The sequence below is a fragment of the Furipterus horrens genome, unplaced genomic scaffold (genome assembly GCF_987537825.1).
Source record: "Furipterus horrens unplaced genomic scaffold, mFurHor1.1.pri manual_scaffold_5, whole genome shotgun sequence".
Taxonomy (NCBI): domain Eukaryota; kingdom Metazoa; phylum Chordata; class Mammalia; order Chiroptera; family Furipteridae; genus Furipterus; species Furipterus horrens.
In genome coordinates this window covers 106500184-106572272 of record NW_028327175.1, presented here as the reverse complement: position 1 = coordinate 106572272, position 72089 = coordinate 106500184, and the positions used below count along the sequence as shown (strand labels likewise).

Sequence of the window (72089 nt, the reverse complement as noted above, 5' to 3'; positions counted from 1 at the left end):
AAAGGTAGGAATCACTAGACCCTTCCTCTTTCTCCTCTATGTCCGTGCAGTGTGGGCCCCCTTCCCATTTCTATTTCTTTTTCCCTGACATGAGGCAAGAAGACAAAGCAGCACCTGGCTTCTCCTCCAATGGCTGGTGGAGTCTGTGGTCCCAGAGTGGCTCACACACCCAGCCATTATGAATTCTAGGGAATATAGTCCAGGAAGCCCTCTTGGACTTCCATAACTGGACACACATGCAAGAGAAGTCTACTCCTGTGAGGACAGAGAAAACAAAACACCAGGCACTGTGTCCACCATTAAGGCAGCCTGCAATTCACTTCCCTCTTGACCATTGTCCTTGGGCAGGGCAGACAACCTTAGCCACAAACTCTGAAGCCCTAACCACTAGTTCATTGCTTTGAAAAGAACAGGGCCCTAGCTGGTGTAGCTCAGTAGGTTGGAGTGTTGTCCCATAGACTGAAAGATCATGGATTCAATTCCCCATCAGGGCACATACCCAAGTTGTGGGTTTGATCCCTGGTTGGGGCACATATGAGAAAGCAACTGATCAATGTTTCTCTCTCACAGCAATGTTTCTCTCTCTCTTTCTCTCTCTTTCCCTCCTTTCCTCTATAAAAACAATGAAAAAAATGTCCTTGGGTGAGGATAAAAAATACATATTTTTTTTAAAAAAAGAAAAGATCAGGTACTTAGTTCTTTGCAGCATAAGAAGAGCCTGGGTTTGGTGTCAGACAGTCCCGAGTTTAAATTCCACCTTACCACTTAGGGCCAATGGCTCTTGAACAGCCACTCAACCACTCTGAATCTCAGTTTCATCTGTAAAATGATAAGAGTAAAAGCTACCTTTCAGAAGGCTTTGAGTTGAATGAGATGATGTACATAAGGCAGCAGACTGGGGCCTGGTAGATAGTGGTGCTCAATAAATGAGACACTTTATAAACCTTGTTTCATGGTGTCTTGAGCCAAAAGACTCAAATTCAGCCCAGTGTCTCAAGTCCAGCCCTTTAAGGGCTCCTCAGCCCTACAGATCCGTTATATCTCCCCTGCCAAATTCCTCCCCAGGACAGCAGGCCCTGTAGGGGAAGGCCCCACAGTGAGCAGCCCAGTCCCACGTGGTGACTGCACTACAGACCCGCCACCCCCCAAGCCCAGCCCAGTCAGGCCAAGTTTTCCTCTACACAAAGCAGTTTGCAGCCAAGGGACCATTCTCTCCACCACCTAGCAGACCTCCTTCAGGGAAGTAGGACCAAGTCCAGGTTCTCTGCCTCCCTTTTTAAGGGCCCTACAATCAAGGGAGGCAACTGAGCATTTGTTTCAGTGTGCCTGACACTTAAAGATATCCTTACGTAAGGATGGGCATGCCCAGGAGCGAAAAGGAACCTCAAGGGTGGTAAAGATACATTCTGTTGCTTCTCACTAAATGTGCACAGGAGTCCCCTGGGGATCATGTCAGAAGACAGACTCTGGTGCAGAAAGTCAGGCAGGGCCTGACATTTTGCATTTCTATCAACTCCGAGGTGAGGCCAATGCAGGAGGCCCATGGGCTAGACTTTTAATAGCAAAGTGTTGGACAGTAATGAGATTGCCGTCTGGGGAAGGAGGAAGTACTGGCTGCGGGGTATAAAGCCCCAACAGACTGACTTCAAAAACACCTGAGTTTCTCCAACACCTCATTGCAAAGGAAGCATTTTAAAAATGAGAAAAGTTTGGCTCCTGACTATACTAACTTCAGGAAGATAAAGTCAAGCTTATTTGTGTTTTTATATTTCTGTCTTTAAAAATTATTGGTGGTGTGCAAATGCCATTTTTTTTATGACTCCGTGCTTTTGTTACCATGACATAATCCAATCATAAATTATAGTTATTGTGATTCTGAATTTAATTTAGAATCTTCTTTTATGTTATAATCATGCTTAGAAGAATATGAAAAATCAATATTTCATGCTTTTGTATTTTATTGGTTAGTGTTTAAATACATTTGTTCATTTGACTACTCACTGATTGCTTTCTTAAATATAATCTCTTGTAATACTATTTTTCTCTACCACACACAATATTTTAGGCCATAAAATTTTGTGAGGAATAATACCTCTCATGAGAAACCAATGCATCAGCAATTCCCTTGAAGAATTTCTTAAAATTGACTCTTCAAAGATGCTATAATGTGGTGTGTCTATGTGACATCAAAACCATCCGTAGCAAACTGCTTTGTCTATACTGAGCTGGGTCTTAGGATAATTATATATCCAAGACACAGAGGAAAAAGCACCCTGGCAAGTGACTAATTTTCACTTCACAACCTGCCCACAATAGAGATGGGGACCATACCAAATAACAAAGCACGGGTTAAAATATCCAAAGATGAATAAGAAGCCAGCAAAACCACGAAGCACCCAAACATGCTGATGAAATTTAAGTCCAGTTCAATCTAATTAGTGGCAGCCTCCAATGGAATCCAGATTAGAGCTAGAAACAGAGGTGAAAATACCACCAGGCCGATTCTACAGAGATGATGGTACCATCAAGTTTAAAGTAGGACTTGGCTAATTATGTTGCAATGTGCCCCAAATTGAACTGATTATTTCAGAAAGCAGGACTCCACTGTGAGGGAACCCCAGCTATATCAGGAATTATTGTTGCACTAATGCTGCATAGCCAATACTCCCCTCCCCAAATCTCAGTGACTTACAAAAACAAGCATTTATTCCTGTGTCCATGGGTCTGTTGACTGGATGGTTTGACTGATCTAGGCTACAATCAGTGGGGTGCTTCACTCCAAGTTCTAAGTTCCTTCAGTTTAGGTTTTCTCCAGGGCCCCAAACTGAAGGAGCAGTGGTTTCATGTTGTGAGAATGCAAAAGGCCAAATCCTCCTATACAAGCCCATTGCAAGCCTCTACTCACGTGACAAGCTCTAAAATCCCACTGGCCAAAACAAATGACATGGCTGAACCCAAAGTCAAGAAATGGGGTCAAGGATTGAAGAACTGGGACCACTAATGTGATCTACCATACCAGATATACCAGTGTTTCTCAATCTTATTTTCATTGCTACACCCCCAATCAGCCTTCCTAGACTTTTTCCCTAATCTCCCCTCCTGCCATGAAATGTTAATACCACAGGTATCCTGGATAAAAGTCTTTGTACAGTGTTTATATATACATAAAAGCATAAGATGTATTCACACACTCCAAAATCAGGATTTGTCTCCTTGGAGGCACTAGTGCCCTGCTGAGAATGCACAAGATGCACTTTACCAGAGGTGAAAGCAAAGTCCCCTCATTCATTCCCACCCAACATTGCAATTCAAACTCACCTCCACTGCTTTATGGAAAAAGAAACCTGCCACACATTTTTACTCCCAGTCGATTTGTTGTACACATCTACTCGAGTGCCCTACGACCTGGTCCTCACATTGACATGCACCATTTTGTTGAAAGAAAGCATCTTATTTTATGCACAAAAGTCTCCCAAATGCCGTAAGAGTGTTATTATCAGTTTACCCAAGTTTGCATGGCCTCTCAAACAACCAGCAAATCAGAGCACTGATCCTACAGTTGTTATCAGGATCCTGGCTGCAGCTGGAAGCGTCATCTTCTATTAGGGTAAAGACAGTGTGCAGCTAACCTCAGAGCATGCTACAAATGCCTATTGGTACTACTAGCTTAACGCCAGAGTCTAATTCCCCCTTAATAAAAACGCTGCCATTTTTCACATTAATTACAACAGTGATTAACGTGGCTACAAGCACATCACAGAGACAGTGAAAGATGTCTCTGCATCCTTTAGGAATCACATTCAGCAGCTAGAAGATAACAGTGGTTTAAACAAATTCAGGCTTTATTTTTTCATACATAAAAGGAGCCCAGAGGCACATAGACCTAGGCTAGAAGTCGATGTACATCATTAAATTAAGCTTCTGCTTTCTTTCTACACAGTTATCCAAGAGGCTTTCATCCTCAATGTTGCCTCTTGGTCAAAAAATGACTGCTAGAGAGATTCCATTGAGTTCATTTATTTTAGGTGCTACTGATGTTATTTCTGTGTATGGTCTAAAATGATCTCATGTGCCATGGGAGGTACATGTTATACACTTTGGCCACAAGTACGTGGGTGCACAATTGTCACTTTTAAGCCTGTCTGCTCTGAAACATCTTTATTCCCCTTATTGCAGTGTCCTTCATTTTCCCCAAGGTCACCCCCACGAAGTGTGCAGTTACTCTATTGTGACATTCTTTATTGAAGACCTGGGTCAAATGGAGAAGGAAACTTCAATTTAGGAAGGAAAAGCTTAAAGTCCACTGCCAGGGTTTTTCTTTGAGTTGCAAAAGAAAGCCACCTAGAAACATGAGCCCTTCACAGGAGCAAATCCTTCAGGTGCCATCCTCCCTGCTCTTGAGCCAGCTTACCCAAATACAGGTCTGCAGTTCTCCCCCAAAACTTTTTCTCCAGATCTCTCTGTTCAAATCTTTATCACCTTTCTGGGAAAGTGGGAAGAAGGAGAGCCACTATTTTCTTAAAAGGAAAAAACAGGCTCCCTGGACATACTTCCCTCTTCTCAATTTGCAATGCTCTAAGGCAGAGTCGGTTTGCAACTATAGAAGAGACCGATAAATGTCTTACAATTTTCACTTCCTCTCTTTCCCATTAAAAGAACCTCAATTTTAGTTCATGGGGCAATGTGATCAGCGGAAGGAGTATTTCCTGGCCTCTTTTACCACCAGAGCTAGTCAATACTATGCAATAATAGTTGCTCAGTGCACTTTCCAGGGAGGCTCCTTAAAGAAGGTTGATTTATCTAGATGTATCTTATCCCCTTCCCCCTTGCTTTCTACCTCCTGCCTGCAGAGGCAGATTAAGGTCAGTTGAGTTCCTGAGCACAGAAGAAAATATTGGGCCCCTTTAAAAAATGAGAGAGACAGGGAAAACAAAAATACATGGTTCTGTGGGGCCCTTCAGAAGTCAGGGCCCGGGGCGCCGCCGTTAAGTCCACCTCCACCTGCCTGGAAAAGTTGATGTGATTGCAGGAGTTCCAACAGCCATTTTGAACTATGAGGCACTTTGCCTATAACGGCCCACATTTTAGTGGAGCAAAAAATATATAAGAAGTGTAAGTCCTTGAAGACAATGAAGCTGCACTACCAGTTCTAAACTCCTACCTCTGAACAAAAATAAATAAATGCCTCTCTTAATTAAGCCACTGTTATTTTGGTTTTCTTTTTTCTGCATCTGCTGAACCTTATCCTAACTGATGCAGCAATCCCCAGCTTAAAGACTTCATTCTGAATGTGAGTGAATTCACTATCTCAGTGGTTCCCTTGGCATGCATCAGAGTCATTGGTTGGCTTGTTAAAACACGGATTGTTGGGCCCCATCCCTAGAGTGCCTGATTTAGTCATTCTGACAGAAGGCTGAAGGTCCATACTTCTAACAAGGCCCACGTAAGGCCGATGCTGATGCTCTGGGGACCACACTTTGAGAAACATTAAACTGTCTCATTCCTAATTTATTTGGATAATTTTCTTCTTACAGACCATGAAGAAAAGAAGCCACTTGGAATTGAATCATTCTTCTTTTTTTTCCTTTCTGCCTTTTTGGCCCAAGAATTCCTTTCCCAGACATAACAAATTGTACCTTTTGTCTAATTTTTTCTTTTTTGGCAGCCTGCCCCTCCAAGTCGACTATTATAAGAATGCTTGCTAACTTGTTAACATGGACTTTTGGTTCTGGCAGAGCTCCACGCAATTAATGTAAATCCACAATTTGTGAGTACTTTATTTCTTACATTTTCTATTTCCCTTTGACCTTTAATGCCAGAGTTTTCATGGACAACAGCTCAAAATTGTGTTGCAAAAAGAGGATTTTGTGTTTATGGCTTTGGTTTTGCTGTTTTATTTTGCATTTGAGCATAGTTGTATATATATTTTTTCTTCTAGCATAGCATGTTGATTCATTATCTCTATAGCACATCAGTTTACTCATGGCCAAACATGAATTTTTTTTCTTCAGAGCTCTTTCCAATTGACCCATACATTTTTCTCTTTTAGGGACTCAAACCAGTGATATTGTAATACATCACTCAATAATTTTTTTTTACACCCATCATCCATTCTCCTGTATTTTGATGATAACATTCGAGTTTCCACTTCAAAATTTCCTCTCCTCTTCCTTAGCCCTTCTCTCACAGTGGAACATGTGACCCAGCCATAGCTGATCAGAGCTCACATTCACCTTGTTTTGGGCTAAATTGTGCTCCCTCAGTAAATTCATATGTTAGAGCCCTAACCCTGAGAACCTCAGAATGTGACTGTATTTGGAGATAAGATCTTTCAACAGGTAATTCATTTAAAACAAGGTCATTGGTGTGGGCCCTGATCCAATGTGACTGTGTCCTTATAAGAAGAGGAAAGCTGGACAAAGACACATGGAGAATTCAGCCACCTACAAGCCAAGGAAGGAGGCCTCAGAAGAAACCTACTGACACCTCAATCTCATCCTTCTAGCCCCAGAATCATAAAATGATAGAAGACTGTGGCTTTGTTATGGCATCCTGAGACAACGAATACACCCTTGGCACCAGAGTTGGCAAACTTTTCTCTATAAGGTTCAGGCAATAAATATTTTAGATTTTGTGAGTCACACAGGCTCTGTTACAATGACTCAACTCTGCCATTGTAGCATCGATGCAGCCATAGGTAACACTCAAAAATCAATGGGTGTGACCGTGTTCCAGTAAAACTTTATTAACAAAAATAAGCAGGTTGCCCTTGGACTGTGATTTGCTTTCTCATGCCTTAAATATTTGGTTCTGGAGAAGGTATATGGCTGAGTCCTGGCCAATCAGCATGATTCTATTCCTTTAGCCAGAATGTTTCAGTGTCCAATGAAAGTGATTCTCAGAGCCTGCTCCAAGCAGGAAAAGGCACTCCTTTTTTTGGTAATAAGAATGTGCAGATGCAGCTGTTGTTTTCAGAATAAAGTTCAAAGTCTTTTGTATGACTCCAAGGCATCCTGAACTTCAGGCACACACCTGCCATCTTTCATCTCTTTATCAGACACCAGAATTCAGTAGATGTATATAAATGCCTAAAGAACAAATAAGCAGTAATCAACAATTTAATTTTTTACTTTTAAAGGTCAAAATATTTTTATTAAAATCAAGTTCAGTGTTGTGTTATAATAATGTAAAGTGCAATGTTTAAAGGAAAAAATGAAATTTTTAATTAAAGACATACTTCCAAAAAACTTAATAGATTTTTATCCTGAATGACTTTAAGCATGCCTTAAGTATTCTAACAGGTGAATGTTTGTTTTTTAACAATTTAATTGTTTTAAACAAATAGACCAAGTTAACTAGGGAACTGTCTCAATTGCGCTATTTGAAAACAACCTAAAGTAATGCATCATCCTGCATTTATCTGGCATTGATGTAATATGAACTTTAAAAGAATACCAAATCCCTGGGGAAAAGGCAAGAGGGAAGTAATTTATCTAGACTTTCTAAGGATGCCCAGAAAACACTTCCGGTCAATAATAAACGAGATTCGGGGCTGGCTGAATTTTTTCCCTCTAAGTTGTGAGATTTTAATTTATATCATCAACAAGAGAATTCAACATAGCTTCCCAGTTTGTGTCAGATGGAAGAAAATATCGGAGTTTAAAAAATTAAAAATTGAAAATTAGGAATTATTTTTTCAGATTGATATTTATTTCTGTGTAGTAATTATTAATGAAATCAGGTGCAAGCTGGCTTGGGTCAAACAGGTCTTGGTGCTTGTGTTACAGCAGACTGAGTTATGCTATAGTAGTAAGTATGTAATACCAAAATCTCAGGGGCTTTAACAAGTTTATTTCTTGTTCTACCCTCCCTGTTGTAGCTGCTTCCATTTGTAGCACTTCCGCTTAAACAGATGCTTCACTCTAGAGCAATGGTTCTCAACCTTCCTAATGCTGCGACCCTTTAATACAGTTCCTCATGTCGTGGTGACCCCCAACCATAAAATTATTTTCATTGCTACTTCATAACTGTAATTTTGCTATTGTTATGAATTGTAATGTAAATATCTGATATGCAGGATGTATTTCCATTGTCACAAATTGAACATAATTAAAGCATAGTGATTAATCACAAAAACAATATGTAATTATATATGTGTTTTCTGATGGTCTTAGGTGACCCCTGTGAAAGGGTCGTTCGACCCCCAAAGGGGTTGTGACCCACAGGTTGAGAACCGCTGCTCTAGAGGGAGAAAGAAGATGGAAAGTCTCACACTGGCTCTTAAATGCTTTCACCCAGGAGTAAGAGATGACACTTCTACTCCCACCCAGTCCGTTGGCCAGAACTAGTCACATGGTTTTGTCCACCACCAGAGGCTGGAAAATGTAGTCTTTTAGGTGTCAATGATGTGGCCTGGGGGAGGGAAATAGTGACTACCACACAGGATACCTTCAAGAGGGAATAAAAGGAGGCAAGAGATTTCCTGTAAATCGATGGAGAGGTAGCAGAGAGGAATAAGGAATGCACATAAGTGAAAGAGCGGAGACTAAATTCAGTTGTTACTCAGTACAGTTGTTCTTCAAAATGTGCCTGTATACCAACACCTGACCATGACATTGTTCACTGGCCTGTAGTAAAAGGGGAAAAACAAGGAACATGTTATTATAAAACTAAATTGATAATATGATTCTTCATAATTGCTAAGTTGGCAATAATGAAAGACCTTCCTACTTTTTTGTTTGTTTGTTTGTTTTAAAATATCATTGCTTTTGTGAATTGATAGTGATCATAGTTAGGAATTGCTTACCTAATGTCCTCACTTGGTAAAATTAAAAGTTGGCAACCACCCATTACTTTCCCCATTTTTTATAAAGGTACTGTGTCCATCTGTAAAATAAAATTCTGGGAGCCATTGATCTAGCTAATGGTCGTGCCTAGATCTTATTTTAGCTGTGTGAGGAGATGTAATTTTTGAGCCCCTACTCTGTACCATTTAGCATACACGTATTCTTTCATTCTTCCCTTACAACAATAAAGGGGAAGATATTATTGTCCTAAGTTTACAGTAAGGTAAGAAAGACTCAGAAGAAACTGCTCCTGGTTATAGTTTTTCAGTTTTTATACTTTTCAACCTGTGAGAAATGCTCACAATAAAACACCAGGACACGGGACTTCAGCAGCAAAGCGAGCTGTTTATTCATGACTCTGCAGAAACGGGTGTTCAGCCAGGGGCAGGCACCCCAAAACAGAAAAAGCAAACTGCTTTTATCCTAATGTGAATAGTCCCCTCCCCCACTTCTCCATTAACTGGTACTCCAGAGTTTACAATCTAGCACAATTGTCTAAGGGTGATCGGGTGATTGTTCTGTCTCTAGCTCTCCCTTGAAGATTCTCCAACTTCTTTGCTGAGTTGTCTAGCTCCATTTCCCACTTCCCTGTGTTTGGTGATGAATATCTTCCTCCCTTTGATCTCAGAGACATTCGTGATGAGCTGCAGAATGTCATTTCCTGACTTGTTTTCTTTATTTGTTTTACTGTTGACTCAGAGACCGACTCCCTGATTCATGACTCAATTACAGTTGGTCTTAGCTGTTCATTATTTCCTACTGGTTTGAGAGTCACTAGCTTCCTTGTTCCCTACAAACCCTATAAAAAACAAACAAACAAACAAACAAAAAAAAAAACCTTATTCCATATTACTCCTGTGGTTCTGCTTCTCTGACTGACCCCTGGCTCATACACAGAGGGCTCATCATCTCAGGGTCTGATTCTAGGGAATCTGACTTAAAACAAAGTGCTTAAATAATGGGCTAAATGATTTACCAGGGCCACATGGTTAATTAAGGCAATGCTGTAACTCAGTTCAAATCTGCATGACCAAAGTCCATGTTCTGTTCCAAAGCACACTGCCACTTGAGATGCTGAGCTACTCCAAAGCAGTGAATTAAGAGAACTTCTGGGTCACACTCACCTGGTTCATATTGGCAGAAATTCCTCCAGATGATACTTAAGAAGATACTTAATCTTAAGTCCACTAATTAGGCACATCCTGCCTGTACACTGGCCACAAGAACAAGTCACCATTGCAGAGAATCACATAGCAGTGCATCTGAGAGCAGAAACTGACTAATTCTCAGCACAGGTGCTCTTGTTGAATATTGATAGCTGGTCTGAATTCAAAATAGAGTATCTCTGGCTCTTCCTACACCAGTAGGTGTTTCTCACTCCTGGCACCCAAAATGTATATGCCTTCTAAGACTGTAAAAATAGACACCTCTCACATTTCTCTATAGGAACTCTTAGAAACAAACAACATTTGGAAAGAGGCATACATCTTATAAGAAGTTCTTCCACTTCTACAAGGGATTTGCTAAGTCTGATGTGTGAGCATAGATATTTGTATAGTGATACATTTCTGGTGCTGATGCACTTAAAAGTCACTGTTCCCAAGAAAGACAGGAAAAAATAGAACAACTGTGAATAAGCACTACTTTTTTTTGAGAGTTCTTCACTAAACAGATGTATAAATACCAAATTGCTTTGTTATTAATACCCTATATATGATGAATTAAGATTAGAATGTCAAACTTCAGGCAAGATATTGGGAAAAACCTCAAATAAAATTTAATTTTCTAATTTAATGAAGTATTACTACCAAGTGAGGCAATGTTTATAGCAAATATTTTCTTTCTATATAAATTTCTAACTATCCTTCTTATATCTAGACTTTCTTCTCAGTAGATCAAAATAAGTTCTTCAGATCATAATTTATGTTAGACTGTTATTCTAACTTCAAAAAACAGACAGGATATGTTTTCCTTTGAGTGCTCTCTGACTTGGGACTCATAATCGATTGTCATAAAATATCACAGATTGTGTTGTTCATAGGCGATATTTTGGTAGAATAGTTAACTATGTGATGCAAAGATTCACTTTCTTGAAATTATGATTCATATGGGAGGCCTATAAGGAAGATACAAAAGCATAAGAAGAGAGAATTACTGTTTTATCCTAAAGATCAAAGAAAAACATAAATTAAAAATAATTTTCTAAAAGAAATGAACATAATTTTTAAATACTTTTTTTTATCCATCTATAGATGTGTAGATAGATGGATTGACTGAGAGAAAGAGAGAGAGAGAAAGAAAAAATAAAATCAAGAATTTACTATAAAGCAAAATTAGGGAGTGAGAAGAGATAAAGACAAAAAAGCAAAAGCAAAAAGGCCAAATAAAAAAATTTTTTTAAAAAACTTAAACTATAATAGAAGAATTAAAGACTTCCAGCCAAGATGGAGGCCTAGACTGACATGCTCCATCTCCCTCCACATTTAAGAACGAATACTTCTACTGCAAAACCAGAAATAACCAGGAGTTCCAGAAAATAAAGCTACATGGAAGTCCAACGTATGAAGTTATAAACAAGTGGTGCTTGTCCGGAGGGGTAGGAGGGGTGAAGCCGGGCAGAGAGGTCAAGCTGTGCTGGCGGCTGCAGCTGCAGCAATGAGCAGTGGGACGTAGTAAGCATAGACACCCGTATTTAAAAAGAGGTGAGAAACAGCTGGGGAGCACCCCCAGCTGCAGACCAGACCCATCAGCTCGTGATTACATGCTGGGGAAGGCAGACCCCCAGTGCCTCGGAGTGTGAGGGCCAGAGGGCATGGGGACAGAGGAGGAGGCTCCCGGTCTCTCAGCGGAGAGTGAACCGCAAGAATCCATCTTGGACCCCCGCCCCCACACAAACTGCCACAGCATGGTGAGAAGGGTCACCTGGTAGTGATGACTGCATGGGGCCTCCACTCCCTATAATGTAGGAGGTGTGACAGCCCTGCCCAGGAAGCAAAGGTAAACACAAAACTGTCAGGATGGCACAGATCATGATAGAGATCCCAGTGATGCAGCTGACCAGCCAGCAAATATCTAATCTAACAAAGCAGCAGATAGGAAATCTTTCTGAGGCACAGTTCAGAACGTTGGTTATAAGAATGTTTACAGACCTAACAGCAGATCTTAAACAAGACAGGAAAGGAATGAAGGCTATTCCTGCTGAAATGAACAAAAACATATATGAAACAAATGGTGAGGGAAAAAAAAACAGGGATCAAATCAACAAATCAGAACATAGGGAAGGAACAAACAGTCAACCAGTGCAGAAAGAGGAAACAAAAAGTGAGGAAAATGAGGAGAGACTCAGAAAGATATGGGACAGCTATAAGCAGGCAAACATTCAAATCACAGGGTTGCCAGAAGGTGAAGAAGATCTAGAAATTGAAAAATTATGTGAAAAAATAATGAAGCAGAACTTCCTTAACTTGGGGAAAGAAATAGAATTACAGGTCCAGTAAGCACAGAGAGTTCCAAAAAAAAACTGGAGCCAGGGAGAACCACACCAAGACACATTATAATCAAAATGTCAAAAATTAAGGATAAAGAGAATCTTAAAAGCAGCAAGAGAGAAGAAGAGAATTACGTACAAAGGGGTCCCAATAAGACTATCAGCTGATTTCTCAAAAGAAACTTTGCAGGCAAGAAGGGACTGGCAAGAAATATTCAAAGTAATGAAAAGCAAAAACCTACAACCACAATTACTCTATCCAGTGAAGCTGTCATTTAGAATAGAAGGACAGAAAAAGTGCTTCCAGGACAAAGTAAAACTGAAGGAGTTCATCAGACACAAAACACTGTTATATGAAATGTTAAAGGGACTTATTTAGGAGAAAGAGGATCAAAACTATGAACATTGAAATGAAAACTGTATCACAACAACCAACAACAGAATTAGGAAATCAAAACAAAGGCAGACTAAGTAGGCAACAAGAGTAGGAAAAGAATTGTAGGTACGGGGAACATTCTGGAGGGAGACCAGAAGGGAGGGGGAAGAGGGAAAAGGGAAGGAGATGATGCAGAAATTAAGAAGCATAGTAGGAGGGAGTGGAGTAGATAGGAAGATGTTGAGAAGAACTATATGCACAACCAATGGGCATGGACTAAGAGGGGGGAACAACTGGAGGGAGGGGGGTCACTGGGTGGTGGGGAACAAAGGGAAAAGAAATTGGGACAACTGTAACAGCATAATCAATAAAGCATATTAAAAATAATAATAATTTAGAAATATTCTAAATTTTAAGTATTTTTCCATTTTCTGAAATACCTCTAGTTCACAAGACAACTTTTGTTCTGATTACTGAGTTTGATCCCACTGTTTTGAAATCTGGTATTCTTTCCTCTGTCAGCTGGTTTTTCTTGTGTGCTTACCTCTCTGTGATGATGGGCACCAATGTGAAAGCCATTGCATCTGGAGTTCATGATGTGTCTGTCAGACTTAGAGTTTGAGTTAAAACATGATTCACTCCCTCCTCATTCACCTTTAGGTAGCCTTTCCCCTATTTCTTTCCTTCTCCTAACCCTGTAAGGAAAACATCTTCCAGAGAATTAAACTGTTCATTCTTGCTCTGTTAGAGAGGAAACCAGCTCATCCACCAGCCCTCTCCACTCTGACCCTAACATCTGTCCCTCTTTTTCCTGATAACAAGTATTTTCCCCTCTCACCTCCAACAAACCCCTTCCCCTAAGGCCAGTCAACATATGTGAATTTGAGTTGTGTATTTCTTTTTCAAGAATTTGCTACATAAATATACCATTATTCCCTAGACCTTATCAGTCTTTATTCCTACAGAGATGAAGTACGCCCCAGAGGGATATTTTGTTTTTCCTAAAAATGATGTGGGATAATTAAGATGCTATTAACTAGTCTTAAATCATTTTGGAGTCTTTTAAACTCTTTATCTGATGAGATTAGGGATCTACACTAATATTGTGGGAAGGTAAATTACTTCCTTCACCAAATTAACAAGCAATTGCTCACATCCAAAAAAGAACAGTTAACACTCTATATTTGTGGGGTTATATTTGGGAATAGGACATGAAAAGATGAGATAGACTGCCTGATTTATTGCTGATTCTATCAAGATTTATGCAAGTCAGTTAGAACAAAAATAATCAAGCATCCTAATTATTATGTTTACAGAAATCAAGGTTAAATTTTTGCAGCTGTATTCACACATACTCTATATGCCATGTATTGGCAAAGCACAAACTCATTGATCTTATTACACATAGATCAATACTACAATATATGAGTATGTGTGCGTTTGTATATATGTACATATATATGGATATACACACATATTCTAAAAATGAATCTATAAGTCAAACTGAATCTTTGCATCTATCTTCAGTTTCTCCCCTTCAGTTTCCATTTATTTAATTGTAATCTTCTTTCTTTGGAACCACAGTAATATTGCTGGAAAAAGAATTGAGGAAAAGTTTCATCTTAATATATTTTCTTTACTTAATTTGAATAATATATTTTAACATGCAACTGGCATTAGGAACAAATTGTGTGATAAATAAAAAGGTTACAGGAGGAATATGTGTTTTCGCGGAGTGCTGACAATTTGATATGAAATATGGTTCATTGAAGCTGCAGCTCACAGTAACAAAATTACCTATGTGCTGTCTCGTGACATCTGTGGTTACCAAATTGCTCTGCTCTTGCAAGAATCTACTTCATTCAAAAATGTCCTTCCTCTAATATTCACTGAGATCTGACTATGCCATCAGGTTAATTCAGTTCATCGTCATTCTCGTGAGTTACATTTTATTTCTGTATACCCAATTTATGCATGAAAAAAGTCTGAGGCTCAAAAAATTTGCCCGCAGCTCTATAGTTGGTAAGATGCAGAAGCAGGACTCAAAGACACGGCTCTCTGGTTCCGAAGCCTGTTTTTGACCCTGCACTAGGCTGAAACTCCTTGAAACAGGACGTCCTTTGGCTACCAGCAGTACACCCCGCAGATACACTGCTCCAGACTTCCAAAAAGGTGCCACATCTGGCACGGCCGTTATGTTCCGGCTACCTATCACTGCACAGCAACCCTTAACAGTGCCTTAAAACAGTAACATGTTTATCTTGCTCCAATTCTGGGGGCCAGCTGGGCTAAGCTAAGCAAGGCTCATTCAGCATCTCTCATGTGGTTACAGTTAGTCGGTGACTGGGGCTGGGGTCATCGCAAAGGCTTTTTGTCCCACATGTCTGTCCCCTGGCCTGGGAACAGACATGTGGGACAAAAAGGGCTTAAACATCTAGGGTTCCTTATGCAAGTCTCAGTCTATCCTCCCCGGCCCAACCTCATGCGCACGCGTGCGTACACGCACACGCACACGCCCCACTAAGTAGTCTCTCTACTGGTAATTTTGGTAGAGCCAGACTTGCTACATGGCGACTGGAGGCTCGCAGAATGAATGTTCCAAGAGACACCATCAGGGCCTTTACTAAACTGGCCTTGTAAGTCACACAGTAGCAGCACTCCTGCCACATTTCATTCATCCAGGCAGTTACAAAGTCCTACGCAGACTCAAGGACGGCGGGTCTGGACAGCACCTGTTGATGGAAGAATGTCAAAGAGTTTGCAGGTAGGTTTCAAAAGCACCAGACACTATAATCAGGGCTACTACTGTATTGAGTTTATAGTGTTCACTTTTAGGCACCATGATGCATCTGACTTTGTAGGGGACAGACCTGTGAATTAAATGAGATATAATGAGTATGGCTACCCCTGCAATATTGGTTTTTGTTTACTACATGGCTGGAGTGAAGGAAGGGGAGGCCACTTTTGCTGTTGGCCTGCTCCCACTACAGCAGTGTTTACTCCATAGGCCAAGGAACGAATGTGTGGTCCTGCCAACCACCAAATATGTCCATGCCACTTATACATACCTAGGCCCAGGAAGGAGAAGTGACCTTGGGCAAGGCAGCCCTCACCAGCTGAGAGCAAGTCCTAGAGAGAGACTCAGATGAGAACTGTTGGCCTCCAGCATTTCCAGCAGACAGGGAAATGAATGCACTCCTTTTGCACAGCACAGCATCCTCTACACTGACTGACCCTCATACTCTCTGATAAAATTCATGGTTGAAAGCCAAGGGTTTATCTGGAAGTGACATAGGAGATAAAAAGAGAAAGAATACCATTTACTTTTTTTTTTCTCCAGACTGGGTAAAGATCTAACCTTTTGATTCATTTATCATAAAGAGCCATTCGCATGAACAAACCATTCCACAACCTGGATTCCCCCAAAGAAACAATACGGAAACTATCATACCATTTCCTCCTCTCTGTTGTTCCAAGCAGTTGTCTTGATTTCTACACATAATTCCTGCTCCACAGGATGACAGCTAACAGATGGCAGGGTAGGGGGTGGAGGCGACGAACAGGAAGGAAAAAGAATTTATGGGCATGGACAAGTGTGGTGATTGAGGGGGGAGTAGGGCATGAGGGGGTTAAATGGTAGTGAGAAAATATACAATAAAATTTAAACGTAATTCCTGCTCTCAGTGTAAATGCTACATAACGTATCTCCCTGTGAAGGCAAAACTGGGCAAGATTAGCTCTACCTTAAATAACTATCAATTCCACTTTTGAAATGAGCCAACTTTGAATTTTCTAAACCTATTTTTTATGGAGAAAATGTTCACTCCAAGGCATTTCTTAGAATAATATATAAGTAGCAAACTCCAAATGAAGCATTTTAGAGGTCAAGAAAGAACCAGGCTTTTACCCCCAAAATTTGGTGCAATATATAATAATTGATTTCTTTTTTATTGAATTCAATTTTACTTATGTTAATCTTATTTAATTTTTAACTATATGATTCAAAAAATTAAAAGATAAACAATGGGAAAATTTTTCCTCTTGCTCTTATTCCCATCTGTTCAATTCTACCAATAGAAAACCAACAATCTTAGCTTCTTATATATGCTGCCAGATTTTCTTTATATGTATTCAAACATAAATTTGTATGCACAAGAAGTATCTTATATATCATTCTGCATTTTGCTTTTTACACGTAACAAAATCAACTATTTCTGATTATTAAGAAACCACAGGGTTTGGGGACAGAGGTTGCATTAAAATATTATTACTTAGGGTATTTTTGATAATCATAGTATCAATGTATGTATATCATTGGGATGATATCTATTACTTATAATTTATATATTTAATTCTGTAAACATACTCCACTCCAATGACAAGGTCTTACAATTAAAATTACATGACTTGTTTCCTTTTAATATTAAGTCACAGATCACTACAAGCAATGTGGTCCAATAACCAGACCCAAATATTGTCTTCCTCCACCTGTGCTTCTTTACCTACCTGTGCTTCTACGAGACTGTAGGTAGAACCAAATTTTGAGAAAACATCAAACGTCTCCATTTAAGTCCCCCTGTGAATAAGATGCCCAGAGAAATGCCCCCCATCACCTGCAACTTGCTCCTCTCCCAAGAAGAGCCTCTCGCTTCAAATCAGGCAAATATTTATAATAACAGCATTATCAGTGCCTACTGACAAAGATGGACAACTCTTAGAACATTGTCATTTATATGGTCAAAGATCTTTTCCGGGACCAGCTTCCAGGCCTGTGCAGTTACACAGGGCTCCATGCTCAGAAGGGCCCTCGGTTTAGTGGCCCACTCTGCTGTTGACATCTTGAAATTCTCCATCATTTTTTAACAAGATGCCCTGCATTTTCATTTTGCACTGGTCCCCACAAATGATGTAGTCAGTCCTGTCCTCTGTCCCTTCTCAGAAGACATTCTACAAGAGAGGATGCAGCAAAAGAAAAGGAATGTCCCATAAATCCTTAAGTAAGGAAAAACATGCTTCACAAAACTTGCCTGACTTAAGTATTGTTTTCCTCATGGGAGAACCTCCTCGGGCTGCTCGTAAATCCCTACTAAAGGTTAATTGCTTAATCCATAAGGACAGCTACCATTTTCAGAAAAGCCTACTTGTTGTTGCAAAGTGGGGCAGGTAATTAGTTTTCATGTTCAGCTTCATTTTTACTTTTTTTCCCCTTTGCTGTTAATGATGAATGGCTTGTCAAACAGTAAAAATATTTTTATTTTAATTACAGTTATCAGAAGTCCTTATTTCCAAGAGAAAAGATTAGTTTCATGGTTAAATTCCCTCTGCCTCCATGAGGAATAATTAGTTAACCAAATACTAAGTCTTCTCTCAGTGGACTTATGATACAGCATTAGTATGCAGGTGACTTCATTTACAGAGAATTTAATGTAAGTGATCCACACTAGTGGATCTCCCATGGATTTCAGGTCCCTGCAGAACTCAACAGGTATTGCAACTGCTTCCCCAGTCCTGTGTATACCAACCATTGCCTGTAGACGGAATCAGTAAGAAACTTCTCAAGGTTATAAACTAAAGCTTCTCAAATGTTTGTAGATGTTGCTGGGATTAGTAGGTCCCAAATCTACATGAAAGTGTAGCTGAATTCATAGTAGTCTTTTACAAGTATAATTGCAACCAATAGACACAAAACTCCAACTGCCATCAGGAGGGATTGATCCAAGAGTATTCTGAGTTTATGTTCAAGGATGGGGACAATCTGAGACACATGCTAAAGCCTAACTGATTCAGCATGGCATTCAAGGCTTTGTAGCATCAGGCAACTCAGAAGGCTCTAGAGGGGTAGGCATGAATGAATGGCACACATTTAGAAGTCAGATGGACTGTGCTCTATGCTCCACACTGAGCAAGCTGGTGTTGGACAAGCTACTTAACTTCTCTAAGCCTTAGTCCCCTCACTTGCAAAATAAGGAACATAACAGTTCCTACCTTATTAACTTAATGGAGACCACCCCATAATGCCCCAGGACACCGTGTTCTCAAAAAAGAGGGATCCTGGATTCAGGGGGAGAGGAAGGAACTGAACAGAGCAAGCTGGAGCCAGGACAGTGGTTAGCGATGCACCCTTCACGTGTCTGTAATAGTCTCCCCTTAGCGCCTGCACACTGCAAGCCTGTACTAAGTATTTCTTAGTTATTGCCACAATGGCTGAGTCACCTGCCCGCCTATCTCTAGCTGGTGAGCGGTCCTAATCTGTGTACTTAATCATTAAGAGCACACTCTAGCCCCATGTTTCTCAATCATTTTTGTTCATTACCTTTGAAGATGTTATTTTTCCTAATTGCCTGCCCAAGAAATTTTAATACCAAGATATATTGTAATTCTGTTTGTGATGATTAATTTCATGTGCCGACTTGGCTGGGCCATGGGTTGCCAGAGTTGCAAATCCCACCCCTGATGTAAAAACTTGTAAGTAAAATACTACATTAAGCAGTAATGAGGTAAAGAAACACATGCTCTTGTAAACTGCTGGTGTGAATGTAAATTGGTACAGGCTTTCTAGAAGGCAATGTGGCACCATGAATGTAATGAAAAGCCTTATAAATATTTTTTCTCTTTATCCCAGTAATTATCCATTTCTAACGTGTATCATAAGGGTATGGTTGAATTTATGTACAGTGACGTTCAGTGGAATATTATCTATAATACTGGGTTGGGGAGAGTGGAAACTGTCAACCCTGAGAAAGAAGGTACCCCACTGGGCTCAAATTTAAAAAGAGGGCCTAGCAGCCCGTTAAGATCTCCTTAGTAGGTACCTTAGTTGGGGCCTTTCACACAAGCCGCACTTCAGGAAGAAGCCTGCGCTAAGCTGACTGCCTCCCACACTGAACTGCCTGCCTAAACTGTGCTCCTAACTTCTGAGCCAGCCCTTATAAAGGAGTTCCTGGGATCGTATTTCAACCAATCTGACTGAGACTTTTCCTGTCTAATTTGTGCTTGGCAGGTATATCATCATTAGCACTTACAAAGACCAATCAGAGACGCTCCATTCTGACCAATCAGAACAGTGCTTTTTGGACCAAACTGTGAGAACTGTAGTCCTCATGTGCATGAGGGTGGGCCAGGAGGTGGATGGAGACTTCTCTCTATATACGTCATCTCCCCTCTGGCTCAGAGAATACACTTTCTCTTTCCACTGGTCAGTGGAGATTGTGTTTTCCCGGCTGAAATAGAAACACCAAAGACATCTCAGCAACCCGGAACAGAGGGGAGAGGGGCCGCACCTGAGGGATGCTGTTCCACAGTGGTGCTGTAATACTATTGAACTGTTTGTGCTGAATAACGTTTTCTTCCTCACCACACCCCAAACTGGAGATTCCTGTTGACATTTACCTGGCCCAAAAACCATTGGTCTAAATGTTCACTAATAAGGGATTAGGTAAATAAGCACCATACATCTCATTACAGAATCTCACCATATGAAAGGATTTTGTGAAAGAATAAACACCATGTTCAGAAGTTTGTCAAATGCTAGTCACAAACTTGGGGTTTAAAACATGGTTACTCATCTCGTACGAGAAAGAGAACTCTGTGTGGTGACTGTATATATTTGTACATATACTAAAAGTATAGATTTCATGTTACAATGGTTATATCTAGGTAACGGAAGGACAAATGACTTTTATTTTGGCTTACTTTTTTTTTCTTTATAACAATAAAGGCTGGGAAAAGGGATTTCTACACAGAATAATTTCTCTCATTAGATTACAGACACAGAACAAATACTACCAAATGCTACCGAAGGTGTCCCTCTAGTGAAAGATGGGACAGGGCTGCCGCGGCACACATGGTTGAGACTACATATTTTAAATAGATTATTGTATTCAAGACCTTCCGAGAGAAACAAGAGCCCTGAAATTAGTTCACGATTCTGCTTACTCAAAACAGTTAACGTTTTCAATTGTCAAGGTCGGGGAACTAAGTTCCTTAGATTCTAAGTCCAGGTCTAGGACGCCCGACTCTCAAGTCCAAGGTCCCAGACAAGGTGGAATAACTGAAGGTTCCGGAGTGGAGCCTGAGACTTGTACGGGACACCTGTCATGAGCTCTAGCACCTCCTGGTGACTCTACGAAACTTCGGCTCCACTCGGCTTCTCTTCGACTGAGTTCGGCCAGCACTCGCTGTCTCGGGCTCGTCTCTCCTCGGCTCCGTCCGGGAGATTCTCGTCTCGGCCTCGGTTACTCTTCGGCTGCGTTCGGCCAGCACTCGTCTCGTCTTCTCGGGCTCTGCTCTCTTCGGCTTCCTTCGGGAAACGCTCTTGTCGGCTTCGGCTCCTCTTCGGCTGAGCTCGTCTGACTCTTCTTTTCTCGGGTTCGGCTCTTTCCGTCCGCGTTCGGCCGCGGCCCGGAAAGGCACCCATGAAACCCGGACTGTCAACTCGACCGACGGCTATGGCGCCGCTGCTGGAATATGAGCGGCAGCTGGTGCTGGAACTACTCGAAGCGGACGGGCTGGTGGTCTGCGCCCGCGGGCTCGGCGCGGACAGGCTCCTCTACCACTTCCTCCGGCTGCATTGCCACCCGGCATGCCTGGTCCTGGTGCTCAACACGCAGCCGGCCGAGGAGGTGCGGCAGCCGGCGCTGGGCTGGGCTGGGCGCATCCGAGAGCGTTAGGGGCCTTCGGAGCGGACGCAGGCCGCGGCGCGCGTGCGAGGCCTCAGCCTGGTGCAGGTCCCTGATGCGGAGGGAAGGCACTGAATAAGGGCCCTTGACACGGATGCGAGGGGACCAGACGGGGATGCAGGTCCCTGGCCAAGGACAGTGAGAATCATGGAGGGGCTCTGAGAGGAGCAGGGTAGTCATTTGAGGAGGACGGGGCGGAGAAAAGCATGGGAGACCCCTGAAGGAGATAGAGATGTCTGTAAGAGGACAGGAATAATGAAGGAGTCCCAAAGTTGGCTATTCAAAGGGCTTGCTGGGGTCAAAGGAGTGGGATCCGTGAAAGGGATGGAGATGGCGGAATGTGTGAGGGGAATAGGGAGACGTGAACGATGCTGAGGCTGGACAGAACCTTGTAGGGAAGCGGAGAGCCTCGGAGGGTTCACCATAGCTGTGGTATGAGGGCACAGGATCAGAAGAGAAGGGCGCTGGAAGCGGAGGATGCTGTGGAAGGGTACCTCGGGTTAAGGTGAGGGATACAAATGTGCTGGGCTGTTGAGAGGTGACAGGGCCTGGCCAGACAAGTCTGATGAGCCCGGAGATAGAGCAGGTGGCCAGGAGGAAAATGTCAGCTGAAAAGAGTGACAACAATCCCCTTGAGGGATCCTGTTCAATTCGTCTAGGTACCTCCAGCGTTTGACTTAGGTTTAGCACAACACACACACACACACCCCGCCAATGGAAGGTAGTATTGAACTGAAGGTGTACGGGCAGGGCCAAGGGCCCATTGACATTATGAAATTCCCTGAAGGGTGGATCTTGACAGAACCCATAGTCAGAACATTGCCTGGGAAAAGGATCCCCTGGATATCTCCTCAAGCGGTACAATCCTGGCTTTGGCTTTGGTGGGAAGTATTTTCTAGGTAGCAGATGTCTTTTAACCCAGGGTTCAAAAGCCTTTTTTATTGCTGTTAAAATGCTGATACCACGTGCAATAATTCCTTGGTGTAAACCCCAAAACAAAACAAAAAATAAGAAAACCCTAGTTGAATGTAGACTGGCTGGTTGATCAGCATAAAGTAGTAACTTAGTTGTTTTATTCATTATTAAATTTGTAATCTCTGAGAAAGGCAGCATATCATTTTACATACAAGTACCTGCAACCTAATAAAACTGCCCCCTGTATTAAACAGCCTACTAATCAGTTTTCATTTGATTTAGGAGTATTTTATCAATCAGCTGAAGATAGAAGGAGTGGAACACCTCCCTCGCCGTGTAACAAATGAAATCACAAGCAATAGTCGTTACGAGGTTTACACACAAGGAGGTGTGATATTTGCAACAAGTCGAATACTTGTGGTTGATTTCTTGACTGATAGAATACCTTCAGATTTAATTACTGGTAAGAATTTGAAACCTTATTGTATATAAATTTGCGCCCTATCTTTCTTGTTTTGTTTTTTGTTTTTCGTTTTTGGTATGTTTCCTCTGCTCAACTCTAAACTAGAACCTTCTTGTGAGTGGCACTGGTCCTTTCAACCATTAGCACAATACCTGACACATTATAGATGCTCAATATATATGTATTTGTGACCTGAGTAAGTAAATGTAAGATTGATTTTTCCTTGTTTTCTATGCTCATATTCAGTAAATACATGGTATCTGGGTGGCATTTGCTTTTAGAACCTAATCAGACTTGAAATGTTTATAAATATTCTTTATATTTTTTCTAAAATATTTGGTTTTCCTCTTTAAAGAGTTTTTCTCATGATGTGAATTAAACCAAATAGTTGCTTACTTATTTTAAGAAGAATGGTTTACTTGTAGCTTAAATTAATATAGAAAATGAATTTTTATAATTTTATTTTTGTGGAAATCTTTTCTGATTTCCCCAAAGCTAATTTAGAGGCCCCACCTCTCAGCCCTCAGGTTACCCTGTGCTTCTCACAGCACTCAGAACACCACATATTTGCCTATTTGCCTGTCTCGCTCATGAGATTACAAGCTTTGTAGATGCAAGGAACAACTTATACGTCCCAGGCTAAGTAACTGGTACATAGTAAGTACTAAACACTTATTGGTTGGATGAATGATGCATGGATATATTGTCATCTGTAGTGAACTTCTGGAGGGCAGAGAGACAGGCAATTCATAATTATACTTCCCACTTTGTCTATCATATGGCCCTGAACCTAGGAGACACACAAAAAATATTTAATGAATAAACATATGAATGAATTCTTTGTATGGTTCATTGTGAATTGTTACACTTTAATATAACATTTATAATTGTTATAAGCCGTGGCACAGACCATGTGGTCAGAATCACCTGACTTTTAGTGGTAATGCTACTGCTTACAAGCAATGTACTTAACTTTTCATTAGTTTTTTTCTTGAGCCCCGTTTGCTTATTTCTTAAATCAAGAAAATAATGCCTCCAAAAGTTACTGTAAGAATTAAATGAGATAAAATAAATTGCTTAGGATTAGTGCCTGGTACGTAGTAAACACTTAATAAATAATAGCAAAAAAAGGTATTGGCTTTTTATAACCGGAAATCTTGATACATCGTAAAGTCTTTTACTGTTTGCTCCTTTCTTTCTTTCTTTTTTTTAAAGTATATTTTATTGATTATGTTGTTAAAGTAGTCCCAATTTTTTTCCATTTGCTCCCCTCTGCCCAGTACTCCCTTTCCCTCCAGCAATCCCACCCCCCCTTTGTTCATGCCCATGGGTCGTGCATATAAGTTCTTTGGCTTCACCCTTTCCTATATTATTCTTAACTTCCCCCTGTCTATTTTGTACCAACCAATTATGCTTCTTAGTCCCTGCACCGTTTTTCCATTTCTCCCCCTTCCCCCTCCCAGCTGATAACCCTCCAAATGGTCCCCATACTTATGATTCTGTTCCTATTCTGGTTTGTTTAGTTGGATTTTGTTTTTATGTTTTAGATTCAGGTGTTGATAATTGTGAGTTTGTTGTCATTTTAATGTTCATAATTTTGATCTTCTTTTTCTTAAGTAAGTCCCTTTGACATTTCTTAACTAAGTCCCTTTGACATTTCATATCATAATAGCTTGGTGATAATGAACTTCTTTAGCTTTACCTTGTCTGGGAAGCACTCTATCTGCCCTTCCATTCTCAATGATAGCTTTGCTGGATAGAGTAGTTTTGGTTGTAGTGTCTTGCTTTTCATCACATTGAATACTGCTTGCCAGTCCCTTCTTGCCTGCAAAGTTTCTTTTGAGAAATCAGCTGATAGTCTTATAGGCACCCTTTGTAGGTGACTCTCTGCTTTTCTCTTGCTGCTTTAAAGATTCTCTTTTTATCTTTAACTTTTGGCATTTTAATTATGATGCATCTTGGTGTGGTTGTCTTTGGGTCTAGCTTGTCTGGGACTCTCTGTGCTTCCTGGACTTGTATGTCTATTTTCTTCACCAAATTTGGGAAGTTTTCCTTCATTATTTTTTCACAAAAGGTTTCAATTTCTTGCTCTTCCTCTTCTCTTCCTGGCACCCCTATGATTCGGATGTTGGCACATTTAAAGTCGTCCAGAGGTTCCTCAGTCTCTCCTTATTTTTTTTTCAGTTCTTGTTTCTTCATTCTATACTCGTTGACTGTTTTTCTCTTCCTTATGTTCCAAATTATTGATTTGAACCCCAGTTTCCTTCCCTGCACCATCGGTTTTGTGTGGATTTTCCTTCGTTTCACTTAGCATAGCCTTAACTTCTTCCCTTATGCGTCTGCCATACTTAAGCATATCTGTCAAGTCTGTGAGCATCTTTAACACCAGTGTTTTGAACTCTACATCTGTTAGGTTGGCTACCTCCTTGTCGCTTAGATCTCCCACTGGAACCTTGATCCAGTCCCTCTTTTGGGCCATACTTCTCTGTCTCCTCAACTTGACAGCCTCCTGTGTTAGTTTGCCTCTGTGTCTTAGGAAGAGCTATCATACCTGTTACGTTGTAAAGGGCAGAGCCTTAGGTATTTTTCAGTGTGGAGTGACCCATTTCACCACATCATGGCACTGTATGTGGGGGAGGGGTTTGATAGGGAACAATGCCTCTTGCCCAGCACTCGCCCCTTTTCCAGGCACTTCTCCCACCTCTGTATGGGACTGGCGCCTCTCTAGCTGTTGCCCTGGCCATTGTTCCCAGAGTGGGTGGGTCTGCAGACATTTTAGGACTGTGGGGGCCCTGTCTGGATGAGTATTTCTTCTTTATATGTTTGTTTGCTGGACTTCCATGCAGTTTGATTTTCTGGAACTTCTGGTGGTTTCTAGTTTTGAGGTAGTTGTATTCCTTCCTAGTTGTGGAGGGAGACGCAGAGTGTCTGTCTAAGCCTCCATCTTGGCCGGAAGTCCTGTTTGCTCCTTTCCTATGGGTTGTTTTTTGTAATTTTTTTAATTGAAGTGAAAAATATATATTGAAACTACCACTAGATGTCAGTATTGCTCTTTCAGTAATCAACCTACTTAGGCACAGCACAATTGCAAGTAAATGTTCAAAGGAGAGCTAATAGGTAGTTTCTCATTAAAAGTTACTTTTTGTATGGCTCAGTTAGCTCATCTGTAAATTGGAGACAGTAATATTACCTCTCTCCTAGGATTATTGTTAGGGTGAAATGAAATAAACTGTAAAATTCTTAGCATTGTGCATGGCCGACGATGACGATGTGCATGGCACATAGCATTTTGTGATTACTATGTGTTACAATGTTCCTGTCCTCAAGCAGTTTCATAGAGGATACTGATATAAAGAAGTATTTACAAACGTTTCAGGAGCATAAAAAATTTCAGTAGGTTTTTGTGGTACCAGAATTGCCCCAGACATGTGATCTGCTTGTGTCGTTTTTATTTTTATTTTTTAAAAGGGGGTCTCTCAGGTGGTGTCACTTGGTAGGAAAAACCTGGCTTTGTTCCCAGACACACATGATTTGCAACCTTTGGTCTCCCATTAATTGTTGGATGACCTTGATTAAGTCGCTTCCCTTTCCTGGGCTCATAATCATAATGCCCACCCCATAGAGTTATTGTGAGGATTAAACAAAATAAAACTCTATAAAGGCGCCTTACCCCATGGCTTCGGGTATAACATTAGTTCTTTTCTCCTTCCTCCTTCTGGGTTCCAAAAGAATGACAACATTTTGGAGCACAACATTTTCTTAAATTGAGGTTCACCTTTTCTTTAGAAGTTATTTTTATATTTTATTTTATGTACTACTTCAATCCAGATCAGCAAGTGTGGCCCAGTAAAGTACTTGGAAAAACACACCTACTAGGTACCAAATCTTTTCTTTTTTAAATTTTTATTGTATTCTTTTCTATTACCATTTAGTCCCCTTATACCTCCTCCCCCCAGATCACCACACTGTTGTCCACGTCCATGAGTCCTTTTTCCTTTTTGCTCAGTCCCTCCAAATGTACATGTTTTGGGGTGATTGAAAATCCTTTGTCTACAAATTCCTAAATAATACTATTAATTTGTACGATTGTAATAATGCTATTAATTAAAAAAAAAACAATTTGCTTAGGTAGAATACATATTAACTCTACCTACCTTGACCCAAAATTTAAACACTAAAATAATAGAATCTGAATTTAGTGTCTTGAAATACTGGAAGGGGCCATTAATTACTATTGGTGTCATTTTCCAGACCCTAGGAGTGATAACAACTGGAGCAAAAACATTCAAGCACATTTACAGCAAATATATATAAGTTACTAGCTTGATTTATGTCTAAAAGACTAAGAATCACCATAGAATAATTGAGTTTTTGATCCAGAAATGATGTCTCTGCACTCTGTGTCATCTCATGTCTCTCCCTCATTTATCACTAATCACACCACATCAAAATTCTGTATATATTCAGAAGATCATCTGATCCAGTACTCATTTTATAAATAAGGAAAAATATATGACTGTTCTTGTTTTTGTGATTCAGCGGTATCGTTTCCACATCCCCACATAAAAACCATATGTAGTAAACATTAAAGATTTTTATTTTAAATTGACTAAGTTACCACTCAGTTGAGTACTGATTCTGAAAATTGAGTTATTCTAATAGGTGATACAGATGTTGCCCAAGCTTCTAAAATGCAGTGACATTGTGTAGTCCACATCTGATTCACATATAAAAGGAGAATTAGTGACCCACTTAGCCTTCAGAAATTCTTTCTCCACTGTGCTAGACACGCCCCCACCCCAGGGCCTTTGCTCCAGTCATGCCCTCTACCTGGGACTCTCATGGCTTCCCTGGTCACAAGGTGCGTCCCATCTCCATCCAGCCTTGACTCATGTGACCTCAGTGAGGCCACCCTATCTAAAACTGCAAACCACCCCCCTTCACACATACTCCCTCTCCTTCTCTGATTTATTTTTTCTCCTCAGCTCTTATCACCTTATAACCTACTAAATATTTTACTTATTTATGTTGTTAATGTAAGTGCCATGAGGACAGGAATTTACTTGTTTTCTTTGAGGCTCTATCCGCAGCCCAGAACAGCACTTGCCCATGCTCAAGTAGGCACTCGAGAAAAATATGATAAGTGAATGAAAGTGAGCCTGAAAATTACATGTCTATTCTGTAACTGAAATTATAATTTTCCCCTCAGGCATCTTGGTGTACAGAGCTCACAGAATAATCGAGTCTTGTCAAGAAGCATTCATCTTGCGCCTCTTTCGCCAGAAAAACAAACGTGGTTTTATTAAAGCTTTCACAGACAACGCTGTTGCCTTTGATACTGGTTTTTGTCATGTGGAAAGAGTGATGAGAAATCTTTTCGTAAAGAAGCTGTATCTGTGGCCAAGGTAAATAGCATTATGTGATCAATTTCTGAGAGAGAACCTGCTGTCATTTAATTTTGCACTTTAATGTAATGTAAATTTTACTGTAATTGGACTTGATACATGCTAGTCAGGTTCATAGCAAGTGCATTCAAATATAAAGACTGTATGGTCACCAAATTTGTAATTCTTTTAAAAGGAGAGAGAATCGATAGTTAATTTTTCTGGTAGTCCATCAATCTATCCAAATGCAGCCACATTATCCTGTTTTGTCCACTTACTGAAACCCCCAGAGATCTATCTGGAGACTCACATACACTACAGCAGTGCGTGAACTACAGATTTATTGGCTAAGGCTCCCACTTCCACTTTCAAAATTACCCATTAGGGAAATAATGCCCACAGATTTTGAAGAATTTCTGTAAACTTCTATGAAAAAAGAAAAGATTGTAATTTTCAAAGATTTTGCAACCTACGCTAATAGGTATTTTGGTTATACTATATGGTATTTAAGAGTAGTTGTTGCCTTGGCTGGGTGGCTCAGTTTGTTGGAGTGTCTTCCTGTGCACCAAAAGGTGTGGATTCAATCCTGAGCCAGGGCATATACCTAGGTTGGGGGTTCAATCCCTGGTTGGGGTGTGTACTGGAGGCAACTGATTGATGTTTCTCTCTCACATCGGGGTGTGTGTGTGTGTGTGTGTGTGTGTGTGTCTAAAATCAATAAACATATTCTCAGGTGAGGATTAAAAATAAGTAGTTATTGTAGTCTTTTTGTTTCTTGATTATATCTTATTTTGGGGATCAACAAACTTTTCCTAGAAAAGGCCAGACTAAAGATTTAGGCTCTGCAGGCCACATGGCCTTTTAGTCACTCAACTCTGCTGCCCTAGTATGACAGCAGCTGTGGACAATACAATGGGCATGGTTGTGTCCCAATATTTATAAAAATAGGGCCTGGATTTAGCCCAGACCATAGTTTGCTGACCTCTGCCTTACTTGGATAATTTCCATTCATTGAGGTAAAAAGTATTCCTGAAAACATTCTCGTTTTGCTTCCTATTTTGTTTATTTCTTAATTGCATTTATAAAAAGAAAGTTAGATTATTAAACCAAGACCAGAAATACATAGCTGTTGAACTTCTAGAATATATTTGAAAAATATTTGTCTCTTTAGGTTTCATGTAGCAGTGAACTCGTTTCTAGAGCAGCACAAACCTGAAGTGGTAGAAATTCATGTTTCTATGACACCTGCCATGCTTGCCATACAGACTGCTATACTGGACATTTTAAATGCTTGTCTAAAGGAACTAAAATGCCATAACCCATCACTTGAAGTTGAAGATTTATCTTTAGAAAATGCTATTGGAAAAGCATTTGACAAGGTATTCGATTTCTTTCCTTTTTAAGCACAGTTTGTTATAACTTCAAAGAATGCAAGTTATTTTAATATTTGCAGTGTTATTAATAGGAATTTGCTGTTGTTTATAATTAAATTGGAAGTGATTTAAAGTAGATAGCTTCTTTGGTTTACTGGAAATCAATCATTTGTAGTAAAATATGTGGATTGGCATATAAGCACAATTCTGATTTTTGTAGTAATTATCTCTTATTTTAAGTATAATTAAGAGGAGGATAAATAACCTTTTTGCTCTTAAATGACAACATTTGGATATCTATGGGTAGAAGAGTTTTACATAAGAATGCTTCAGAATTTATGGTCTCTTGTTTAGAGTAAAAATAATTTGGATAAGTTTTCATTAATGAAGAATGTGAAATTTATTCTGTCTTAAAATTATATTTTGAATTGAGAAAATGGTAAGACTTTAGTTCACAGAATTTTTATTCTAATTTTTTCATCATAGATTAATATTAATACAGATACATAGATATCTAAGACTGAATGGTAGATCCAGAAAATACTGACCTTTTAAGAATTCCAGACCACTTTAAAATATATATTTTTTGGTAAACTTAAGTTCCTGTCTTTAAACTCTAAATCAATCGCTTTGCCACTGGAAATAATGCAGAGTAATTGTAAAAAATAAAAAATTTAACTCCTCATTTCTTTGGTTCTTTCAAAAAGTTATTTATTTTACTGTGAAATAATGATATATAAAATTAATTTCATAATACATAACATTAATTTCCTCTATTATTAAAATAAAGTTTATGACAATTTAGTGCATGGTAAAACAAAATAAAAAAGGAACAAAGAAAATGCCTCCACATAGTTTTAATAGGATGTATATAGCCCTAGGAAAACAAAACATAATCTAATATGTTTTACACTAAATCTCTGTGTTTCATCCCCTGGCTGGTAAAAGTCAAAGTATTGTTTTAGGTCATATTTTTAGTAACCAAATCTAAATTTAGGTATAACTTGCATCTTGCTAGAAATTTTAACTTTTGTAGATGATTTTACAAAGAGACAGGTCTGCCTGTTGTCCTGGAGTAACTATTAATAGTATCATTTCATTTTTATAGGAGTCCCACTTTGGACAATAAATTATACGGCATTCACATACTACTCTTGTGCAGTGTTAAATTTGTTAGATAAGATGCCATATAGTGATACTGCTTCTATATCATGCTACCAGTATTATCCTTTTTGTTACAGAATGAGTTTGTGAAGGAAACGTTCATATATATAGCTGTGGATGTGTAGATATCTACATTGTAATTAGAGTACATAAAGATGTTGGTGTTTTAGGCAACTTTTTAAGATCTTAAAAAATATTCAAATTTAGTTAGTTTGTTAATTTAACAGTTTAGTCAATTGGTAATTTAACAATATGTTCCCATCCATGAATCACACTTAAAAAAAAAAAACGAAAATCTTTTACACCAACAAATTCAGGTACATTGTTATGTAGTTTAATGCCATGTAGTTTCCCTGGTTTATACCCTGTGTGCCATTTTCCAACTGGATCCCACAACTTTTATCAATCCAGGATAGGATTATAGCCAAACTCAGAAGAAATTGAATGTCAAAGCTACATGCTTTGACTCTTCCTATAAAGAAATCATTGATTATCTGATGTTTATCAGGTCTTTTTTCTTCTAACTAATATATAAATATGGATAAATATGTACTCTATCTGATCATAAAAATTCTACTGAAAAAGCACTCTGCATTATATTTGAAAAATTAAACATTATTTTTAGAATCTTATAAACTGAAATTTTGTATACACTTCCTTGGAAGATAATATTTTGGATATTTTTTATGGTGATAAAATATACATAACCAAAATTTATCGTTTTAAACATTTTTAGTTATGCAGGGGATGATGTTTATTGAAAGTATAATCTGTATTAATAATAGCTATATTGAACATATTTTAGCAATACTAAATATTTTCTTGTTTTAGACAATCCGCCATCATCTGGATCCTTTGTGGCACCAGCTTGGAGCCAAGACTAAATCCTTGGTTCAGGATTTGAAGATATTACGAACTTTACTGCAATATCTCTCTCAGTATGATTGTATCACATTTCTTAATCTTCTGGAATCTCTGAGAGCGACAGAAAAAGCTTTTGGTCAAAATTCAGGTGGGAGATAAAAACACTAATATTATCCTAGGAGCTGATTTGAAAGTAGTTCTGGGTTTTGTTGAGGAATCAGTGCAGGAAATGCGATACTCACCTGCATGGTATTACTGAAGTTTCAAATGACATTTTATCTCCGCAGTGCAAGGATGTGGGTTTTATTGATAGCTAATGTTTCCGCCTACTTAAATTCTGTTCTATAGAATAATAAATATTCATATCCATTATGGGCAATTTTATTTGTAGAAAAATACTGTGTATGATACAGTCCCCAGCCTAGAAATAGCTTGTGTTCTGGAAGTTTAGCTGTTGAGAATTTAAAATTCATTTTCCCTGCAGAAACAGTAAGGCAGTCTGGGGTTTCATCAGCTAGAGTGCTGAAGACCAAAGATAAGGAATTTGTAAGGAAACAGACACAGGGCTGGCCACTCTCTTGTTTTCCTGTCTTTCCCCCACTGTTGTGGGCTCTCTCCCTGTTTGGCCAGACCAGTGATTTTCAAAGTGTGGTCTGTGTGCCCCTGAGGCCAAGATTTAATAGGAGTAATGATTTTTACTGCTTCATCAGGGACATTCTTGAGTAATAAGCTGCAAGTGCATTGAAGTGAAGAATACACTGACTGCTAGCACACTTCGGTTTCACTGCCGCTATCATGCCCAGGCCCCAGCAGCGTTACCCACCAGTGCTTTTGCGCCATCATAGGAAATGTCAACACAGTCAAATAATGAATTATTATGATTACAAGACTAGTTGTATTATTAGTATAGTCCCCCTGAAAATATGTTGAGGACCCCCAGGGGCCTGTAGTTCAGGCCACACTTTGAAAACCAAACAGTGAGAGGCCACGGTAAGGGGGAAGTTGTGATTCAGAGAAGGATGAGATGGCAGCCCAGTGTTTATATAGGTCATACGATCATCAGAGATTCTTTCAAATTAACTATAAATTGAAGGGCTTTTTTTTTCTAACTCTTTATATTAGGTTGGCTATTTCTTGACTCCAGCACCTCGTTGTTTGTAAATGCTCGAGCAAGGGTTTATCGTGTTCCAGATGCTAAAATGAGTAAAAAAGTCAAAATGTCTGGAAAAGTGGAAATTAAAGAAGAGCAAGGTATTTTGTAGGCTTAAGTCTATAAATGTGTCTTTTATTTAATTATTTGGTGTGGAATTGCTTTTCAAGTTATACTATAATTTTAAATCTTTTTTGGCCGGGTGAAAAATGTGTGACTGTATGTTAAGTGTTGGTTATATGTAACATATGTAATGTGTGTTGGAAGTATTCACCATGGCAAGTCTTAGTATCCATTGCTAGAGAATTCCAAATAACAGATGCCAAGTATCAACCAAGTGTATTCTTACTGCTGCATAAGAACTATAGATTTTTTTTTTAACTTCAGAGTAATTACTATTTTGGGCATTTGAAGTCTTAGTGGAACTTTTAAATATCCCTTTAGTGTTTAGAGAATATAAATATACTAGAATGGGCAAATATAGATTTTATTCCAACACTCAGCTAGTAGTTATTGTTTTTTAAACTAAATTTATTGGGTTAACATTAGTTAGTAATGTATAAATTTCAGGTGTACAGTTCTATGATACATCATCTGTATACTGCATTGTGTGCTCACCACCCAAAGTTTAGTCTCCTTTTGCCACCATATATGTGACCCCCTTTACCCTTCTTTGTTCTCCCCCGATTCCATTCCCCTTCCCCTCTGATAACCACCATACTATTGTCTGTGCCTGTGAGTTTGTTCTGTCTGTTCATTTCTTGCTTTCTGTTTTATATCCCACATATGAGTGAAATCATATGGTTCTTGTTCTTTTCCTTCTGACTTATTTTACTTAGCATGATACTCAACCTACATCAAACTAAAAAGCTTCTTAAAAGAAACCATCGACAAAACAAAAAGGCAACCAGCTGAATGAGAGAAGACATTTGCAAACATTATCTCTAATAAGGGGCTAATATCCAAAATATATACAGAACTCATACAACTCAACAAATATGTCATTGGTTTTTTAAGGCATAGGTTAAGGTTAATGCTTATTTTCTAATTCAAGGCTCTATTTCAAAACTTAATTAAATATATTAGTGAAGTGAAATAAAAGTTTGACTGTTGTCTATTTCTATTCCATGTTCAGGATTGTAAAAATTATGGGCATTTTAGAAAGTAACAGTACTGTTACTTTCTACTGATTATTTTGTGTAGCAGGTCATATATAGCATCACAACTGACAACTAGCAGAATTATCTCTTATTAGTGACCATGAGTATCACTTTCTATCAAGGCGTTATGAGACCTGTATTCATGTTGGTTTGAAGTGTCTTCGATTTAAACCACCAGACCTTTTGCAAGGAATTAGATTCTGTCTGGTGTTAGGGAGGAAGCTCAAAGGAAGGGCTTATGGACCAGTGCTTGTATCATGTTATCTGTTGTTCTGAAAGTCTTCGTAATACTTTCTGGATAAATATTATCACATAGAATGAGATTAACTTTTATTTCTATACAGAAACAAAAAAGGAACTGGTCCTAGAAAGCAGCCCTAAGTGGGAAGTGCTGACTGAAGTACTGAAAGAAATTGAGGCAGAAAATTCGGAGAGTGAAGCCCTCGGTGGTCCAGGTAGGAAGACAGGAGGTGATGACATCTGCTTTCAAGATCAAGGAAATGAGTCTTTGTGATTAGTGCTTTAAAAATAAAAATAAGTTACTATTTTGTTTATAAAATATAGAGGAATAAATGCCAAATGAACCCTGAAATCCTAGCGGCAACCCCCTTTCTGTTCATTTGGTATGGCTTTGTCCAGGCTAAATCATTGTATATTCACGAAAGCAGGTTCTGTTCCTGGTTTGGTTCTCAAGAATTCTATTTAAAGATACCTCTGATCTCCACATTTCTATTTACCAGGCTTGAAATCTGGAATCCCCAAGGAGAAAGCTAAAGGATGTTGTGTTTTATTTTCTCAGGCAATATTTTTCTGAAGAAGCCTAAACTGTTGTATGGAGTGACATTGACCTACCCTTACAAAAATTCCAAATTTCAGGGCTACTCTCTTAACACACAAGTTGACTAGTTGATTAACATAGACTAGACATGAACTAAATTTAAAAAATAAAACCAAATAGAAAATAAAAGAAAACTAGACTTTTAAAAGGATCTATTGAGTCTTTGAAATGCTGCAAAGCAATAAAGGCAAGCACACAATGCTTATATTAGTACAAATGGTGGTGATATTATCCCAGAACTTATGGTGCTGTGATTTAAGACCCAGCATCATGTGTGCTCATCTAGAAAAAGTAAAAACAAAATAAAGATAACAGAGAAGGAAAAAAATTATGTCTAATAGCCACTATAAACTTTGGCATATTTCCATCCAGACTTTCTTTCCTGTATTTTCTACTTCACATTGTTCAAGTCACATACAGATACAATTTTGGGGTATAGAATTGATGAGGCAAATGATATTAACAGTTTTGAAGTTCTTGAGACATATTACCACATTGCTTTACAGAAAGTTCTTAACAACTTTCACTTTTTCTATCAGTATAAGAAGAGCTTATTTGTTTTTCACTGAGCTAACAATGATAGAGAGTCCATCTATTTGTGTGTATGTACACATATATGTAATAATTTTATTAATTTGATTGGAGAAAAGTGTTATCTTGTTCTAAATTTTGTTTTTAGACAAGCTCAGTATTTTTCTCAAATGCATTTCCTTTTTTGTGAACTATCTTAGTTTCCTTTACCAACTTAGGCTATGCCCTTAGTGGGTATCGGCTTTTTATATAGTAAAGATAATAACATTTATCTTGTTGCATAAAGTTGTTTTTTCTTCAGTTTTACTTAATGCAGTTTTTTATTCTATAGAGTCAGCCTTAACTTACAGATATCAGTCTTCTCTGAGATTTGTTCTGTTGCTTTTAAGCCTAGAAAATCATCTGTAGCTGGACAGATGAAGAATAGTCACCTTTTAAAAAATAAATTAGTATTTAGCATTTGACTCTGTGATTCACTTGGAATTTATGTTGATGTATAAGAGCCTCTGAAAATTTTCAATTAAAAGGAGCTTCTTTAAAGCCTCTATTTTACCATGGCTATGCTTTCATAAGACTGAATACTTCTGGCTTCAACTTTACTCAAAGCTTTACATGATCTTACATCTAAGACCCCTTTTAAACAAGTTGTAAATGTATCTTTAGCACCAAGAGGTAAAATGTGTCTTCCTTGTGAGGGAAGGGATGAGGGGGCCCCTGGGGAATAGGAAGACAAGTGAGGTAATAGTAACATAAAATTGTTTTCTAATTCTAGGTCAAGTACTTATTTGTGCAAGCGATGACCGAACGTGTTCCCAGCTAAGAGAGTATATCACTGTCGGAGCAGAGTCCTTCTTGCTGAGGCTCTACAGGAAAGCTTTTGAGAAGGATAGCAAAGCTGAAGAAGTGTGGATGAATTTCAGAAAGGAGGATGGCTCAAAGAGAATTACAAAATCTAAGAAAAGACCCAAAGACCCTGCCAAAAAAGAAAGAGCTTCTACCAAAGAAAGGACTCTCAGAAAGAAAAAACGAAGCTTAACTTTAACTCAGATGCTGGGGAAATCTGAAGAACTTGAAGAGGAAGGGGATGGCAAGGAAGGATATCCTAGAGACTTATGCAGTAGCCCAGAAAGCAGCTTAGAAGAAATTAAGCACGAGGAGTTTAATTTAAACTTGTCATCAGATGCCGCTTATGGAATTCTGAAAGACCCCCTCACTATCATCCACCCACTTCTGGGTTGTAGCGACCCCTATGCTCTGACAAGGGTACTCCACGAAGTAGAGCCAAGATACGTGGTTCTGTATGACGCAGAGCTAACGTTTGTTCGTCAGCTTGAAATTTACCGGGCAAGTAGGCCCGGAAAACCTCTCAGGCAAGTTATAAAGAGTGTGAACTGTATCCTAAAGGCTTCAGTTTCACAGTTTTGTTTTCGTTCCTCACCTGAGGATATGTTTATTTTAGGCGGGGGGGGTGGGGGGGGGGGAGGGAAAGGGAAACATCGATAGGGATCAAATCCACAACCTAGATATATGTACCCTGGCTGGGAATTGAACCTGCAACCTTTTGGTGTCTAGAATGTTGCTCCAACCAACTGATCCACCCGTCTAGGGCTCACAGTTCTTTAGGATTTAATGTAGAACCTATACCAGTTGCATGTGGGTTTTTCTTATCTTTAACACTCCACTGTGATGATTTTGGTTATATTTATGAAACCTTATTTTACTTTTCTGATGAATCTGGAAAGTTTGCGTAGGAATGCCATCTACTGTAGCATAACAATGAATACAGGGGACTCCTTGTGTTCTCACTACCTGCTGCTCTGCTGGTATGTGCCATGTTCTTTATGCATTGGTTTGCAACTTATAAGGTGCTCTATCTGAACAAGTCTAGGAAATTTATAATATCCTAACTTCTCTGCAAAATTAATATACTTATGACTCAGATAAGTAATTTCAATCTTCTAAAATGTTCTCATAAATTTTAAGAAGTGACTCTGAGTTACAGTCACATAAAACTTAAGTATTTGAGGAATTATTGTACCAAGTTTTCTTGAATTTCAAGAAATATCAGATGAAAAATCTACCGAAAGAGATGAGAAAGTGATGCCTCCCAAAGAATATAGTGTTCTGGCCCTGCAGTTATATGAGGGAAAATAAACAGCAGAAATAATATCCTGAAAACAGTCTGAAGCAAAAACAGAGCCAAAGAAATTTTTCTAGTAGTTTTAACAAGTGGAACCTTTCAGAGTAGAGATGAATGGAGGAAGTGGATCAGAAATAATGCAGGATAAAGAGATTAGACGAAGCTGGTAAAATAATTATAGGCTGGTAAATTTTTCATCCTTTGCTGTTGATCAACTTTGTAGATAACTTATCTGTTCTTTGTTGCCTGAGAATAAAATAGTGTGATTATTTGCAAACAAAATGTTAGAATCGTAAGGGACCTGGGAGTTCAACAGCTCGCTCTGTCAGTGGGAACCTGAAGCCCACCGAGGGTGAGTGACTTACCTTCAGCCATGCGACACGTTCATGGGAGAGCCAAGCTCTCTGGACTCACGGTCCAGTGGTCTCTTCCCTGTCCACACTTCAAAGAACCTGGAAAGATGAAGTCTAAAAGAAAAATCGGGGGCTAAAAAAGGAAAATGTCTCTCATAGAAAGTAAAGAAAAGGGACAGAAGAGTAGTTTAATTCATCTTCTTAGCAAGAAACAAGATAGAAAAGAAGACCTTTTCTAAGACAAAAGTATGTATCAAATTATTTCTTGAGAAGCCTGATATATTCCATATGTCTTCAGTGTCTGAGTGTTAATGTAAAATGTGTGATGACTCAGTTCTGTTAAGACATGAATAAAAAGAACTGAGAAATTACTTGTGAAGATAAAGGTCATATAGATTTCATTTGTTTATTTTTCACTAACATGAACTTTCATAAGCTGGTTTTTATTACTACTATCCAACTTTTAAAATGTTTAGTTGGCAGGGATGCAAAGAAAAATTGAAAAAAGAGAAGCCACTTGGATTTTGTGTTTTCTGACTTGTTTATAGTTTTAAGGAAAGAATTATTCTATCCCTCTAGTTATATTTCAGTGTTTACCTAAACTTTGTTCCTCCTTTTGGCAAAAGAAAAGAAACCCATGTGGTAATGAGACCTTTAACAGGTGGGGTTTAGGCAGCTTAATTTCAGTAAGTATGTGATTAATGGAACCTTTTATCTTTGGTCAAATATTTATTATTTGAGCATACAGGTTGCTGATTTAAAATGCTATGCTCTTCCCTTCAGGGATTAAAAGTTTGTGCACTTTAAAAGAGCTCTGTCTTAACCTGCAGGGTTTACTTTCTCATATACGGAGGTTCGACCGAGGAACAACGTTACCTCACTGCTCTGCGGAAGGAAAAGGAAGCTTTTGAAAAACTCATAAGGTAATACATAGAAAGGTATGAAAGCACAAGCTATCTTGGAGGCCTTTCAAGATCCAGAAGCTTCTCTGGGCGGGGGAATATCTAATAGCCCTCTGGAAAGAAGGAGTGGGGAAGAAATCGGCGCGGATCACGTTGAGATAAATCAGGACACATATCAGCACATATCCCCCTCTCTTCACCATCTCCAATTGCTTTTCAGTGGTTTAGTAGGATATGAGAAGTGTGAGGAGAATTGCTTTTCTGCTCGTAAAGAAATATAACTAAAATACTTCTTTTCTAAGAAATATGTTCTTAAAGCTATATCGACTCCTCCCCCATGCACAAGATTTCTCCCATTCCTTTGAATTATGATTTTTTTCTCCTTGTACAAGTTCCATTGTCTGTGGGTGGGTAACTGCCTGGCTGCTTACTGAAAAATACCTTTACATCCCAGTCAGTTCAGATCAGGAGACTGCTCTGAGAAAATAGTTTTGAAAAGGGGTGACATTTGTCTGAACATATTTGTATGTTTTTGAGAATAAGTGTCCTTTAACAATCTACATCCAAATAGAAAAAGCTTTTCAGTTTAATATAAGGAAAATGTTTTTAAGTAAGATATTCGCAAACTAGATGGCTTTCTCTCAGCCCTGCAAATGTTTGAGAAATCTTATAACATCCCACCAGAGATGTTGGGAAGGAAATCACAGCTTGGTGAGAGAAGATGGATCAGACAATCTCGAAGGGGCCTCAGAAACCAGGGCAGGGGCTGGACAGGGCATCCTTGAGCCAAGGAAGAGAAAAGATGAGGCCAGAGGAGACTGTGACCTGGGCTGAGTGGGTCTGGGCCATACCCATCTTCCAGGACTCAGACATTGGCAATATATCAATGGCAGTGAGGAGGCAGGGGTCATTTTCAGTGGCAGTTAACCTGCCAGGGCCCCAGACAAAATTTCAAACTGGACAACCATCCTGCAACACTGGCTGAGGACTCTCAGTATAGGCATAAAGTACGCACATCCCTCAGTTTATCCAGGCCATGCAGTCCTGGAAATGGGAGTGTTGCCTGAGTCAGTGCCAGCGAGTCCCTGTGGAGGGCTTGGCACACCGCATGGGCAGTGCCTTTCCCTTCCCGTCAAACCCTCTGTGACTGCGACATGCCTTGTTCATGGGTTCTTCCAGCTACTCGTCATACAATTATTGGTCAGTCCTTTCAGCCTAGGAAAATGTATTTTTTTAATAGTTTATTTTTTATTGTATTTTGTTCATTACCATTTATCCCCCTTACACCCTCTCTCACCTCCCCCTACCCTCCTCCCTCACCTTACAATCATCACGTTATTGTTCATGTCCATGAGAAAATATATTTCCTATAACATGGTTTGTGGAATGGTTTATATGGTATGTGTGTGTGTATGTGTGTGTGTGCGTGTGTACGTTTTTTGAAAAAATATTGCAGAAAGAGTTACAACAAACACAGTGTTATATAGGCTATTTGTTCTTGTCCAGAGTTTTTAGTACCTCTCTGTCTTTCAGATCTTTACTCTCCCAAGACTCAGTCAACAGATATTTTTTGAGCATCTGTTATGTGCCAAGCCCTGGGTAATATGTAAGTGCTTAAGTTACAGTGGTGCAGAAAAAAGTCTCTGCCCTCCTAGAGCTGGTCCTCTAATGAAAACGACAAATATCAAATGATTAAGCATTAAGTGAATATTATCATAAATAGATGTGTGCAGAGTGCTCCTGGCTGCAAAGGTAAAAAACGTGGATGCAGTAAGAGAGTGTGTCAAAGAGCTGTAGCCCAGTATGGAGATCAGGGGCAGCTTCGCTGAAGACGTGATATTTAAGATGATATATGAAGGCTGTGTGCTAGTTGCTAGATAGATGGGGTGGACAGGGGGGTTGTGTTGACCAAAGATGTGTGTGAAGGCTCAGAGGCGCAAGAGGGCTGTTAAGGATTTAAGACTTGACTCTAAAGATGATACGACACCATTGAACAGTTCTAAGTAGGAAAATGACATCAAACTGTGGAATGAATGGATCAGGGAAAATAGTCAGAAGGCTGTTGCGATTGTCTGATAAGAAAAGGTAGTAACCAAGCTCCAGTTGATGAAGAGAGAGAAGCAGATTTAAGAGATATTTAGGAGATAAAATCAGAATTGGTGGTAGTGGATGTGGGCCAGTACCTCCTAACCATTTCTTCACTCTTTTTAAAAACACCTTTGCCTTAAGCACATAAAGCTAAAATATTCAGATTAAGTTACAGGTGTTCATGTTGAGGATTCCCAAGACCACCGTAAGGCTCAGTGATTCACAAAAAGGACCCATGGGAATCAGAAAAACTGGTAACTCACAGTTATGGTTGGTTTATTACAGCAGCAGGATACTGATTAAAATCAGCCAAGGGAAAGAGCACATGGGGCAAAAGCCAGGAAAAGCCAGGCATGAGCTTCTGGATGTCCTTTCCCAGTGGAGTCACACAGACGTGCATAAGCCTCTCAGCAGCAGCATGGCAGCACACACTAAGTGTCCACAGGGACGCTCGCTTGAGCCATGGGGTCCAGCGTTTTTATTGGGGGTCAGTCACATAGCCAGAGTCCCAACCTGACAGACTGCCTCTGGAGCAAAAACAGATTTTAGCATAAAACATCTTATCCAACTGGTACTGTGTGGCCCCAGGCCTCAGCCATAAAAAACCAGGCAGAATATTCCAAAGGGCTCAGAGCTCCTCTCCCAGAAGCTGGCCAAGGGCCAGTCCTAAGGAGACAGGCCTTTCTGGGGAATGTGCAGGATTTGAGCCGCCTGAGCTTGCTGAGTTAACCCTTTCCGGCACAGTGTTGTGGGCTGAGGCACCTGGTCAAATGTGTGAAGGAAGGTACCTGAGGACATGAGCTTCTATGCTCTATGCTTCCTTCACAAGGCTGCCTCTTCCCCAGTACATTGGGGATCCCCACCTTGAAAAGATGACTTTTAGTAGATTGTAGCAAGCTGTTGGGGACCCCATGTCATTCCTGGTTTATATAAGTGATTCTGTACATCAAAGGGCTCGGTGACAAGGTGTGGATAAGCCTGGCCCTTACTGGAAATCTTAGCAGAACCCGGAATATAGACTGTTTCCTACACTTCAATCTATACAGTAATTTCCGTTGCAGATTTTAATGTAATTTTGTCTATGGTCTGGCATAATTTTCTAAATTCTCTCAATGGAGATTCTCAACTTATGTTAGATTTTCCCATATTACATAGCAATCAGAGAGTTACACTATTTAGAATCTTAAAATATTTACTTTCCCAGAAAACCTGGGGAATTTGAGAAGTGTTTGTCTTAGAAAGAAAGGTGTATGCAAGTTGCATTGCTAAAAGACCATTTGCACTGAACCTTTACTTGGAGAAAAATTTAATGTCAGAGTCAGATAACGTGCTTTGCCAGGACCTCCATGGGCAACGTTGTGAGAATAAAAGCATTGTGACTATTTAAAATAACCAGAGAGGAGTGAACCAAGCGAGCTGGCAGTGAAAAGATTGTTTGACTGGACTGAAGATCAGTAGATTACAGATGACTGAAGAGAAAAAAGATTTCACTTACAAATATTGATAATAAAATGCTCCCTGGGTAGAAAAATTAGTAATAAAATTGTGAGCATACATAGTTTTGAGAGGTCACTGCTTCTCGGAGAAAGGGTCACATTATTTGAAGTGTTACAGTTGGAAGATATGATCACAGAATGGGCTAGCATGAGGGCTTGAATAAATGCCCATTTGAAGAGATTCTAGTTCACTGCCTCCCTTTATTGTCATGTTCAAGTATCACTGAAGATGTCAAAGCAAAAATAAGAAACCTCAGTACTTTAGATTAAGTGGGAATAAGGATCTGAATTTTAAAATTATTATTTTGTGCCTATTGCATAGAGTAATGAGTAATTATGCTAAGTGTTAAAAGCAAGGGACTGAATATTTATAATTGTGGCAAATTTCTGTTAAATTAATTTGAGTTATTGATTAAGAAGACTAAATATTTTCTTCACAATTGTGACTTCATTTCAGTAGTACATTTTGTCTCAGATTCCATTTGCAGTTATGTTATAACATTTCATGGTAACTAGCTCTTTTATTTAACAATATTAATTGAAACAGTTGTAGAATCATTTGAAACTAATCTTCCGTTTTTTAGCATGATCATGGATAATTAGGGGATGAAGTTACCACACACTTACAAGCACAGCTAACCTTACATAGTGTTTATTATGAGCCAGGCAATGTTCTGAGTGCCTCACATAGCATGTGTAATTGTTATAACAAGTCTTTTGAGGTAGGTTTTATTATTATCCCAATTTCACAGATGAAATCAAGGCACTGAGCCATTAAGTGACTTACCTAAGGTTGCACAGCCAGTAAGTGGTTTCAAATAAAAACAAGGATCATGCAGAGTCTGCACTGTAACCATGTTATCCAGCCACTCCCAGATTGCAAGTCAGTCAGGAGGCTTGAGTGCCCCTGTGTATGATATGTAGCCTAGCCAGTAAAGAATAGAAATAAAGAGAGAAAAAATCCCCAATGTTAACTGAAATATTAAAGAAAAAGAAATTTAAAAGCAATAATTGTTTGGAATGATTGATTGGTCCTTTATTTTTACCTAAAGTCTAGTAGATGTAATGGAACAATAATGAGCGGCTGCCAGAGCCATTGTCATTGCAAAGATTTTTGGCAGGCAACACTTGACGCTGGTATTGAGAATAAGGAGGAAAAATGGAACTGAAACTATTGACTACCACCTTGTGATTTGTGTATAAAATGTACTGGTTATAACTATGCATTTGCATATTGTTTTAGATAGTATAGAAGTTAAACTTAAAATTTCTGTTCTTCAGTGGTGTCATTTAGTCGTGCCCTACTCTAAAACTTTCTTTTTATCATCCAGAGTGGTTGGAAAATTGGTCCATCCGGTTTCCTTTCCTTCCATTGGAAAATATTTGTTGTTTTAACCCTTGTTGAAATTATTAGTTAATATTGAAGATTTGCCTTCTCTTTCACCTTACCCTAGTCTCTTCTATTGCAGTTTATTCTATGTTCCCTCCCCCACCCGCCATGGTTTCCTCAACTCAGTTGCAAGTCATGCAAGGGAAGAGAACAGCCTTAGATAGACATCTTTTCTGCCGTACTTTGCACTAATTGGACACACAGTACTTGCTGTTTCATGAATTGAATATAACATACTTTACTGGTTTTGAAAAATAAGACTGTAGCAAACCTGGCTTACACTTTCTTTGGTATTTGATAATCTTATCATGATTGTAGCTCCTGATTACAAATCTTCATCATGATTGTACAGTCCTGTTGATCTACAGGTATAAGATACTGAGCCACTTTGAAGACAGGAATTATCCTGTAACCATATATGTATCCAGAGTACCTAGCACAGCATGTAGGGGCACTCCGTGAATGTTTTTGAATAAATGCGCCAGTGAGTGAATCAGTGCTACTTTACCACATAACCTAAGATGTTGATTTTTTTGTTTGTTTAAATCTCTGTCAGAAATTTGCTTTCTTGAATTAACCATGATTTGCCTTTAAAATTGAGAGTGTTCAATGGAGTTTTTCTTAATCAAAGTTCTATCGTGTATGTTTTCATTTTCTAAAATCATTGATTTTTAACATCCCTATTTATGATTACTCTAAAAATGTTGGAATATAAATGACTTAAATTATTTTTAATGTTCAATAACACATTAACATGCTTTTTATAAAAAGTCTCAATAATATCTCTGTAGCATTTTGTACATGCTCATTTCATGTCTGAAAGTGTTTGAAGGACGTATAGAATAGAAAATGAACAACAGCCTTTTTAACTCTGGAAGACAGGAAATGGTACCCAACTAAAACATTCCTTCCTTTGCCCATCACTTGTTTGGGCATACTGACTCCTGACGTATTTCTTATAGTCTCTTTTACCACTACAGTCATGTAGGTCATTTTTTATGTTATAATTAACAAGAGATCAAAATCTGAAATTTCTAAGTTAGTTCAAAAGTTGTTTAAAGTGTGATTTCTTCTTTTTTACCTCCCAGAGAAAAGGCTAGCATGGTTGTCCCTGAAGAAAGGGAAGGCAGAAGTGAAACAAACCTAGACCTGGTGAGAGGCTCTGTGTCTATGGGTGTTCCCGCCGACACTCGGAAAGCAGGTGAGTTTGGCCCTCCTCTTGCCCGTAAAGGAGGCTGTGAGGTTTCTGTACAGAAGCTTGGTTTTTCTCAACAAACTTAAAAATGAGAGTCTGCTCCCATACTTTAATCTCATCTTTGCCATTTATTAACCATGTGTCCTTCCTGAATCTAACTAAGACTCCTTGTCTGTAATATAAGTGGGGTGTATTTGTATTTGATGCACCCAGTGAGGAAATTAGTTATGTTCCAGCATTGCTTTTAATTGTGGTTGATTGAGACTCTGGATGTACTTTTGCAAAGCAATTTTTGTAAATGGTCATTAGGTTCTTATCTGAACTGGAAGAAGACAGTTTAACCAGAGATAAATAGATAGGAGTTATTTGAGGTATATTCCCATTTGCCTTTCTGGATTTGTTTGTTGCTTCTTGGCACTTTCCCAGATCCCAGGTGTGTGGTACTCTTGTTGCCATGCAGCATCCAAACTGAGGCAGACCAGCAAGACCCGCTGAATTCCAAGCACACCATGATCCAGGAGTAACCATTTCCCATTCCCCACATCCTGTTTCCCCGTGGCAGCAGCTGAGATCAGCCAACTGACACAGGAAAAGCAATGTGATTGAGTTGATGTAACCTTTGGTGTGATCAGGCACAGTTAGAGCAGTGGTTCTCAGAATTTAGTGTACCTAAGAATAGCCTCAGATGCCTATTAAAACTGTAGATTTATAGACCTCAGTTCATAGATATACCAATTCAGTAGAACTGAAATGGGGTCAGTGTTTCAGGGGCTTCTGATGGAAATGGTCCTTGGATCATCCTTTGGGAAACAATGCCTCAGAGCATGTAGGTCTTTTGGAAGAAGATTCCCATTAACTTGAACAGGTTGGTGACATTTCATGCAGAACCTCAGAAGTAAGACAGTGTGAAGGAAGACAGATGTGAGTGTGCAGGTACCACTCAGAAAGCTACTCACAGAAGCCTGTCCTTTTGAGTTCAGTCCTCTAAGCCCTATGTTAGTTTCCTACAGCTGCTGTAACATATTACCACTTAGTGCCTTGAAACAACACACATTTATTATGTTATAATCATTATCTTACAATTACAAAGTCCAGTGGGGCTCACCAAGCTAAAATGAAGGTGTTGGCAGGCCTGCATTCCTCCTGGTGGCTTTAGGGGAGAATCCCTTTCCTTTCCACATTTAGAGGCTGCCTGCATTCCTTGGCTCATGGCCCCCTCAACTATCCCACTTTTCTCTTTCATGTATAAGGACCCATGGGCCTCCCTGGATAATTTGAAATAATCTCCCAATCTTAAAATCTGTGATTTAATTACATTTGCAAAGTCCGTTTTATCATGTGAAGTCATTTATTTATAGATTCCAGGGATCAGGACATAGATATCTTTATGGGCCATTATTCTGCCTACCACAGCCCTTGCATATAGGCCTTAACCAGAAGCATTAGCATCACCTGAGAGCTTATTAAAAATGCAGTCTTAAACCCTATCTCAGACTAAATACAGGGATTGGCAAAAAGTAGGTTCACAGTTGTAATATAAATAAATACAATTATTAATAAATAATAATACAAGAATAAACTCTGGGGTACTCACAACTGTAAATCTACTTTTGCCCACCCCTGTATAGAATTTGATTTTTAACATATGATTTCACTTATATGTGGGATATAAAACAGAAAATAACAAATAAAAAAGTTAAAAATAGCCTGACTGCTGTGGCTCAGTGGATTGAGCATCGGCCTGTGAGCCAAGTGTCACTGGTTCGATTCCCAGTCAGAGCACGTGACTAGGTTGCACGTCAGGTCCCCAGTTGGGGCACGAGTGAGAGGCAACCACACAGTGATGTTTTTCTCCCTCTCTTTCTCCTTTCCCCACTCTCTAAAAATAAAATAAACAAACAAATAAATAAATTATATTTTTTAATAAATAAAAAATAGCTCATTGACACAGAGAACAACATGGTGGTTACCAGAGGGAAAGGAGGTACAGGGAGAAAGAGGAGGGTAAAAAGAATTAAATATATGGCGACAGAAGCACACTAGACTTTGGATGGTAAGCACACAGGGCAGTATGCAGATGATGTATCATGGAGTTATACACTTGAAAATTATATAATGTTAGTAAGCGGTGCCACCCCAATAAAGTTAATTTTTTAAAGAGTAAATCTGGGTGGTAGGAATTAAAAAAAGAATTTGCTCTTTAACATGACGCTGGATGAGTCACATGTACATTAGAGTATAAGAAGCTCTGTTCTGTGGTGTTCTTGTTTTTCCTACCTTCTTCCATTTTCCCACCTCTGGACTCTGATACAAGCACTCAGAGTTCCAAAGTTATTCACAGCAGCTCATAAGGCAATTTACTCAGTGAGCATTTTTAGGCAACTACTGTGCGCCAGGCTCTGTCGTAGGAAGTGGGAATATAGTGATCAGTAAAACGTGGCCAGTGCAATGATAAGGGACTATGGGGGAACTACAGAGGGAGAACAGCAAATACTGGGGTTTGTGAGTCATTGTAAGTAAGGAACCACCCGCTGGTTCTAACTTTCCTATCAGTTCTATTTAGTTTAAGAGACATAGCCTTTATTTATTCTAGATGTAGCCTTTTTGAAAATATAGGAAAATATGGAATAATAACACATAGTATTTTATAACCATGCATCATAGATTAACAACGGAAACATAATTTTAAACTTTAATTGTTATATTTTATTTTTACAAGTTGTTCCTCAGTGGCATCACTTAAAATTCTACTTTTTCCTAATAGGTGGCCAGGAACAGAAAGGTACACAGCAGACTATAGTGGTGGATATGCGTGAGTTTCGAAGTGAACTCCCATCTCTGATCCATCGTCGGGGCATTGACATTGAGCCAGTGACCTTAGAGGTTGGAGATTACATTCTGACTCCAGAAATGTGCGTGGAGCGCAAGAGCATCAGTGATTTGATTGGCTCTTTAAACAACGGCCGCCTTTACAGCCAGTGCATCTCCATGTCCCGCTACTACAAGCGACCAGTGCTCCTGATCGAGTTCGACCCCAGCAAGCCCTTCTCTCTCATCGCCCGCGGTGCCTTCCACCAGGAGATCTCCAGCAACGACATTAGTTCCAAGCTCACCCTCCTCACCCTTCACTTCCCCAGACTCCGGATCCTCTGGTGTCCCTCCCCGCATGCCACCGCGGAGCTGTTTGAGGAGCTGAAACAAAATAAGCCACAGCCTGATGCAGCGACAGCCATGGCCGTTACAGCAGATTCTGATACCCTCCCTGAGTCAGAAAAGTATAATCCTGGCCCCCAGGACTTCTTGTTAAAAATGCCAGGGGTAAATGCCAAAAACTGTCGCTCCTTGATGAACCACGTTAAGAACATCGTAGAATTAGCAAGCCTGTCACAAGACAAGCTCACAAGTATTCTGGGGAACGCGGCAAATGCTAAGCAGCTTTATGACTTCATTCACACCTCCTATACGGAGATTCTAGCTAAAGGGAAAATGAAAAAATGAACAATGGTGGCTGTTATCTTATTCTGTGACTGTGCTTTTCAACTGTCCTTTGCCAGCCATAATAGGTTATTATGAATTATTAGCTTGGTGTTCCACTCTCTTCCCATGTTTTCAGTGATTGTGCTGTCTGTTCCCCAGCTGAGCGGATCAAAAGCCAAGATTCCTCCCTGAACTTTGCATTTCAGCATCTTTTTAGCGTTCCTTTTGCCAGCTTTCCTTCCTTCCTGTGCTGTCCATGCCAGGGTTTGTGTGCTCAGTTTTTAAGCGAGGTGTATCAGGAGCAGGTAAGTTTCTGTAAGTGCTTACCAAAGGCCACTTTTGAGACAAGCCGAGTGTGTCTCCTACACAAACTGATAAAACCGCAGTCGGTCGTGTTCTCCTTCTCTGTCTATAGAGATACCCGCTGGAACACTGAGACGGGAACATCTCTTCACCATTCCTGACCTGTTTCTCTCCACCACGGATTTCTCAAGCACACACTTCTTCCATCTGCCTCTAAGAAAAATTCATGGGGACTTCCTCCTCATGATTTAAGACAACCATCTCTAAAACTGGCTGATTGATTTTCTAGTCACCTGTAAAGATATAGATGTAGCATTCAGTTGTTCAAAACCAGTATTTTTAAAACATAAAATGAATTACCTATTTATAGAATTTTATGGTGTAGGTAAGGAACCCTTAGAATTCTCAGTTTTCACTGAGATATTTAACCTCCTGAAGATTTGGTTTTTCCTTCCTTAAGTTGAGATAAAAGGACTGTAAATAAATGGAAAATCAATGCATACATTATATAAAAATTCTAAAGAAATATATATATATGTATTAAAAAACTCATAAAGAAAGCAATCTCATTCTAAACCTTCTGATTGATTCCATTTAGCTCTTTACTGGTATGTACATAAGGGACATTCAGAGCATCTTTGTGCAATTTTTAAACTTTGATATTTAAACATTAGTAACTTAGGTATTATTTACATATTTAATAATGAGTAGTCATTTTTCTACCTCAAGAGCTGATATAGATGTCTGTTCTGCTAGCCATATCACATAGTTTAATGTTTCGTCAATATAAGCCATGTTTTTTTTTCACACTGTTTGAACTCAGAGGAGACAGTGGACCATGTAACACAAAAATGGTCTTCAACTTTAACTAAAGTACTTTTAACTATCCTCTCTAAACTGAACCATACTGATGCCTTGATTTCTCGCTATGTTGACATATGTTAATACAGTTTGTGGATTTTGAACTCTATACAAGAGTACTGCAAGAATGAATTGAGCGTTATCAAAGAGCCCTGTTGGCTGCTGTAGAACTCTATAGTGATCTGGAGAGTAGAGAAGAGGACAAGAAACAAAAATTATTTTAAGATAGAATGAAGATTTAAGATATCTACTGATTTTATCCCAGGGTTAAAAATATACCCTTGAGAATAGAAAACAAAAATGTCAGATATACATACGTTAACTTTCACTTTTGTATGTGTTTCTTTATCTAAGATTTCAATCATAGTTAAAAGTACATTAAAATAGGCTTAACACCTACCCTGACGGTTGGAGTGTCGTCCCAAACACCAATAGGTTGCAAGTTCGACCCCCAGTTGGGGCACGTACAGGGCAACCAATCTATATTTCTCTCCCACATCTCTCTCTCTCTCTCTCTCTCTCTCTCTCTCTCTCTCTCTCTCTCTCTCTCTTTCTCTTTCTCAGGTGAGGATTTAAAAAAATAGGCATACCATCTCAAATAGTCACAGTTATTTCCATTTTTATTCATATTATTCTAGCACTTCTTCCTGAGGTATGTAGTTTCTATTATTTCTTAAAGCTACCATTTTAAATGACCCTATTTATTAGTACAACAGAGATAACAGTGTTAATTGTACTTAGAAATCCAGAAATTTTGTTATTTGCCATTGTACTTAGTGGACATTTGAAGACAGGTGTACCATCTCATGTGTATTTGAATTATGAGTGATATTTTCTAATGAACTCTAACGTGGTCGTTGTAGATGAAAGGCTCTCACTGCCACTTCCTCTTCCAACTAAATATAAATACATTTTAATGTGTCTCCAGTTGTGGAAAGCCTTTAATACACCCACCATGTATTTACTTCTATTGAATATTTTTACAAATTTTTACAATCTTTGGCAAAGGAACTAGAAATGCACAGTTGAAAAATTACTATATCACTTTATTTTCAAGCTTAATTTTGTTAGCTCTGCCTTTTTCTTTTAAAATCATAAATATTCAGTATACATATGAATTTATGCTTAGCTTTTTCAAACTTTTTTTAAAACTTGAGATCAGCATTAGTCTACTTTATAAGTTTTTTACATAAAAACGAGCATATGAAATATTGTGAGAAATTGTTTGTTTAAATCACTGTGCCTCTTTGTATTTCTTTAAATTATACAAGAAGAAATCATTTTTAATAGTGGCCATAAGTAATGTCTTTTTGGCAGTAACTTGCTATCTCTTCAGTCTGAGGCTTAGTAGAATATATGTCTATGTATCTTTTCGTACATTCAGAATGCAATTTCCCAGTTCCTGAGGGACTAAAAATAATTGTCCCATTCATCAATTCATCGGGAACACTGAGGGTTAAGTCTAGGTTTGGTTGTGTTGACAGAATAAAGTTAATAAATGGCCTTGAGCGGGAAAACCTACACTGAAGCACATCTGAAGTGGGTGGAGCAAAGAGGCAGACATTGGTGTTTGCTTTTGTTTTTCAAGCATAATTTGATTTTCCTTTGGCTTGGAAAACTTTTTAGGGAAATTCCCTTCTCTTTGGTGTTCAGTGTAACCTAGAAATCTCCTCTTAAAAACCAACATTGTAGGAAAATTCTTTTCTCAGGCTCATGTATATGAAAGTTTATCCAGACTTCCACACGACCTGTTTTTTCTTCACTGTTTTGCTTTGTATTTTGGTTTATAGCTCTTTCCTGTTTGATTCTCTGCTTCAGTACTTACTGTCTTTATCCACAGGTTTTTGGTGGCCTACAGCACTGTTGTTTTTTGATTTAAAGGTATGTAAGCCAAAATTTGGATGGGATGGAGACATAACTGATTTATATCAATTTGTAACAGAGATTGTGTTTTTAATAAAATGTGTATTTATTCAGTATTTTCCCCAGCATTCTGTGGGCAAAGTAAAAATAACAATGTATACTTGAAAGGGCATAAATTCCCAATGCTTTATATTTACCATTGTGCTAGTAAATATAATTTTTAAAACAATATTTAATTTGGCTTCATTTTGTTCTGCAGAATAAATGATTAAAGCTGAACTCTTTGGACAATAGTTGTCGTGTTTGATGTGATTCGTAAATCCACTATTTAAGACTTTAGTATATTTTTCTTTTGGTGGTTTTTTATTTTGTAGCAGTTCTTTTTAAGGAAGGAAAAACAGTTCTTCTGAAAATCCTCATTTGTTGGCATGTAATGAATATGTGGTGCGCACAATGCCTGGGACAGCTTAACAGAGATTAATTTCTTGCCATCCCTGACTTGTACATTTTTGTTCTTTTAACATCAAAGTTGAAAGAAGTGAATTATCATTTTGACACATCTAGATTCTATTGTAATCCCTTAACAAGTTTAATTATTAGTTAGCTAATTGGCTCATTTCTATGATTTAATTATTTTTGCTTCTGCTTTAAAATGTAGAACCAAATCCCTTTTTAACAAAGCATAAGACAGGTTATTTCTCAAAATGTTCTAACGTCATAATAAACTCTGCTAGGATAATTAACCCTTTCTTAGTAGTAATACTATAACTCATATTCACTGAGAACTTGAGCGTTCTGATTTAATCATCAATTTGAAATCTTCTATTTAAAATCTTCTTTTACTCTTGTGAAACTGAGGCACAGAGACTTTAAGTAATTTGCCTAATGATGGCATCACCATTGGAACCCAAGAGTCCCTCACTCCAGAGCAACAAGGGTGGTGAGTGGTGGGAGGAGAGAATGGGAGACTAGTCAGTGTCCACTTTTATATATCTAATTACAGATGTGTCACAGAAAAAGCAAATTGGTTTGTTTCCATGAGTCTCTTCATTAATAGTGTCAAGAGCAACTATGCAAAACTTGGAAAGAGGTCAAAGAGTGCACCGAGTACCCTTCCGGTGAAGAGCTGAATGATGTCTCGTAGTCTATGCTTCCTGGGGATTATCTGATTTTCTAAAGTTGTAAACCTTTTGCTGACTGATTAGGAAGGCTATTTTGCAACTTTATAAACATAGACAGGTTTACTTGCAGAAAACCCAGATAGCAAAACAGGTACCCTCCACTTTTCGGAAGTTTGCATTACACTACTTCCCTTCTGTGGAAGTTCTTCATACCACTGTTTTCATTAACCGAAAGAAATCCAAAGAGGATTTTCTCTTTTCTGTAAAAAAGCAAAAAGCAAAAACAGCGTTTGGCGTCTGTTTTGCAGCAAGCTATTGCAGAGGCGGTGACCCCCCAGAGCAGAGAGAGTGGCCCCACCAAGCTCCCTCCCTGAGGAACCACTCTCAGCATCGAGCCGCCACAGTTTTAAACAGTGTCTGTGAGCACCTGAGCTTTATCTGGACCTACTTCGTGCATCTTTTAGCAAGATGAGCCCTTAAGGGGTCAGAAAAGCCTGAGAGAGCTTGTGAGTGTGTTACACTTACTGTAAAACCGGACATAATGAAGTGTTCCGATTATGTTGAACAAACAGACATTGTATATCTGTTGAATTTGGGTCTGGGAAACCTCCAATTTTTTTTCATATAAACAATGATATTTGCCTCTTTGCTTTATGCCATTTCAGCTTACGAAAGTTTTCATGGAAACGCTGCACCTTCCGATGGCACCGGGAAACCTGTACAAGTGACTCTTGTCCAGTAGCATCACAAAAGTTATTGCCTAGCGGGACATTGATCAGTTTTGTATTTTTATTTCTGCATTTCTTGATTGACCAATTACAAATCTCTGGGTCCCTGAATTTTCTTTAGAATCAGTCTTAACATCTTACAAGTTTCCTCATTAATTGAGTCAAATAAAATCTTAGACTTTTTTAATATTTGTGTGAGAGTCATGTTTATAACTTTTTGAAAATTATACTTAGCAAATGGTATTGGCTGCATGAGCTGCCACATAATAATAAAAATCGTATTTCCGGCCTCATTCATCCTCATGTTAAACCTTGTAAACTAGAAGATAGATTATATACATCTGCATATATGTACATATATTTTTAAGATCTGTACTTTGAAGCTAAATAGTAAAGACTATAAAGATCTCAATATTAAAAGCTATAAATTGATCAACTATTTAAGAATGCTGTACATCAGAATAACACACTCCCTCAGGCCCCGGGAGACAGGTAAACAAAATCAACTTGTGATTTCAACCAAGGGAGTTTTCAGGGATTCATGAAAACAGTAAATAAACCAACGAAATGGAGACTTAGCATATCTGAGATTGTTACAGAGTGGGGTTCCCCAAATTCCCCAAAGACTGTGGTTGGGGGATGGGGGAAGGCGCACAGCTTCCAAGATGCCTTTCCATATCTATGGCTGGTAGCTAGTGTCTTAGTTATGCAAATGGCTTTGGTTCTTCCAAGGCCCCAAGGAGATGGGAGGGGTTTTGAACATGGAATAGTGAGGAAAGAGCATATAGGTCCTGCTCAAGTTTCTGTGAATGGTCAGAATCAGTTACCCTGCCCACTGGGTCATAGGCCAGGGCCAGAGATTTAAAAATAAGGCGGCAGCCATTTGCAGAGAGAGCACCATACAGTCTTAGAAGGAAAGAAGCACATGCAGCTTTGAAAGGAAAGGCAGGAGAGAACCATACATGATCCAGTGCAACACGGCACATGTTTTGCTGGACTGTTATATGGGAGGCTGATGACATTGTACCCCGGATCCTGAAGGAGACAGCTGACACATAAGGGATGGGGAACTATGGGGCTTGGTTTTGGCTTCTAGCCTTTTGGGGAGCAAGGGAAGTGCTGGGTCCCATGAGAGAACAGCGTTCTGAGCTGACATGCTCACTGCCCTCCCCAGGCTGGAATACTGTAAATAAAGACCTGTTTTCCTCAACACTAGTTGTTGGGTTTTACACCAAGGCGCCACATGAAAGAACCCCCTTTCATTCGATAACAAGCTGATGATATTTTGGGACACCTTTCTGTAATTATGAGCTCCAGAATTTGGTATTAGCAAGAGAATGCCCCCTCACTGACAAAGACATTTGCTTCCTAGTGCAGTTTCTGGGAAGGGTGACACTCAACAGAAGCTTCTGGGAAAAGATGGTTTAGTAGACTAAGGGGACCATGATTGGGCAGGTTTGTTTTTGGCAGAAGGCAGTTGTTGTACAGGGCAGAGAGCTCTCTAGGTTTGAGGCCGCAATGGTCCCTGCATCCAGGGGCATTCAGTCTTTCAGTGAATAGAGAAGTCACGCAAAGAAAATGAGCAAGCTGGACAATAAAAATGCCCCAAGAGAGGTGTAAGTTTCTGGAGGTCAGAGGAAGATGTCACAGCCAGTTGTAGGAATCAGGAATAGCTTCAGAGAGAAGGTAGAATTCAAGGCGAGTCTTAAAGAACAGCTAGTATTTCATCAGAGATGCAGGCCCATGTTCAGTCCAAGCCCCAAGTATTAGCAAAGAAACAGGTGGAAAATAGAATGGTGGTGTTTAAAGAAAGAGTCGTGAAGATTAGAATTGGAGCAGTACATGGACCGCACTGTAGGAATCTCTTAAGTACTAAGCTTGAGGAATTTGCTCTTATTTCAGTAGAAAAATGAGTATTTGAGTAAGGCAAAGATGCGATCAAGAAGTCTGCTTTAAAACTTTTATCTGGCAGTAGTGAGTTTGAAATGGAAAGGAACTAATACCAATTGAGCACTTGGTGTGTGCCAGATGTTGTATGTGTGTCCCTCCACTAAATCCTATTATCCCTGCTTCACAGATGAAGAGACTAAGATTCCGAGAGATGAAAAAATTAAAGCTACAGTTGAAATAAATAGCAGAGGTGTGACTCAAACTCCAAGCCTACTTTCATTCTACCACACCTTGCTACCCAGAAGCAAGGACTGGAGGTGAAAAGACTATTTCATAAGCTGTTGTAACAATCTAAGTCATAAGTGATGACAGCCAGAACTAAGATTATAGCTTTGAAAATGAAAGGAAAGACATAAAGAAGAATCAAAGGTCAGTCTTTGGAATGTGGCAAAAAGGAAAAACACACACACACACACACATATATATATATGTGTGTGTGTGTGTGTGTGTGTGTGTGTCTGTGTGTGTGTGTGGAGAGAGAGAGAGAGAGAGAGAGAGAGAGAGAGAGTCTGAACAACACCAAGCTTTTAAGCCTAGGCTGAGGAAATGATGCTGTTCATAGAAACAGAGTCACAGAGTCTGGAGGGGGACCTGATTGTGTTGGGAAGAAGATTAAGTTCAGTTTTATCAAGCTGATTTTGAGATCACCAATAGGCAAACTGTCTCAACTTAAGATGTAGTAGACATCTTAATAGAAGTGAGACTGAAGACATCAGATAACTGGTTAAAGCAAAGAAATACGAAGCAGACAGAACTTTAGAAAGTGCCTATGTAACAGGGTGGGGGGACACCATCCCCAAATTCTCCACAGCCCCTGGCTTTGGGAACCGGGGAAGGGGACAATATAGCTTTTAAGGTACTATCCATGGCAGGCTGGTAGCTAGGGCTGGTAAAAGGGTGGATGATACAGTTTGAGATACTTTGCACATCAATGACAAGGATATAGCAGAACCTTTCCTGAAGGAGAGAGCCAGAAGGAAAGGAGCCAGCCATAGGAAGGGGGCCATGCTGTTTGAAAGAATGAGGAAGGGCCCCACCATCAGCCATGAAGTCTGATGTGAAAGAAGGGCCATGCAGTTTGAAAGACTGCAGAGGAACCTCACCATCTAGCCATGAGGTCAAGTGTGTAAGGAGGTGCCACATGGTTCTGGATTAAGAGCATAGAAAACACTGTGACATGGGCAGGACCTCCACAACCAGACATGGATGGATGGGAGCTACCGAGAACACAGACGGAGAGGACTCTCTCTTAGGACTTCTGCTGTTCCTGGATTTCACCATGATCCAGTGTAACATGGCACATGCTTTTCTGGACTCCTACATGGAGGCTGGTGACAACATACCCCAGATCCTGAAGGAGAGAGCTGGAAAATAAGGATATGGGGAACTACTGTGCCTGGTTTTGGCTTCTAGCCTTTTGGGGAGCAAGGGAAGTGCTGGGTCTCGTGGGAAATCAAGGCTCTAAGCTGAAGTGCTCCCAGGCCCCCCAAGGTTGGAATATTGTAAATAAAGGCCTTTTTTTCTCAACACTAATTGTTGGGTCATATACCAAGGTGCCACATGACTGAGTCCCCCTTTGCTTGGTCACACCTAAATTTAGAAGATGAGATGATAGAGGAGACAGACTATTAGAAGAAGATTCTGAATCATGCAACAACCAAGATCAAAAACAGGAGAGAATTTCAAGGGAGTGACTCACAGGACTGGGAGCTGAACGGTATGAACACTGGTGCTCAGGATACAGCAATGCATAGAGCTCTGCTCATCCTGGATGGTGGTCCAGGGCGCCCACGGGCACATGCCCAGCTGAGGGGCTGAGGAAGCCCAGGGGCAGTGCAGATGCAGAAAAAGACAATCTTCGAGCAGCATGTCAAAGGTGATTTTGTTTACTGGTGATCAGGAGGAAAAAATAGAGTCCGGTGAGAGAAGGAAAATGCTAGGCAGAGAACAGATAATTAATGGAACCAAAACCCAGTGTTGGGGGTGGAGGAAAAAAAGAATTGGTGTAGCTTTTCTTCCTTTCCCATCAAGAGAATACCTGTTTTTATATACTGATTTGTCTCCTCTGAAAAACCAGCATTCCTAGTACCATGTACCTTTAACATGGAATGGAACTGGTAAGTCACAAGTAACACTGAGACCTTTCCTGAAGCTTTCTATTTTGACAACAGAATGCTGCTGTTTGGCAGTGAGGTCTGCTTGTGTTTAAGCTGGCAGAGGGCATGGCCTAGAGCCCCTCTGTCTGTCACCTGGCTGTATAGTTTTATTCTTATTTAAAGCATCCCTTTCAGCGATTTATGAAACCAAAGTAAGTGCTGGCTAATGTCTTCTGGAAACTGAAAGTTAACATTCAGCAGCTCTCACTAGCCAATCCTAAGACTTGGTAAGGATTTTTATTTTGGTCTAGTGAGTTTACTGTAACTGGGGTGCTGAGTTGCTATGGTGATTTGTTCTCAAAACAGCCCTTTGCCACAGTACATTGAAACAGCAGATGAATCTTCTTTATGTTGACTTGATTATGACATTAATGCTGATTGAAACATCCCCCACGCTCCCGTCAGGACTTGTGTGTAGGACTTTCAAATCGGTGCCAAGAAGACATTGGCTACAAGAATCACAACTTTGGCTTTTTAAACCTGGGCCTTCACAATCCGTGCTGTTGCCTCACAGCCCAGAGCTCTACCACGGGAGCGCGTTGCATCTGTGGAAGGTTCATCATCGACGCAGTTATGTGCTTAATTGCTCCAGTGTGGGCATAGCCTGAAAGTTGTGACTCATGCTTCATTCTGTCACTAACAATTGGGGTGAGGGGGGCCAGGATGCACGAAACGTCAGCTGTTTCTTCCCATTCCTCCTGCAAATCTGTAACTCGCTAAGATGGGTCCCTGAGGTGTGGGGAAAAAAAGAGCAGATCTCAACGCCAAGACGTGGCGCTGCTCGTCTCCACCGGTAGGCGTCCCCATTGAGTCACAGGTCCTACCTAATGTAGCTACGCGGGAGTCGCCGGACACTTGGAGGATGATTGTACTTTGAATGGGGGTGTATCTGCCTCTGATTCTTGCCTAACCATGACATGGGAGAGAGAAAAAAAGTAGCTGCCTGATTTCCAACATGACTCATTATAAACAAAGGGAGGACAGATGACTGCCTCTTATCAGAGCCCGAGTATGCGCCCCAGGCCTGAGGGTGAGTCAGACTGCAAGTCCCAAGGCTTTTGTTGGTTGGAGAAATTTTTTTCTTCTTGCGGAAGAGGTGGATTTGGGGGGTGGGGGTGGGGTGCCGCCGCCTTCTTAAATACTATCAGTGACCCCGTGGTAAGCCCGGGGCTTCTAGGTGAGGTCAAATTCCCCTACAATCTAAAGAGCTTCCAAGTTGAAGAAAAAAAACCTGGCCATACTCACAAGAGAACTTGTTTGGCTTTGTAAAAATATTAGGAATTCTGCGGTGACGGTTTCACAACATATCCAGATGCCAATAATCATCAAAGTGTACACTTCAAGTGTGTGCAGTTTATTGTATGTAAACTATACCTCAAAGGCTCTTAATAAGAAAATAAATACAATTAACAGTTAAGTTAGGGGGACCCAGCCAACCCATTTTCATTGTGATTCATCATGAAGCTCTGCACACCCCCTCACTTCCTCACCTGTTGCTTTGTCTTTTGGTGCAAACGCAGACAAAGGGGACATGCCTGAAGGACTCATGTTGTCCTCTTATCTAATACTGATATGCTGATCCCAAACTCTGAGAGTGTGTGTTGGTAGGTGAGCTGTTTATTTCTACTGAATGGAGGCAGTAGGGGTAGGCATAGGTTAGCAACCAATTTGGAGTCGGGGGAGATGTTGGGTAGCAAAAGACAAAAGAAGCGCCTTTACTGCGTCTGCCCCACCCTCTCCCAGGCAGCCGGGAGACTGGAGAAGTCTGTTTATGCCTCAGGTGCCTTCATACTTCAGCAACTACAAGTCAGGTCAAGCCAACAGCATGACGGTACTCAGAGCTTGGCTGGTGGATTGTGCGGGCAGAGCCGCGCGCGCGCGCGTGAAATGACTTAACACCTGGAAACTAGCAAACCAGCAAACAAGTTAATTTAGGGAGAAATGAACACACGTGTACTGAGATGGCAAAAAAGACTGAAGTCGATTGTCAGGTGGGGTTAATAGAAGAAAGAGCAGCAATCAGGGGAGGGGTAGCCCAATGTTTTTGTTTGTTCGTTTTAATGCAAATGACCTCAGTTGGGAAACTATGAACATGTATTTATGGATGGACTTGGTTATAATTTCCTGCAAAGTATGCAAGAGTTTTCTCTTTTCAGATAATATGCCCTTAGTGGTCGGGAAATGTGACTCTTTTGCTGTATTCTCTCACCAGTACCTTCTTCTGACAGCTAACCTATGGGAAAGGTCTGAATTATTTCTTTCTTTTTTCCACATGTCTGTTCCTGGTACTGTCCTTTGGTTAGCAGATTCAATATACACATCAAAATGATTCAGAGAATTTGACTGTCATCTTAATGAGATGGTCGTTCATGTAGGAGGGTTTTGTCTTAATCTTGTAATGTCTTGGTTGTTGTTTCTAAACTGGGGTGGGGAGTGGTATGTGTGTTATTTTCTGACACCCTGGATTCTGTCTATACTTTGAAGGTATGTCCTTGTCACAGAGGCTGGCCTCACACATAATGGCCTCGTCCTTAATTTCCAGAGAGAGTACCAAACTTCAACTATTCTTTTGACAAAGCCCCATAAAAACATACCTTTTAGGTCACTTTTTCTGTATAAAATATGATCTGTAGAAAGAATGCTTCACTCAACAAGTGTTTTCTCTTGCAGTCCAGGGTCTTCACAATTATTATTTGGAAAACAATGCCAGTTTACTCAACAAACATTCATGAAGTGCCTACTGTGTGTCAGAACAGTAGAACACAGCCCAGAAGTTGGGAGGTACAGGTTGCTGTTTTTTCCAGATCCAAAGAGTCTGAAAAGCAGAGCCAGCATTTGTATTTGTATTACAGTAAAGATAACTTATATTTTAAAAACATACACTCATTGCCTGGAAATGACCAAACCCTCAAAGCATTGTGATATGCATTACAGAGTTCTGGGTGCTATGAGCATAGGTTACAGAAGTTGTAAAAGTATCCTTCATGGCAAACTGCCAAGCAAGGCCTTATTTCACATTTAATGCCTTGTAGGAATAAGATAGCGTGAGACGGGTCTTTCGAGCAGATGAGCGAACTTGGTTACCTTGAAAAGCCGCAGAACCCATGTCCTCAGCTGTTGAAGATCTTTGGGCTCTTCACCGGTTTCACTGAGTGGTGTTGAGAGTACTTTTGAAATGGAAGAAAATGTTTGTAAAAGGAACGACATTCTCCAGGTAGGTCTGTTTAACTCCTCCTTAGAGCAGTTGAGGAGATACCTTCGTATGTGGCTTTTAGTTGGTGTTCCAACCCTCGGGACTACCTACCCCTTCAAAATGAATCTTCAATCTGCCATCCAGATTCAAGATTCCCAAGTTTTCTCTGATTAACAGTCTTGTTTCCTGTATCATATTCTAACTTTTGTTTAACATAAGTTGTTTTTTGTTTTTTTAAAATTTTATTGGACCACTGGTGCACATAATTAGAGTAATCATAATCCTTAGTTCATGAAACATGCTCACCATTGATCCGTACATGACTTGCTTTTACTTATTTAGCTTGTTATCTTTAATTGTTCAGAAAGTACTCATGAAGCTACTACCCCTCCCTCCTAAAACTAGAAACTTGCAAATAAGATTATAATTTATATAAAACCATATAGATTCCACGCCACACTATTTCCCTGCTTCTCCCAAGCCAAAGTGACCCTCATCCTGATCTGTGTTCAATATTTCCTTGTTTTCTTTTTTGTCTAGTCTCTTTGTTTCTTTTATGTATGATATGTATTCCCAAAAGTATGTGTGTATGCATCTTGTTCTTAACTTTATAAAAAAGATGTTATGAATGTTTATTTATAGGACTAACAATGTTAAGATTCATTCTGTTTTTGCATGTTACTATCACTTATTTATTTGTTTGGGCTCCTCTATAATATTTTAATCTATGAACATAACACAGTTTATTTAGCAACCTCTCGTTACTGATCATCTGGGTTGTCCACAGGTTCTTGATAATTTAAACAGTATTTTTATGAACATCCTTGAACCTAGTCTTATACATGTGCAAATATTTCTCTTGGGTACATACCTACAAGTGAAATTGTTGTGTTAGATAGTATATGTGTATGTTCAATGTTAGGGGACTATGCCAGACTGTTTTCTGAAATGGCTGCACCAATTTTCTCTTGCATCAGTGATGCGTATGAGAACTGATGGATTCACACCCTCATCAACAGTTGCTAATGTCAGACTTTTTCATTTTTGTTGATTGATTGTGTATAAACTATTACCTCCATATGGTCCTGATTGGCATTTTGACCTTTGATGCCAAGCATCTTGTTTATGTGACTGACCAAACAAGTCTCTTCTTTTCTTCTGAGAAGTGTCTGTTCAGGTTTTTGGTCCATTTTTCTACAATTGTTTGTGCTCTTCTTACTAAAGGGATGCTTAATATATTCTAAACACTAATCCTTTGTTTGTTGTACTTTTCACTTTCTTTAAGGTATCTCTCTCTTTTTTTAAATCCTTATCTGAGAATATGTTTATTAATTTGAGAAAATCAGAAAGAGAGAAAGAGAGAGAGAGAGAGAGAGAGAGAGAGAGAGAGAGAGAGACATCTGTGTAAGAGAGAAACATCAACTGATCAAATCAGTTGGCTCTCATATGTGCCCTGACTGGGAATTGAACCTACAACCTTTTGGTTTATGGAATGATGCTCCACCAACTGAGCCACCTGGCTAGGGCTAAGATATTTCTTTATGAATAAAAGTTCTTAATATAGTAAAATCTTTTCTTTTTATAGTTAATGCTTTTTATTTAAGAAATTATTTAATAAAGCTTTTTCTACCATAATATCTAACAGGTATTTATCTGTATTTTAACTAAAAATGAAAAGGCTAAGAAACTGAAAGTACAGGTGGGAAAGAGGAAGCAACAGAATCCTAGGCACTAGCGCCCAGCAACCTGGATGTGCGGGGGTTGAGATATGGTGAGTGGCAGGGCCAGACCCTGGTGTGATTCATATAGCCAGGGTAAGCTTTTGCAATATTAATTTGTTATATATAGTTGACCCTTGAACAATGTGGGGATTAGGAATGCTGACCCCCCCCCCACCAATTCAGTCTAAACTCCACCTGTAAGTTTTGACTCCCCCAAAACTTAACAACTAGTAGCCTACTGTTGACCAGAAAGCTTACCGATAACATAAAGTCAGTTAACACATACTTTGTACATTATATGTATTACACACTGTATTCTTATTATAAAATAAGCCAGAAAAAGGAAAATGTTATTATGAAAATCATAAGGAAGAGAAAATATAATATTTGCAGTATTTATTGAAAGACATCTATGTATAAGTGGACCCTCACATTTCAAACTTATATTGTTCAAGGGTCAACTGTATATTTTCCTTCAACTAGAAGCAAAACATAATTTCATCAAATTTGGGCTATGGAAAAGAATGTAGAAAAGAAAAACCACAGTCCCGTCACTTAGGTTTTTCCTATGCTTATTCATATGCAAGTCTCCTGATACACATGCACCCTGTTCTCTTGAAAGGCTCAACCCTTCTCTGGCCACCTGTACCCTGACCCCTAGCCATGGACACTTTCCAGACATAGCCATCCTTGACCTGCCAGGGTTGACCATTACAAGAAAGAAAGAAACGGGGGTGGGTGGGGTGGGGAGGAAAGAAGAAAGGAATGAAGGAAGGAAAGAAGGAAGGAAGGAAGGAAGGAAGGAAGGAAGGAAGGAAGGAAGGAAGAAAGAAAGAAAGAAAGAAAGAAAGAAAGAAAGAAAGAAAGAAAGAAAGAAAGAAAGAAAGAAAGAAAGAAAGAAAGAAAGAAAGAAAGAAAGAAAGAAAGAAAGAAAGAAAGAAAGAAAGAAAGAAAGAAAGAAAGAAAGAAAGAAAGAAAGAAAGAAAGAAAGAAAGAAAGAGGAAGGAGAAACAGGGAACCTGTGTTAAAGACATTATGCTTAGAATATTCTGTGATTATTAGAAAAAAGGGTAGGCAAAACAAAAAACTGTATCTGATTTTACTAGCCAGAAATATATTTCTAGACTCTTTTCTGTCTTATGTATATATATATAGTTTATATCATTTAAAATGGAATCTTCCTATATATACTATTTTGTAAGTTTTTGCCTAGCATTGTATAGTTTTTCAATGTGATGAATGTTCTTCAACATCATTTTTGAACGACACAGAGTATTCCTTTGTGTGGGTGAAATCTAAAGTATCTGTAGAATGTGCATCACAGCCACAGCCCAGGTGGATGCCGGCCAGTGCTCCGCACACTCGGATCAGCCCCGGGCTTGATCCAGCCGTCCCTCTACCGTTTCCAACGGTTTCCTGCGAGGAGCAATGACGACATGAGGATGTTCTACACTGAACCTTCGTGCACGTCCGTGATCATGTTCTCAGGATAAATTCTGATCCGTGGGAAATCCTAATCAAAGGCCAAACACATGTTTTAACGTTTTGATATATATACAGCTACATTGGTCTCCAAAAAGGTTTTTATCAATTTATATTCACGTTAGCAGGGTATAAGAGAGCCAGTTTTTCCACACCCTCACTAAGAATAATATTGTGCCTTTTAGCATCATCAGTACACCAAGTTCAAATGCCATTGCACTATTTTAATTTATATTTCTTCAATTACTATTGAGGTTAAATTTTTAATGTTTCTTGACCATTTGTTTCGAGTATGTCTCTCTCTCTCTCTCTCATGTATATGAATTGCCCATTGGCGCCATTTCCCATTTTATCCAGCAAGTATTCTTTCTTTTATTTATTTGTGAGAGTTATATCTTTGAGGGTTTAACAAGAGTCATAAACATTGTAAACAATGTTCTAAATATGCCTTTTGGTTTTATTTTTTTATGCTTTTGCCTTTCAGATTTTTAAAATTTTATAGGTTGTCAAATCTTTCTGCATTTTAAAAATTCCTTTTTTATTTGAGAATATATATAATTCACCTAAATGTTTTTCTGGTCCTCTCATTTTATTATTTTACATTTAAATTTCTGTTTCATTGAAAACTTAGGTCAGTTTGTGATGTGAGTTATGTAGCTAACTTTTTTCAAAATGGTTAACCTAACACCATTTATTGAAAAACGTTTTCTTTACCTGTAGATTTGAATTAGCACCTTTGTCTTATACTGGATTTATGCTTACACTTGGATATGGGCTTTCAGTTCTGTTTCTATTATGTTGATTGTTCCTATAATTATATCTTATAAGCTTAATTATCAATTAAAAATACATTTTAAAAATTTGTTGGACAGGTGCCTCCCTATTAGTATGCTCTTTGAAATTTTTTATTGGCTAGCTTGTTATCCAGATGAACATTTAGGACTCTTTTGGTCAAATCTCCCCCCCAAAATTTTTGTTTAAATTTTTATTGGAATTATATTACTTGCATGTAATTTTGGTAATAATGGATATCCTTACAATATTAGGAAAATGGTGTGTTGTACTTGTGGTGAAGTCATTTTTCATGTTCTTCAGTAGTATCTTATAGTGTGAGTAGTAAATGCTGCACATTTCTTGCCAATTCAAAGTTTTTTGTTGTTATTGCTAACTGTGACTAAACTCTGTTTCCTCCCCAACCCCTTGTCATTCTGCTATATTAATTTTTATGGATTTTATAACTGACCATCTTACATAACTTGTCATTTCAATGATATTTCAGTTGATTCTTTCAGATATTACAGGTAAGGCAATGCTTCATTCAAAACTAATAATGATAGTTTGGTCCCCTTTCAATAATTATACTTCTTCTTCTATTTTGTGCCTTACAGCATGGGTTCAAGCAATAACATAAATGAGTACATTGGGCCACGGGAGGTCCTCAGCAAATGGGAGAGTGCAGATCTTATCTAAAGGGGAAAGTTCTTACTCAGTTCCAGCCAATTTTTGCCATTGGGGAAAAGCCCTCATGTTGACAGATGGGCAGATTTTTTTAAAGAGATACAGCAGAGATCTTTTTTAAAATGTGAAATATATAAGCCTTTTAAATGCTGAAATAAATTTAAAGTTTTTAAAACACCAGGCAAGCCAAATATAGAATACCCAATGGTCAGGTTCAACTCAGCCTCTCATGTGCCCCACTTACAGAATTTAAGAATGTACTGTGTCGGAATATCAGGCATTTTTGCCGTATCCTGGTTTAGTAAAAATATTTTCATTATTTGACCAATTAGCTGTTTTAGGGTCTTGATTTATTATTTTCAGGTGGAGCCTCTGTCTCCAATTTAACAGGTTTGTTGTAGGAAGAGAGAAATTAAAATTCTATTAGCTGGTATGATTTTCCTCTTTGACCTATGAATGTTATGAATCCATAAATTTTCTAATATCAAACCATTCTTGAACTTGTGATTTGTGAGCTATCCTTATTTGTGGTATATCATTGTTGTAAATAGGCTGTTTGCTGTATTCCATATTTTGTTTTATTTGATGATTACAAAATACGAGTAAGAAAGTTTGGGGGGTTTCTGTTTCTTTTTTAGCAGCAAAACTTGCCTATTTCCTCTCTATCCCACTGCCACCACGTCTGTATTTGTCTCCTGGGTAAATTGTATGAAACTCTGCTTGGAGGGAAGGAAGGGGTGATAAAACTTCATTGCACCGCCATGGCTTTTGTTTGCTGGTGGGGAGAAAGGTTAAAGCTAGATTGTTCACAGCAGAAAAATCTTTTGGGATTTTCTCTTTTTCTTTTAGGGGCTCTTTGAGGGAATTGTGGGAAAGAACCAGGGGGAGGGGACCAAGATGTCCAATAATGTGGTTCCTTTCTCTGATGTCCCACAAAACTATTACCAAAGTTTCCATTTGTCTTCAGTGTGTTGTGGAGTTGGATCTTGTTTTGCGGTGTGACAAATGGCTAAGCAGCACCCCCTTAGACACAGGGAAGGGCAGCTGCTGCCCTTGCGTCAGAGCCCTGCTCTGTCCTTCATTTAGCCACACACTTCCCCAATAGGTGAGGGGACCCCAGGGGCAAGGAGACAGTGCTGTAAGAGGGTGCAAGCCCGTTTGGGTTGAGGATTCTGGGGTCCTGGATGCCTGGGTCCAGTGTCCCCTGCCTTCTAGACAATCTTCAGAATACCCAGGACCCCAGAATCCTCTACCAAGCCTGCACCCAGGGTCTGTGCAGACCAAGCCTGCACCCAGGGTCTGTGCAGGCTCAATTCTCCCACAGGGGGACCACACTGCAGGCGTTTGCGCTCCTAGGCCTGAGGAGTCCGCCAAGAGGTCTGACCGTGTGGAGGGCGGACAAAACCTGGGCACTTGTGCTAGAGTGTCCACACCATTTCCACAAAGTCCCTTTTGATATACGGCACAGCTGGGGTCTGTAAGGTAAAGGTATTCAGTTGTCCTTAGGCCACTTGATAATATCTTAGAATGAAGGCGCCTGGGAGAATTCTTAACTCAAACTTGGCTCCTCAAGTGGTTATGAAGGTACATTTATCAAGGTGGAATTATAACAATTTTAAAACACAGTTGGCTTCACTTATAGCTAAAGTCTATTATCAAGTCTCCTAGGGCTGCCATAACAAAGTACCACAATGTGGAAAGCTAAAACCAATAGAAATTTATTCTTTCATAGTTCTCCACACTCTGGAGGCCAAAAGTTCAAGACCAAGCAAGGTGTCGGGAGGGCTGTGCTCCCTCCAGAAGCTCTGGCGAAGCAACCTTCCTTGTCTCTCCTGGCTTCTCATGGCTCTCAGAAGTCCTTGGCATCCCTTGACTTGTAGCTGCATCAGCCCAGTCTCTGCCTTCATCGTCCCATGGCCTTCTTCCTTCTGAGTGTGTCTCTGTGTGCACTCTTCTATTCTTAAAGGACACCAGTTATTGGATTTAGGGTCCACCTTAATCCAGCATCATCTCATCTTAGTTATTATATCTGCAAGGACCCCATTTCCAAATAAGGTCACATTCTGAGGTTCCATGTAGATGTGGATTTTAAGGGGACACCTCAATCCAGTACACTCTCCATAAATAAGTTTGGTCTGTGATGTTCTTTTCTCCCTTGGTGTTTCTGTCTCTGTGTCTCTGTCTTCTCAGTATGTGGTTGCCAAGGTTGGGTTAACTTTGTAAAATTAATTGGGGCACTTTGAAACTTCTTGTATACTCTGGAACCAACTAAATTATATAGATATTATCTTTTCCCATAAGGTTTGACAAATTTTGCATACCCTCTTCCATCCTCCCCCCAGTCATCCGAGCCCTTATCATCAAAGTAGCAGAGAGTTTGCCCCGACAGGTATGGCACAGTTGATTGGAGCATCATCCTGTAAACCAAAGAGATGCAGGTTCGATTCCCAGGCAGGGCATATGCCTAGGTTGCACCTTCAATCCCAGGTTGGGGCATATAGGAGAGGCAGCCAATCGCTGCTTCTCTCCTTTTCTCTCTCCCCCCCCACCCCCTCTTTCCCTCTCTCTAAAATTCAATGAGCATATCCTTGGGTGAGAATTAAAAACAGTAGCAGAGAGTTCTTGGTCAGTTTATTCAATGACTTTTAGTCCACTTGGATTTTTCTTTTCAAAAAGTGTATTGAATTTATTGGGGTGACATTGTTAACAGAATTATATAGGATTCAGGTGTCCAGTTCTATAATACAGCATCTGTTTATTGTATTGTGTGTTCACTGACCCAAAGCCAAGTCTCCTATTACGATTTATATCCCCTTTATTCTCTTCTACCTCCCCTCCACCCCCCTTTCTCTCTGGTAGTCACCCTGCTGTTATCTGTGTCTATGGGTTGTGTTGTTGTTGTTTTGCTTAATACCGTCAACTTTTCCACCCAGCCCTTCAACCTCCCTCCCCTCTAATAGCTGTCAGTCTGTTTTCTGTATCTATGGGTCTGTTTCTATTTTGTTCATTAGATTTCACATGGTATTTGTCTTTCTCTGACTTGCTATTTCACCAAGCATAATATTTTACAGGTTTATACATGCTGTCGCAAAAGGCAAAATTTCCTTCTTTTTTATAGCTGGGTAGTATTCCATTTTATAAATGTATCACAGCGTTTTTATCCACTCATCTACTGACGGCACTTGGGCTGTTTCCAAATCTTGGCTATTATAAATAACTCTGCAATAAACACAGGGATGCATATATTCTTTAGAATCACAGTTTCAGGTTTCTTCAGATATATTCCCAAAGTGGGATTGCTGGGTCATAAGGCAGTTCCATTTTAAATTTTTTAAGGAAACTTCATACTGTTTTCCACAGTGGCTGCCCCAATCTGCATTCCCATCAACAGCACACAAGGGGTCTCTTTTCTTCCCATCCTTGCCAACACATGTTGTTAGTTGATTTATTGATGACGGCCATTCTGACAAGTGTGAGGTGATACCTCATTGTGGTTTTAATTTGCGTTTCTCTAAAGACTAGTGACACTGAGCATCTTTTCATATGTCTATTGGCCATCTGTGTGTCCTCTGTGAAGTGTCTACTCAGGTTCTTTGTCCATTTTGTAATGGGATTGTTTGATGTTGTTTGGCTTCATTTTGGTGCTGAGTTGTGTAAATTCTTTATAAATTTTGGGTATTAACCTTTTATCAGGTATATCATTGGTGAACTTTTTCTCCCATTCAGTAGATTGTCTTTTCATTTTGTTGATGGCTTCCTTTACTGTGCAAAAGCTTTTTAGTTTGATGTAGTTCCATTTGTTTCTTTTGTTTCCCTTGCCCAAGGAAACATATCAGGAAAAAAATATTACTACAATAAATGTCTGCGATTTTACTGCCTGTTTTCTTCTAGGATTTTTATTGTTTTGAATCTTACATTTAAGTCTTTAATCCATTTTGAGTTTATTTTTGTGTATGGTGTAAGAAGGTGCATGTATCTCTTCAATTTCCCCAGTACCATGTGTTTCCCCATTGTATGTTCTCGCCTTATTTGTTGCATATTAATTAACCATATGGGCATGGGTTTATTCCTGAGCTATCTGTTCTTCTATTCTGTTCCATTGATCTATGTCTGTTTTTATGCCAGTACCATACTTTTTTATTGCTATGGTCTTGTTTTATTGTTTGATATCAGGTGGTGTGATTTCTCCAACTTTGTTTTTCTTTCTCAAGATTGCTGTGGCTATTCAGGGTCTTTTTTGGTTCCAAATAAATTTTTGGAATATTTGTTCTAGTTCTGTGAAATACACCATTGGTATATTGAAAGGAATTGCACTGAATCTATAGATTGCTTTGGGTAGCATGGACATTTTAATGATGTTAATGCTTCCTATCAATGAACATGATATATGCTTCCACATATTGTATCTTCAATTTCTCTCTTCAGTGTCTTATAATTTTCTGAGTACAGGCCTTTACACCTTTGGTTAAATTTATTCCTAGATATTTTATTTTTTTATGCAATTTAAATGGAATTGTTTTCTTAGTTTCCCTTTCTGATAGTTTATTATTGGTGTATAAAAATGCAACTGGTGTCTGGATATTTATTTTGTATCCTGCTACATGACTGAATTAATTTATCAGTTTTAGTAGGTTCTTTTTGGTATAAACAGTATTGTGTTGTCTGCAAATAATGACAGTTTTATGTCTTCCTTTACAATTTCAATGCCTTTTATTTCTTATTCTTCTCTAATTGCTGTGTAGAGGACTTCCATACTCTGTTGTATAGAGTGGTGAAAGCAGACTCCCTGTCTTTTTCCAGTTCTTAAGGGAAATGCTTTTAGTTTTTCCCATTGAATATGGTGTTGGCTGTGGGTTTGTTATATGTGGTCTTTATTAAGATGAGCATGCTCCCTCATTCCAACTTTGCTAAGAGTTTTTATCATAAATGGGTGTTTGATTTTATCAAATGCTTTTTCTGCATTTATTGATGTGATCATGAGAGTTTTATCTTTTATTTTTTATGTGGTGTATCACATTTATTATTTTGCAGAGAATGTACCAACCTCACATCCCTAGAATAAAGCCCTTTTAATCACAGTATATGATCTTTTTAATGTATTGCTGTATCCAACTTGCTAATATTTTGTTGAGGATTTGTCATTTATATTCATAATGGATATTGGTGTATAATTTTTTTTTTTGCAGTGTTCTTATCTGGTTTTGAATTAGGACAATGCTGGCCTCATAAAAGGAGCTTGGGAGTCTTCCCTCCTCTTGAGTTTTTTGGAATATTTTGAGAAAGATAGGTGTTAATTATTCCTTGTATGATTGAAAAATTCAGGCCCAGGACTTTTGCTTGTTGGGAGTTTTATGATTACTGCTTCACTCTCATTGCTTGAAATCAGCCTATTCAGATTTTCAAATTCTTCCTGCTTCAGTGTTGAAAGATTGTATGTTTCTAGGAATTCGTCCATTTTATCCAGATTGTCCAATTTGTTGGCTTATAGTTGTCCATAATATTTCCTTGCCATCACTTGTATTTCTGTGGAGTCACTTGTTACTTCTCTTTCATTTCTGATTTTATTTATTTTGGTCCTCTCTCTTGTCTACTCAATGAGTCTGATTAAAGGTTTGCCAATCTGTTTATCTTCTCAAAGAACCAGCTCTTGGTTTCATTTATTTATTTATTTATTTATTTATTGGACTCTATTTCATTTATTTCTGCTCTGATATTTTATTATTTCCTTTCTTCTACTCACTTGGGCTTTGTTTGTTGTTATTTTTCTACTTTTAAGTGTAATGTTAGATTATTTATTTGAGATTTAGCTTGTTCGTTAAGGTAGGCCTGTAATGCTGTGAATTTCCCTCTTAGGATTGCTTTTGCTGTGTCTAGTAGATTTGGGGTTAGTAGATTTGGGGTTGTTGTGTTACCATTTTGATTTCTTAGGCTTTCTTGATTTTTTTCCCTTGATCTCATTGTTAGTGTGCTTATTGCTTAGTAACATGTCATTTAGTTTCCATGTTTATGTGTTTTTCAATTTTTTTTTCTTGTGATTGATTGCTACTTTTATATCATTATGGCCAGAGAAGATGCTTGATATGATGTCAATCTTCTTTTTCTCCCCTTATCTTTACTTATTTATTTTATTTTGATTTAATTTTTCTTGTACTTTTCCCATTACCATTTAGTCCCCTTATACCCCACTTCCTCCAGCAATCACCACATTGTTTGTTCATGTCCATGTGTCCTTTTTCCTTTTTGCTTGATCCTTCCACCCCTAACCTCACCAGCCTCACTAGCTGTCATGATGTCAATCTTCTTAAATTTATTGAGATTTGCTCTATATTCTGACATGTGGTCTAGCTTGGAAAATGTTTCATGTGCACTTGAAAAGAATGTATATTCTACTGCCCTGGGGTAAAATACTCTAAATATATCAATTAAATTAATCTGTTCTGGTGTGTCATTTAAGGCCGCTGTTCCCTTGTTGATTTTCTGACTGGAAGTTCCATCAATTGATGACAATAGGGTATTAAAATCCCCTACTATGACTGTATTTCTGTTGATCTTTCCCTTTTTGTCCATCAAGACTTGCTTTATATATATTTAGGTACTCTTATGTTGGGTGCATAAATGTTTACAAGAGTTATGTCCTGTTGTTGGATTGCTCCCTTTGTCATTATGTAGTGCCCTTGTTTGCCATTTATTATAGCCTTTGTTTTAAATTCTATTTTGTCAGATATAAGTATTGCTACATCAGCTCTTTTCTCATTTCCATTGGCATGAAATATCTTTTTCTATCCTTTTACTTTTAGTCTGTGTGTATATTTCATTCAAAGGTGGGTCTCTTACAGACAGTATATATATATATATATATATATGTATGTATATGTGTGTGTGTGTATATATATATGGGTCTTCTTTTTCTTATCCAGTCGGCTACCATATGCCTTTTAATTGGAGCATTTAAGCCATTTAAATTTAAAGTAATTATTGATAAG

The 72089-nt window shown here is 39.1% G+C and overlaps 1 protein-coding gene across 1 annotated transcript; it reads left to right on the top strand.

Moving 5' to 3' along the window:
- Nucleotides 1-21108: 21108 nt before the first annotated feature.
- ERCC4 (ERCC excision repair 4, endonuclease catalytic subunit) lies at nucleotides 21109-49070 on the top strand. The gene is made up of 11 exons (XM_090276993.1): nucleotides 21109-21330; nucleotides 22585-22765; nucleotides 27975-28170; nucleotides 29321-29528; nucleotides 31518-31698; nucleotides 32673-32801; nucleotides 34205-34315; nucleotides 36002-36599; nucleotides 38553-38645; nucleotides 44687-44799; nucleotides 47558-49070. Exons 1-11 carry the CDS (start codon nucleotides 21124-21126, stop codon nucleotides 48289-48291), a joined length of 2751 nt encoding a protein of 916 aa, XP_090133119.1. The 5' UTR covers nucleotides 21109-21123; the 3' UTR covers nucleotides 48292-49070.
- The last annotated feature ends 23019 nt before the right edge of the window (nucleotides 49071-72089 follow it).

What these genes read in the sequence shown, in the direction of transcription:
- ERCC4 (XM_090276993.1), top strand. Translation starts at nt 21,124, where the DNA reads ATGAAACCCGGACTGTCAACTCGACCGACGGCTATGGCGCCGCTGCTG. An exon ending in GGAAATTAAAGAAGAGCAAG is followed by an intron (nt 32,802 to 34,204) that starts GTATTTTGTAGG and finishes ATTTCTATACAG; the next exon opens with AAACAAAAAAGGAACTGGTC. An exon ending in GCTTTTGAAAAACTCATAAG is followed by an intron (nt 38,646 to 44,686) that starts GTAATACATAGA and finishes TTTACCTCCCAG; the next exon opens with AGAAAAGGCTAGCATGGTTG.